The sequence below is a fragment of the Chenopodium quinoa genome, unplaced genomic scaffold (assembly GCF_001683475.1).
Source record: "Chenopodium quinoa cultivar QQ74 unplaced genomic scaffold, ASM168347v1, whole genome shotgun sequence".
NCBI lineage: Eukaryota > Viridiplantae > Streptophyta > Magnoliopsida > Caryophyllales > Amaranthaceae > Chenopodium > Chenopodium quinoa.
In genome coordinates this window covers 1987781-2059869 of record NW_018744702.1, presented here as the reverse complement: position 1 = coordinate 2059869, position 72089 = coordinate 1987781, and the positions used below count along the sequence as shown (strand labels likewise).

The window sequence follows — 72089 nt, the reverse complement described above, 5'->3', positions numbered from 1 at the left end:
CACGAATTTAACCAAAAAATTTAATTTTGCATAAATAAAAGTTGTATATTATTATTGAAATAGTTTTAAAATAATACATGACTTTCTACAATAATAATAATAATTTTTGATATTATAGTCCTTAATTCAATGGTATGTATGAAGTGATAAAGAAAATCAAAGAAAATAGGGATTTGATATGGTAAAATGGGTTTAAATAGAGGAAATAGAGTTTAGCTGATAGTCAAAGTGATCTTGCAATTTTTTGGAGAAAAGAAAATAGTCACATTAGTTTATTTTTCTCAGCACAATATAAAATGCATCTTAGGGCCTGTTCACATTTACTGAACTGAGCTGAATTGAACTGAACTGAACTGAACTGATTGGAGCTGAACTGAACTGAACTGAACTGATTTGAGCTGAACTGAACTGAACTAAATTGAGCTGAAATGAATATTTTATGTGAGAGGGAAATTAAGAGCTGAACTGAACTAAACTGATTGAAGTTGAACTGAACTGAACTGAACTGATTGGAGCTGAACTGAACTAAACTGAACTGAACTGATTGGAGCTGAACTGAAATTAAGTAAATGTGAACAGACCCTCATTATATAAAAAATGTATGTTTACCCAAAAAAAAAAATTCAAATAAATAGGAAATCGATTATATTATACAAATATTATTTTAAAAGATTTTGGTAAGAAAAGATAAGAATTATAATATTTAGAATAAAATTTTAGTTGATTGTGTATATACATTGAAGATATAAGAAAACCAATAACAAATCATATCAATCTATCTATATTCTATGTATATACTAAAACAGAGGACGCTGAACCTACAACTTGACACATGTCACTCTTTGATTATAAATTTTCCCGCTTATTCTTCTTATCTTACATATATCAACTAAATCTTATTATGATATTCTAAATCGCTATAAATATGTATATTCATATAATTTAAAATATATTCTTATACTTATAAGATCAATTTATAACAAAATATATTAACACTATTTATTGATTGCACTAAATATATTACAATTCCAATCATTGATTGCACAAAATCTTTTATAAATTAAATTATGATATAATATTCCTATAATAGTGATGCAATAATAGTATAACTCTAAGAAACGATAACTAAAATTTGCATTTTTATCATTTATATAAATGGCTTATGACATGATTAATAATTTCACATCTCTCAAAGAAAATTGGAAGATAAAAGTTAGAATAGTTAGAATTTATTACGCTCCAATCCCGCCCATTTCCGCTATTCTAAATAAATTAAAGAGTTTAATTTTCTATGTCAAAATATTATTTAAACCTGGCCTTTATATATCTTCTATAAATATTACGTATGGATACTTAATAAATATCTTTGGCATCATATAATTTATGATTTTTAGTAAGTTACAATTATTGACGGAAATATTTGATCAAATAGTATTAATTTACACATACTTAACAAAGTATCAACTAAATAAGTTTAAAAAGAACTATTATAAACGACTCATACATATTGAAAAAATTCCTAAAGTTTATAATGTTTTACAAAATTGCATCATATCATGTCAATATACAAATATACTTTGTAATATATTCTATAAATTGTCAAAATATTGATTTCAAGTTAAATTTTTGCCAAAAAAATGTAACTTATACTGTTTATTTTAAAGTTGTCAAATTTCACGCAAAATTATAAATAAGAAATCTACATATACTTGAAATAATATCCTAAATTAGTTTGATTAAAAGATGGACATGGACCTGTCAATCGGGTCGGGTGTGGGTCTGAGAATTCTGGACCTCGGGTCATTTCAGGTTGGGTCACTTTATTTTACGAATCGAAAAATGTTGAACTGTAACTCAAAGTTTTGGGTCAACCCAACGGTTTAGAATAATTTTGTTATTTAATTTATTTTGCTATTATTTTTTTTCAATTTTTTTTTACTCGAATATCCTTAATAATAATATTTTTAGCCATTATATGCCTACAACATAAATCATTACGAAACAAATCATCAATTCCTAACTAATAAAAAATAATAATAAAAAAAGGATTTTTTTTTTAATAACACCACAAATTTCTCAGAAAATGGATTGTAACACAATATATTTTTAAATTTTAATTATAACACCACATAAAAACTCAAAATTTGGATTTCACCACCACTTAACGGATTCTTGGATGTAATCCGTTATTGGAGCCCACAATAGACACGTGACATAAATTTATTGGTTTAGAAAATTTTCATAAAAGAAAAAGAAAAATTAAAAAAAAAATGCAAAACCTTAGTCCAGCCAAGATCCACCACCGGCACCACCTGCCCAGTCGCCGGCACCCCCTTCCCCTGCCAAAACCGGCGAAACCAGCCCAACTATCCCTACCCCCTTCCCCCCAGAATCGAGGTTGCAATTGATGCTAGCCACCGCAAATCTCAACCAAATTTTCGAACTTCAGCCCCTTCGAACCACCGCAAATACCAACCACAATCTACTAGATCGGTGCGAATCGGTATTTTCGGTAGTTTGGAGGGGTGTGAATTGGTTGTGTGTAGTGGCGGAGGTGGTTTCTTGGTGCGAATTTCGTGGTTGGTGCTGTTAGATCTATGAAACTTGGCGGAACTGGGGTGGTTATCGGGGAGGGGGGCTGGTTTTGGCAGTTTTGGTGCCGAAGACTGGGCTAAAGAGGTGCCGGAGGCTGGAGCGGGTGGTGTTGGTGGTGGAGCTGGCCTGGCTAGGTTAGGGTTTTGATTTTTTTTTTATTGTTTATTTTACAAAAACAGAGGCTGCGGGGAGGGGGGAAGATGGTGGAGATGGTGTTTCTGTGGGTTCAAAAGGTTCCGGCGGTTTTGGTGGGGTCAGGATGTTCTGGCAAGTGTGTTTGGGTTGTCGGCCGCTGGGATAGGTGGTTCTGGTGGTGGGATGGGTTGGGTTAAGGTTTGTGTTATTTTTCTTTTTTATTTTTTCTTTTTAATTTTTATTGTTTTTAAAACAATTTTTTTATTGACACGTGTCCATTATGAGTCCCTTTAACGGATTCCGTCCAAAAAATCGTTAGTTGGTGGTGATATCAAATTTTTTGATTTTTTTTTTTGGTGTTATAATACAAATTTGAGATTTTGTGGTGTTATAATCCATTTTTTGTAAAATTTGTAGTGTTATTTTCAAAAAAATCCTAAAAAAATACTTTTAAACATTAAATATTAAAGGAAGATGCAAGCTAGGTCAACGTACGTGGCATGACGATAATGTGGGTTATGCAAATGCAATTAGTGTCAATCGATAGTTGGTGTAGGAGGTTGTTATGGATTTGTGTAAGAGTTATATGAGATGGATAATTGAGATAAGGAAATGAATGTCGAATGGTAGCTTAGACAAATGATCAAACTCAATCAATAAACTCAAATAACCATTAAAACGGGCCGATGAGTTGGGTTTGACCTGTATGATAAGACAAAAATACACATGAATATAAATGGGTACACGTTATTGTGAAAGTGATTGTTATGAAATAATGAATAATATGAGGTTTCACTATTGTGGATTAAATTAACTAATACAGTTTAAATTTATAAGACTTACTCGTGTAGTATTTAAACTTTTAAAACCGTGCAATTGCACAGGTTCTATACTAGTACTTTAATATACTAAAGTAATCCTAGCCTTATCCTCAAAGTACACGTGTCGCGTTTCTATTAAAAATTTTCCCGCTAAAACTATTTTTTTTCTATTTTTTGTTCATAAAAATTAATAACATAGCTGATTAAAAAAAAAAAAAAAAAACAATGCAACCTAAAAGAATAGAGCAATAATAACAACTTAGGTTTTTTTTTTTTTTTTGGTATATTCCCTTGAATCTTAAATTTTTAATATATAAAATGTATTGTTTGTTTTCTACTCTAAAAAAGGATTTTACCTCAATTTTGTTCATAAAAACTAGAGATAAGTACTCGACATTACCGTATCTAATCTATAGTAATTTGATAATATATATAGATACTTCTCAAACTTATAGTAATTTATAAAAATAATTTTTTCCTTGTGAATATTCGAGCGTTGCTCGGGCAAAGAACTAATATTTTGGAGGGAAAATGACTGCACCAAGAAATGACACGTGTCATTCCTGGTGTCTGTTTTAGTATTATGTGATTGATTAAAGTTGTAATTAACAACTTGTTTAAAGCAGAGGCCATCAAAAAATTGTATTATTCAGATATAATCAAAAGATTAACTTGTTTTTGGCGGACCGGTAGAAGGGTGTATTATTTTTGACAATTTTTCCATTATATTAAGGGTTGTTTATTATTATATTTTTTAATAAATTTTAAAAACAATGGTAGCGAATACCGTGTTAGTTGCAATAGTAGTCACATTTTTTTTTAAAAATAATTGTTTCAAAATTAACCATAGCAACTACAATTTAGTCGCAAAAAATTATAAGAGCGTCGCTGATTAGCGACCACATAGCAACAACTAAAAAATTTGTTGCAAAATTTGCGACTACTCGTCTTTTCAATATTTTTGTGATCTGACTGATTATTATTGTAGTCGCAAAAATCAGTTGCTAATTCCCCTTTTTCTTGTAGTGAATAAGGATGGAGTGTAGGCGTTCAGGTACTCTAAGCGGAATTTCATGAATCTCATTCATACGCACCTAAACAGGATCTCATGCATATATAAATAAAGGATCACATAATAGTTTAGAAGTAACCTTTGATGCGTGAATTCCTAAGCTTTCTTCTACCTTCTTGCGGAGATTAGAGCCCCAATTGTTGCTCCTCTAAAATTGGTCCACAAGTGTAGATCGAACCTCCACCAATGCTAGTTGGACGGGAGAGATTAATCTCCTCTTCTATGGAGAACTTCTAATCGGTTGTAGAGAGAGAGAGGAAAAAAAAATACTACGTTGTTTCTTTATGAAAGATGAACGTCTGTTTTTATTTTTCCCCAAGCCCTTTATTATACAATCATATTATCTAATTAGGGCAAGACTTATTCCTATCTTACTCCTTATGACCAGTCATTCACTAAGCCCAACTTTTGGACTCGGTATTCTTGTTCGACCTAACACTGTAATGCGTGACCTCATAGGATCCATTTAGTTGGCATTGGTTTAACCCAATGATCAATATTGGTCTCTAGCAAGACGTAAAGACGACCCAACTAAACGAACTTATTATCTCCAAAATACGATCCATATTATATTAGTAATTGCACGAGAGTCGAGGACACATTTCCTTCATGAAGAACTCCTTAGTACCACCAACAGGATATCCGACCTCTAGTCCTGATACATTTAGGGTACCCCATTCAAGAGAGCCAATTAACATTCTGTTGGGATCAAGGAACTAGATAGATTTCTTTTGGCAACTTGCCTTCTTCTTTCTATCACACAAGAGCCTTTTTTATCCTTATTTGATGATGAGAGAACCCATATTTAGTTTCCTCTAGTGACGAAACACAATTATAAGCTTCTTCTCGACATCAGACAAGAGAATTATGATGCTTATCTGGCATTAAGGATGACATGAGGTAGGGTAGGAGTAATGAGGTACCTTGATCAGGATTATTAGAAGTAGGCTGGTATCTTGGCTTTGGCCCTTAATCTCCATGTGCTTCCTATTCTGGACAACCTACTGTGAGACTACTATAATATCAGCCAAATTTTGTGGCGAAGACAATATGTCCACTGAAGCAAAGAGCACATATCAAGTTTTATCTACAAATGTAGAGAAGCTAGCGATAATGAGTTTTACAAACTTAGATTATTTTCACATTCCTTTACTCCAGTCCCCAAAGACATTTATCAATTTATTTATTAATTTGAGAATTCAATTCAGAATTTAGTTCTTCTGCGCGAATGGAGAATTTTTTTTCTTATATTTTTTCTGCATGTTATTCTTGCATACAATCTTTCCATATTATTCTTGATATCATTGATCATAAACTCAATAGCTCTTGAGGAAGTCTCGGTGGACTTATGGACAATCGAATTTTTAAGGCTTTGGTCAAAATTTAACAAGACTATGCATGCAACAAGTTTCCTACAAAGTAACCAAAAAAGTATTATTATTACTCTAAAATAGAGATGTCGATCAATGAATCGAATTTGGATCGAGTGGAGCTTCGTGCATGCACCCACATCCATCCATTATTCAAATCGCTTCATTCACATCCATCCGTCACTCGCTTTAGCCATCATCCGTATCTCTTTGTCCGTCATCCGTAGATGAAACGGGTGGATTGGGTGACTAATGGATAGATATTTAAAGTGAAAAAATTCACATATACAAACTCTAATTTATGATTATTTATATACTCCCTTTGTTTCATAATGTTAGTCCTATATACCATTTTGGGTGTTTCAAAATAATCTACCCATATTGGATCTATTTCTTTTTATTTTATTTTATTTTATTTTTCTAATTTGGTCTTATAATTTCTAATCCCATTAGTGGATTGATGACATGGCATTTGATTGATATTCCTCACATTAAAAAAGTATTGTAATTGATGCTTTTCAAAGATAAAAATCAGAACATTTAATAAGGTAGAACTAATTAAGCAATTTTTGTACTAAAATGTAAGATTCCAAATATTATTCGTTCTCTTATTTTTTGTGATTGATTCTATATGAGACTAACAAAGTGAAACGGAGGGAGTAATAATATTTTTCATTTTATTAATAAAAGGAAATATTAACAACATATTATTTGAAAAAATTAATTTGCAAAAAAACAAAAAAAAAAAGAAAAAAAAGGTGATTTTCTTGCACATTTCATATTTCTTTGATTAAAAATCTTAGATAAAATTATGTTAAATGGGTGGGTGGATCGTTAGTGGGTGGAGCATAGTACCATTCACTTTCGATCCGATCTATCACCCGCTTATCATCCATTTAATTTGAGTTTTCCATCTTTTTAAACTGGGTGGATCGGATTAGCGAATATCCATTAATATTGTCACTAGGTTAGTCCCGTACGATTCACGGTTTTAGCAGTAAAATGTTTGCTCTTATGTGCATAGTATAAATAATTTAAGAAAAACATAATAAATAATGATCTCTCATGTTAGATAAATTGAGCTAAAAAAATGATGTTAAGTATTCTAATTAATTTTATAATTAAAATAAAAAATGTTAGCATTTTATCTACTTAGTTGTTTTGTTTCATTATAAAAAATTTAAAGAATTAATAATAGGTTAAAATTCAAACTCATACTATCACTGATAAAATGTATGAATAGAATTCTATATATATAGGAAAGAAGGAAAACAAAAGACCCCACCATCAATTTTATTACTCTTTTTTTTATTCTTTTTTTTTTTAATTTTTTTTAACCTTCATAGGAAAATTTGTAGTAAGTAAATTTAGTCATAAAATTTTTTAGGAAAATATAAAATTAATCTATCTTTTTCATACATTAGCTTTATATTGAAATGGAGAAAAAAAAAAAAAAAATTCTTTCAAAAATTTAGAGGGAATTTTTTTTAATAAGAAGCTGACACATGGCAATGGTGATGTTAGTGGTAGTTACTTTAGTATTATTTATAGATAGATTCCTACTCCAAAACCATTAACTACCTTGATTCGTTAATACCTTAACAAAATTTTTTTAAAAAAAAACAATAATTCCTTAATAGAAATAATTTTAATTTCTTAATAATATTGCTATCTTTTCTCTCTCTCTCAAAAAAAAAAAAAAAAAAAGTTTAATATCTACATATATACAAACTCCATAAAAATAATAGAAATAAATATACAAGTCTAACATTTATATATAATTGAAATTTACAATTCCCGTCTATTTGCATGGACACACTATTATAGTTTCAAAACTATTTTCAAGTCTCAATTGCATCCTAAAAAACCACTTAACTCCTTAGTTTCGTCAAAATTAATTACATCCCTTTCATTTTTTCCCATTTTTTTTATCTAATTATATTTTATATACCCTTATGTATACTTAAAGCTTTTAGTTGAATAAGAATTTAGAGATTAGTCTCCGTCCAAAAAAAAACAACAAAAAAACAAAAATTTAGAGATTAGTCTTAGGTAAAGTGCATAGACAAACTTGACCCAGAAAATGGTTGGTTGTACATTTGGACTTTCTCTTTATTCATTGTGCGGTTTTGGATCATACCCTTTCCATTGGATACTTTAGGCATAAGCAATACATTAATTATTCTCTAGATTAGATGACACTTAAATATATGCATCTAGTTTTTCAAAAAAAAAAAAAAAAAAAAGGCGCATCTATCAACGTAAAATTGTACTAAAAAAATTATTAGCGTATCATTGCTTGTATAACCGTTTGGTGTACTTATATAAATTATTGTCACTAATTTCATTAAGTTTATTACGGTGAAAAAATTAGTAGCAGTTGTTAGGTTATGAGCTTTAGGGCATGTTCATATTTACTTAATTTCAATTCATTTCAGTTCAGCTCTAATTAGTTTAGTTTAGCTCTAATCAGTTCGGTTCAGTTCAGCTCCTAATTTCCCTCTCTCATAAAATATTCATTTCAGCTTAATTCAGTTCAGTTCAGTTCAGTTAAGCTCTAATCAGTTCAGTTCAGTTCAGTTCAGCTCCAATCAGTTTAGTTCAACTCAATTCAGTAAATATGAACAGACCCCTAGTAGTCTAGTTACCGCGGTTTCAGGAACATCTAAAACTTAATTCAGCAATGTATGTATTATTTTGGAATGTTTAAAGCATAATGTAGTAGTGGTGTATGTATGTACTATTTTTATTAGGCGATGTCTAAACTAAATTGCATCGTGTTTAGACATCTATAAACAACTTGGTATTATTAGTTACTTGTATATAATTGTTAGTGAACATGTATCCTAATTTCTCGATATATACATCCAAGTGCAAGGTGTATCGAATGCTATTTTTTGCTACTTTGATAATTACTATACATTTATTTATCAAAGGACTAAAATGAGCTGCAAAAATATAATTCCACCCAGCTTCATTCAAATTTTCAAATATGTTAGTTTTTCATCAGTGGAGTTAATCCAATATGCAATTAGTTGAGAAAACTTAAATAAATTTAATTGTATGAATTAAAAAAGAAAAAAAAATTGTCTTATATATAAGAGGTCATGTGGTCCAATAGGACACTAATTCTTTTAGAAACAACTTGATTTAAATTGGTAAGTCATATTCTTAAATTCATCTACCATATGCCTACATGAGTTGTAAATCGCCATTCTTTGTATCCCTTGAAATTTTGTAAGACCTCTAAATAGCAAAAAAGAAGTCTTACATTGCATAGTAAAATTAAATGAAGCTAGCATCATATTCAACTACCTTGTAACAAATTGCATTTAAGATAATGTAACCAAAATAATGAAATAAAATGTGAATTTGAAAGATATGAGCTCATTTTATTGCAAAAAATGGAGTTTTGCAGAAGCACATTATTAGGGATTTATAAATGTAGCGCTACATATGACCATTCTATATAAGGTTATATTGGAGTAGTTAACATGATATGATGATAATATAGAACTGTTATTGAAAAACAAGGTAAGTGATATTGATGTTTTTTGGGGGTAAAGAGTTGTAAAGTTAAAGGGTATTTATAATTATCGCCCATTAGCATATTATTACACGAAATTCGATATCGATCCTACATATTAGGGACCACTTTGATCGATCCAATACTTTTATTTTATCAGGTACGCTAGCTGGCATCCATGAGACTATTAGCAAAGTGATATACTATTCCTTGCATTGGTTGCTCAAGGTATATATGTTTTAAGGGTAAAGTACGCAAATGCTATTAGTGGCATGCAATTAACACTTCATGGTTTATTACTTGTAAAATGATATTGCATGGTTCGAAAATGTAAAAATGTGTGTGTGGTGTGTTAATGGAGCATTATTATCGGTTCAATTCTATCTACTGCAAATGTTACACAAGAAAATCCATGACAATGCTAAATAGTATTATCTTAGAGACAAAAATGAAATAAAGTCTTGATGCGTATGTAAATAAGTCTTTAGTTGAGTAAATATAATGTGTAGTGACAATCTTACTTTGTGTATAATTTAAATAGTGTTATGAGTTATGACTTCCTAAGAGGATAACCCAGTTAATATTCCATAATACGTACATATACTACATATTATTATATACATATATGTAGTATAAATTAAACTATTAGAGGTAAACTTTTTTTTTTTTGAAAACAATATTAAAGGTAAACTTAAACACAGCTACAAATCTTTATCGATTGAGTAACACAACCATTTGATGGGTTATAAGATAATATAAAATCAATTATTAAGAAACTGATTTAATACCAATACCAACCTTAACTTGTTCATGGGTTCTTTTGTTGTCTCTAAGTGTAATTATCATGATGTTAAGCATAAACTATTTAGAATTAATTCATGTTTAGTTGACGAGGTAAGTGTTTAATTTCGTGGGTTATGAAATCTCAATCAGTTTCTAACCAACTTTTATTTTACTTCTTCTTACTTATTAATCTAAGTGTCACCTCCTAAAATCTCAATTTCTAATAATAGCTTATGGTAAATGTTTTTAATTACTTGACTTGCCATCTGCATGAAACTATTATTCTTATTTAAGACAATTATTTTAGTCTTAAGTACATGCGTATTGGTGAATATTCATGATCAAAATCTCGATTTTTTAAATGAGACATTCTTAATGTGTACATAAAATCTATTAACCTATACTAAAAGTGAATCCTTCCATGACACTTGTCATTATGTTGTGAAAAATTTTCCCGCCTTCTTCGTTTTTTTTTTTTTTTTTTTTTTTTTTTTTTTTTTTTTTTGCAAATTCTTTTAGTAAACTACTTATACCTTATGTATTTTATTTCCAGTTTGATAACCATATTCCATTTATACTCAAATGAAATATTCAAGAATTTTTTTTATATACTTTATATTTTGTAATATTATTATTAAAAAAATCTATCAACCGTGCATTGCACGGGATTTTAACCTAGTAAACAATAAAAGTATGTAGTATGTATGTACATACCAATGGATACAAGGATCCACAATTTATTTATTTTTTTTTTTTTTTTTTGCATGGTCTAAAATAAAAATATATTTTTATTACAATAAAAAAAAATGAAAATGACTTTCCATCCACAACCCTAAAAACACAACCTACTCACTTTCTTATTCTGTTAACCCATTTTCTTCCTTGTCCCTCCTATTTATACACTTCTCCTATTCAGCTGTCTTTAATTCTCTTCCTCCTCTACCTCGTCCGCCACCACCTCGTCCTCCTCGAATCCTTGTTCATCATAATAAGCAAACACTAGCTGAAGCTCTATATGTTTGTTGACTGTTATTGTTGCGCAAGTAATTTTTGAAAAGTCTAGAAAAATGGAGGATGATAATGATAATGAGATGAAATCTTCTAGCAGCTGTCCTAGAGGTCACTGGAGACCAGCAGAAGACGAAAAACTTCGAAAACTTGTCGAGCAGTATGGCCCTCAGAATTGGAATTCCTTAGCAGAGAAGCTCCAAGGAAGATCAGGTACTTACAAATTCCCCTTCTAGCTATTTCTTTGTTAAAAGCCGAATTCCATGTTTCGAGTGATTTTGATATTATTAACACAGGAGTTTTATTCATATAATTTGTAAATATATAGACATAAACAAATAAAACATCAATTTCTTTGATTTGGGATTTTTTTTTTTAATCTATATAATTAATTTGCTCATGGGGTTGATGTGAAATTTAAGCATCCTATCTAGGTTTATTAGAAAAAAAAATAAAATAAAAATAATTTTAGAGAATTGCTTTTTATTGTTTTATATCATCAAGTGAAATGGACTAATTACAAGGTTTTTTTTTTTTTTTTAAAGGTAAAAGTTGTAGGTTAAGGTGGTTCAATCAATTGGACCCAAGAATCAATAGAAAGGCGTTCACAGAAGAGGAGGAAGAGCGGCTTTTGACCGCTCATCGGATCCATGGGAACAAATGGGCCTTAATATCGCGATTATTCCCTGGTAGAACAGACAATGCCGTCAAGAACCATTGGCATGTTATCATGGCTAGGATGCAAAGAGAACGGTCCAAGCAACAATCTAACAAGAGATCAAGCTTAATTAGTAGTTCTAGTGTTTTGTCTACCACTTCATCAACTCATGACTTTCTCTCGAAAACTTGGAAGTCTCAAAACAATTATGGCACCCTAAAGAACAATGATCATGGTCATGGATTGTACAAGTTCGAACAATATTCAAATGATGAGAGGAAATTGCGAAATTATAGGGCATCATCTTCATCAGCTTCATTGACACAACCACAATGTTTACTAGGGAATTGGCGCGGAATTAACAACAATAGTACTAGTAGCTCAATATTTGAGCACTCAAATGGTTTTAATACAAGGTTTTCATCATGTGGTCCTTCTAGTATACTATTGGATGGGAGTCAGTGTGGAATAGGGTTTGGTAGTTCGTCTTATGGAGTCAACTATTGTACCGATCACAAGGGTATTATACCTTCTGGCTATTCTCCGTTTTCTAGCCAAAGCAAGGTGATGACAACAACAACAACATCAACAGCTATAAGGCGATCATCATTACTCGAAAGATTGGAGAAAGAGGAAGAACAAGCAAGTAACACAAAAGAGGTTAAGTTTATTGATTTTCTTGGGGTGGGCAACACTTAGCTTCTTGATGATCAACAAAATCCACATATTTAAGTTTAGTTAAACATAAATTATTTCGTTTAATCTATGATTTCAAAGCCGGCTTATGTAATTACTGCCTTTCTAATCTCCTCTCTTCTCATTTTGTTCTCTTTTGAGCATCTGAAAATGCATGTAACTAGAGATCGAGGAATTAATATAAATTATAAATCTTATTAGTAATTAGTTATGAACTAGTTATGACTTATATAAATTATAAAACTGTTTTACTTGTTTGTTACACTAGTAAATAAGTATTTTAGCATTATATACTTTTATAATATATGATGGTCTAGTTGATGATTACTGTTGTTTCAATCAAATTATATATGTACTTGTTTCTTGTGAAAGTGAGATTAATTAAGCTAAGGTAATGGATCAAGAATATACTATACATTACAGTTACACCAAGATGGTAGTATATTTAATTTATGTATAGTTGGTACATGGTATAAAACTATATTATTTAATTTATGTATAGTTGGTACATGGTATAAAACTATATTATTTAATTTAGCTTGTTGGTTATACCGTTATACTAAGAAATAAAAAGAAATTACCTCCTTTTGTGTAGGTAAGTTGGTTATTAATGTCATCTTTAATAAACTCATTGGATTCTTTAAATAATAAAGAATTTATCTAGTGATATAGTTGTAAATCTATGTGGCATATGTGCCAAAAAAAAAAAAAAAAAAAGGTGCATGGAATATATCACTAATTAATTAAATTACGTATTAATCCATAAAAATGTGTTATCAATACAAAGTTTATGGAGTGTGTTTTGTTTTTCTTTTTACTAGGATTCTTACGCGCGCGATGCTCACTGATGGCTAGCTCTTTAAGGAGAATTATTATAGATGGTCTTTATGCCTTATGCATATTTGCATGTATATATATTTAATTATATCTATTTGCATAGTAATTTTTAAATACTTATTGATGAGACGAATAAAATAAATTAAACAAGTCATCATATAATTATATATTTTGTAAAAAATGGAGAGTCTAAACTCTAAAAAAATTTTAAAAAATGCTTTAAATACTGAAATAAACACAAATAATTAATCAATTTTGGTGATTCAAAAGACAATTTTAAGGCTTTTGAATTCAATGAGGGTAAATATGTAAAAGAACATTTTTTGGGATATAAATGTCCGTGCACTATTCATAAGAGTATTCTTCCACTTTTTATAAGGTAGGGATACAATTTATGTAGTCCTTCGGTTTTTAGGGTACTGATAAAGGTATATTACCTACAAATTTACATATAGGACACTCAGTTCATATATGCCTGAATTGAAAGGATTACATTACACATAATTTTGAGTTACACTCCATCCGTACTAGTTTAAATTTATTCTAGTACTCATAATACATAAGTCACAATGCATTACAAGGTTTAGCTTTAATAATGTTGATGAGTTGGTTGATGAAGTCACTATCACTATATAAAACTTGCTCAAGTGCTAAATTTGAGATGTAGTGTATTTGTTTCTCACTGTAAATTGGTTTGCCAAGTATAACTTAAACCCCATAATTAGAAAAAGGAAAAATTGGACCATTTTCTACTAGTGTAATGTTGCTGAGCACAAATTAAAATGGAAGACAAAGAGAGATAATTATTAGCTGTCTTGAAGAAGAAGAATTAAATGGCTTACTAATTTAAGGCTTTAGTTTTTGCTATATTTAGATGAGTGCATGCTTTGAAATCTCCTAAAAAATGCATTATCTTAAAAAATACATCATCTTACTTTAACAAGATTAGGGTTGGTTCGACTATTTTTCTAAGTTTTTGGCTTCAAACGTGTTAATTATGATTCACAACAATAGGACAAATTTAATTAAGATTGCCATGTGAAAATGATCAAATTTTAAATCTTTTAAGTATGTAAGAGACAAATAACAACCACCCTTTCTAGTTTAGGATTTAATATGAATGAATATATGCAACTTTTTAATAGATAGAAGGCCCATTATAGCTTTGTGGTCAAAGATTAACACATGTTATAGATTTACTGCAATCTGGTTTTGGTAAAAATCACAACAGTATATTTGGAAAAAAAAAAAAAAAAGGTTATATATATGTCTGTTTGAAAAGTAGTTTAATTTGAAAAACATTCTTATCATATTACTTTCTCAAATTGTAAATTTTTCTGTGATACAAGTAAAAACAATAATTTTTCTGATAAGGGTTACTAATTAAGTCAAATTAAGTTTAATTTATAACTTTTTTTTAACAAAAGTAAGCTTAATTTCAGTTCAGCTCCAATTACTTCAGTTTAACTCTTAATTTCCTTCTCTCATAAAATATTCATTTTAGCTCTATTCAATTTAGTTCAACTTCAATCTGTTTAGTATAGTTCAGCTCAGATCAGTAAACGTAAACAGGCTCTAAGTGCTATTAAATTTAAATAAAATAGTTAAATATATTCCGATAGCTAGCTAATAAACAAATGAATAAAACACACCTTAATATTAATGGATTTTGACAATCAACGCAAGAGTCAAATGTGATCTAACAATGATAATATTATTTTTCAAATTCGACTTTATGTAAAACTAGCTTTGATATTGTGCATTGCATAAGATAGGAATTATAGGACTAAGATATTACTTTTTATACATAAGTTTATTCTCATACTCTTTTTATTTATACCTAATACCTCCTTATTTTGAGTAGAATATTATAAGTTGTTCACAAATTCTGATATGTCACATGGTGTGGCCATTTTACAAACAAATAATTAATTAAGTAATAAGGGTTACAGAGATGATCAAATGGGGTTCACTTGAAGGATAGATAAGGGGATACTGTAATTGAAAAATGGGGTTACTCTTATAAACAAGTGGGATTAATCTTTTAATAGTAAAAAAAAAAGAAAAAAAAAAGGTTTCTTGAATAACTAATTGATGGTGTTACTTTATGGAAAAAATTTAAGTTATTCACACGAATAATTGAATAATAATTATTTTTATAAACAAGTGTGACAATACTAGATAGCCGACCATATACAAGACTTAATGTAAGTTGTTTATTTATTACGAGTATTGAATATATTTTAGGTGACGATATAAGAAATGTATGGTGTCCTGATTTTCAACTACGTATATTAAAATATTATATTATATTGTATATTTTTAATGGAAGGAACTTATAAAGATGATATGTGTCATATTTTGTGTATTTTTTTTTTAATTTTTACAATATATTATGTAATTAAGTGTAGCCGCCCTCTAGTACGAGGAAGAGGTAATAGTTTCTCATTTATTTTTGTAATTAAGGATTGCTCTTATGTGCACCTGAACAAGAAAACGTACATACATGAGTAATATAGTATATACGAACAATTATATGAACTCAATACGAATCTAGTTTTCTTTTATTTTATTTTTTTTTTTAAAAAAAGTAATAATTTCTTTTTTTTTTTATTATTTTTTTTTTTTATAATTGCTCTTATGTGCACCTGAAAAAGAAATTGTACATGAGTAATAAAGCAAATACAAACAATTCCACGAAATCTATACATTGAATTTAGTTATAAATAAGGATGAAAAGTTCCTCATTTTTAAGGATTGCTCTTATTATGCACATGAACAAGAAACGTACAAGAGTAATATAGCAAATAGGAACGATTCCATGAAGTCGATAGATTGAATATAGTTTGAAATTTATATAAGAAATCGATATTATACCCACCAAGAAAAGATTGATAGATGCATATTGATTTCTTGTAGAAATGTTGATGTTAATAGATAAACTATTTGTAAATAATTATCATGTTTAGATACAAATTAAGATAACTTAATTTGATTGATTTTCATGGGGTGAGTAATCTCAATCAGTTAAGAAACCAACTTCTATCGTTATTTAATTGGTCACTTGCACATAATAACTATATAGTATGTTTATGTATGCAGTAAAGTCACTTGCACGTATACACAAAGAAAAGCTTTTGGTGAAGCATTTATACTATTGACTTACAACCCCATATCTGCATGAAAATGTAGATTGCAACTTATATTATTATTGCCGTTAACGTTAACTTGTTAGTTCTTGCAGCACTTACTATCGCCAATTGCCAACTAATTCCCGTATATTCTTCTTAGGCAACGCTTTTTTTTTCCGGTTCTTTTTTAATCTCAAAATTTACCCTATTTAGATGTATACTCTTTTGACGGTCTTTTGTGATTTATATTGTTTAGAATTTAAATAAATAGTAGGGGTTACTCAGTTAGTGTTATATGATGAGTTACTCAATAAGGGTTATATGGGTTACTTGGTCAGCGTTACAAGAGATACTTTGTCATTGTTACAGGGGTCACTTTGTTCTTTACAACCAGTCACATCGTGTGGCCAGCCACGCACAAGACGAACTGACTTATTACTTGTTACTATACCACTATTTCGAAATAGAGGGATTTTTCTGTGTGGCCAGAGTAACTCGAGTTACTCGGTCAGGGGTTACTCGAGTTACTCCTGACCGAGTAACCCCTCAAGTAACCCTTCACCGAGTAATCCCTCAGGTAACCTACAGCGAAGTAACCCCTGACAGAATAACCCCTGACCAACTAACCTTTGACCGATTAGCCCTTGACCGAACCCCTGACCAAATCACTCAAATAATACCTAACCGAGTAATCACTGACCGAGTAACTCAAATTACTCTGGTCACACGGTGTGGTCAACTAGATATAAACATTTGTGTTCGGAATAACTAAAATGTTAAAAAATTTCCAAATTGTTAATTAATGAACTAATTTGACAATTATGTATAGTTTTTCTTTAAAAAAAAATTGACCATTATATATACAATATTATATTGCTAAAAATTATCAAAAACAGTTATTTATATTATAAAATTTTGAATTAATACCTATTAACAACATTTTACATGATATTATTTGTTTTTAATACAATATATTTTATATGTATATAAAAAACAAAAAAAAAAAAGTTAAAGTTAATGAAACTGCTTAATCATAGATTCATCAAAAAGAATTCACAAATTTTCAGACTACAACAACAAATCATAAGCTTACTAACTAAAGGTCTTGATTGTCAAAATAAAAAAATAAAAAATAAAAAGGTCTAGTAGCTCTTACAAATCAATAATAGCACAAAACAATATTTTTTTTTTAAATAATAATAAAAAAAAACCCCTCATAGACAATATACATTTTCGATATATTTTGGGAGAGTCTATACATCATATGACAGGTACCGCTATGTACTAAAAATGCTATGTACTGTCATGTATTACTAAATTATATATATAGGTAAAATAAAAAACTTAAGCCCTTTTACTTTATTTTTCTCACATAGGTTTTTTTCGGTTTCTATTGTTCTTTAGTTGTTCTCTCATTCTACCTACCTTCTTTGTTTATTTTCATTCATCATAATTAAAGCTTGAGACAAATTGTAATTTGGGAACAACATTATTCAACAGCTTTAATTTGAAGATTCAATTGAGGTAATTTATTAGTAAAAGTCAATTATAGTTTAAAGGTAAAGTTTTGGACGAGACGAACTCATGTAAGTCCACCATCATTATTCTCCTTCTTCCCCTTTCTCTCTCCTCCCGCCCATCAATGGCGGCAGATCCTCCACCACTCTCCGCCTCCTCTCCTACACATCCCAACTTACCGGCGATGAAGATGATCTACTTCTTTCTCTCTCCACTTTTTTTATTGCACCCAAATCTGACGTGAAACTTAGAGTGTTTCGTAACCGTCGCCGTCTTTGTCCATCTCTTCCATCATCTTCTTCACTTCTTCTGGCGATGCATGTTTCGTTCTTAAGGGATTGTGAGAATTCTTTGCTGAAAATTGTATCTTTATGATAGTTGCTTGATGTAAAGAGAGCATTAGAATCAATCGTTCCTCCAAGGGTATATGTGGAAGAATGGTTGTTGCTGCTCAAGAACTTGATGTGGGTGTTAGAGAAAATTTTATCAAGTTTAAGACTATTTTAGTAAGGAATAAGGTAATTTTAATCAGGAATAAGACTATTTTAGTCAGTAATAAGATAATTTTTCGTCAGAAATGAGACAATATTACCGCTTTTCACGTGAGTGGAGGGTGAATGTATGCATTATAAACCGGACTCACGTGAGTCCCCTCAAAATTTTCTCAAGTTTAAATTAAGTGATATTTTGTAATTAGTATCAGATTCCACATTTTTCAAGATAGTAGATGAGAATTTTTGATGAAACTAATTAAACAAGATTTCTCATAAATAGATTATTCCTTACATATTATTCAATAAAGTGTTATTATCCGATCCATTTGGAATGAAGTTTACCTATAATCAAAATGAGATAATCAAATTGAGGGTGTGAATTTCTCTTTTATCTTATTGAGATGTTCGAGTTGGCTTTAATTATTTTATGATATTGATTCACATTAAGTTAACAAGATGTTTCATTTCGATTAAACTTCAGGTTCGTTCAATTGTTCATTTTGTAGAAGATAAAATTTTCAAATTTGCTTTATTGACTTTCATCTATCTATAATAATGTTCATTTAAAAATAGTTTCATGGTTTCAAAAAAAAAAAAAAAAGTTTCATGTTTATAGGAAAGACTGTACTTAATTGTAAAGTTTAGTACTCTTCTTGTTTCTTTTTAATTAGAAACTAGTTTTTAGGCCCGGGCGATACCCCGGATTATACATGAAACTAACCGATCATTAATATACATTATAATTTATGTTTCATTTTCTTTGAATTAAAATATGTGTTTTTTTTGTAAAATAATTAAACCATGTGGTTTATACTTATATATATAAGAAGGTTTTGCGTAGAACGGACTCTCGTGAGTCCGATTTAATGCACATATTCATCCCCTTCCAATGCCACTGCCTAGTCCCCTGTCAGCAGCCGGCGACCCCCCTCCCCCCCCCCATCCCGACGACCGGCGACCCTCCCCCTCCCCCTCCTCCCTCCTCCCTCCATGCTATTACATTGATATCCGTATTCTTACAACATAAGGACAAGCTAAGTATCTTAGACGTTTACACGATTTCACCACTTCCTTTCCTTTACCCCTGCTTCTGTCACGTTCCTGGTTTCTGCAGATTCAGGTAGCTCAATCTGGGGCAGATCCTTCTTAACTTAGTAAGCATCTGATCGTTTATATCCGAATATCTCAAGATCAACTTCTCTAAGACCGAGAACTCTGACTCCAAATCATCTTCGTAATCTTTCACAAGATAATTAACATCCAGTTAAATCCAATTTCACAAGGCTTTTGTTGCACTTTAGAATGTCAGGGACTTTCAGTTGATCATGGCATAGAGAAAACATCTACTTTCTGGCCAATATTATCTAATTTCTAGTACTTATTATCTAATACCTGACCAATATTATCTAATTTCTGACACTTATTAGTATCTAATTTCTGATACTTATTATCTAATATCTTATTAATATAATCTAATTTTTGATACTTATTATCTAATAATACCTGACCAATAATATCTAATTTGTGACACTTATTATCTAATTTATAATATTTATTATTATTTAAAATCTGACCATTATTATCTAATTTCTAACAATTAATTTTTTTTGGGTATGATTGGACTCACGTGAGTCCATTCTACACAATACTTTTCCTATATATATATATATATATATATATATATATATATATATATATATATATATATATATATATATATATATATATATATATATATACATATATATATATATATATATATATATATGATAATTAACTTAGATGGCTTAATAGTCAATTTTGCTTAAGTGGTTTGGGGTTTGAATCCTCTTATATTCATGTTTTATATAATTAGTGATGATGTGGCATGTTGTAATCGATGATGGGTAGGTGACGTGGTGTCATCAATTGTCTGTAAACTGACGTGGTGTCATGAATTGTTAGTGAAGTGACGTGGCGTAATTTGGAAGAGTCTACGTGGCGCATGGATGTTTTTATAAACGTCTTTTAATATATTAGCATAAATAAATTAGGAGATTCTACCCGATGCTACTGCTCCACAATAGAAGTGGGATAAATAGTGTCAAAAAAATCAAAACATAACTAATAAAAAGGAACAGAAAGAGTAATATATTTAGCTATCTTACACTTCTTCCATTTATTTGTAATTGTAGCTAACGCTTGGAGTTTCATATTTGCAAGTGCACATTTTATACAAGTAATAGTAAATATTTTAATTATCTTTCACAAAATAAAAAATTGGTATTTTGAAAATATATATTGCATGACAACGGTTTCTATTTTTTCTTAATGTATAAATCACAAAAACGGTCAAAATTAAATAGTACACACTATGTATATAGTGTTAAATTTCAAAATATTGCGATTAAAAAAGAACATTGTTAAAGTATGTAAAAATTCAATTAAGTCTTCAAATAGCTCATTGCCATCATTGTTGACTAGATACCAGCTCACCCATAATTACTAAATGTTTCTTAAACTGTTTTCAGAACTTATTTAACCGTTGATTAAAATGATTATATTTCTTAGTAATTAATACATGCTTTTACTTCTTCTTTTCTTTTTTTTTTGTCTTTTTTTTTTGTTTTTGTTTTTGTTTTTTTTTTTTTTTTTTTTGGCTTTGTGGAAAACAATACTTGCTTTTACGTATTACTAATCCTGCAATTGACTCTAAACCTAAAGCACTCAGAAAAAATTCAAGACTTTTCATTTAAATATAACTTAAAAAATTCCTTTATAAAATCATGATATAAAGCAATAAAAAGAATTAGTATTTGTTAAAGTCCCTATCTTATTGTTATACTTCACCTCAATGATTTCTGACAGAAAGCAAGAGTATCTTGTTAGTGGTCATATATAGTTATCACTAATCTTCCGACAATAGAACCATAATCTACTTTCAATTCTTTGTTAATTTAAAGCATAACAAAGACAATAGGGTAGCTAACTTGTCATTGTCTTCTAATATTACTATTTGTAACTCATAGGCATCCCCAATCGGCCTACAACACATCACCCCGGTTCAGGTGACTATATTATAAATTAATCATTTTTGGTTTATAATAATCCGAACTATTGATTTTTGACTAAATCTTAAAACATTATTTAATCATGATTTAATTAAGTTAGTTCTTGTAGAAGACTAATAATTCCACAAACATATATAATCTTATGGGGCACTTCAGGTAAATTATACATACGTCATTTACATAAAATCTAAGCTTCAAATGTGGGCCGTTGATTTAGGGATAATATTAGTTAGGAAAAAAAGCCGACCACCCACTATTAGTTCCGTTTAAATCAACAAAATGAATCATGAAGTGTCCAAATGGACCAAGTATATAATTCCATATACTAAAGCTTGTTAAAGGATTTTCTTGATTAGTTAAATAATTAAATGAGATTTCTAGGTTCAATAAGAATTTAAAGAGTAGTCTTAGACTCTTAGGTAATTATTTTGTTATAAAGGGCATAGACCAATAAACTTTCAATGAGAAATTTTTGTAATTTTTATTTTATTTTAAATAACGAGTGTTGTGTGACCGCATTTGTTGATAAGAATAACCCTTATACAATATATGAGTAACTCCAGTTTTTTGTAAATCAAACTTTATTTGTTCATATGTGTAACTCCAATTTATTATACTAGTAACATCAATTAAAGTTGAGTAACCCCCATTCTTTGTTTTAACTATTACAAGAATAATTCCACTTGTTAGCAAAAGTAATCCCACTTTTCTATTGCAATAACCCCTCATCCGATCATCGTGGTAATCCTAGTTACTCGATTAGTTTCTTATATGTAAGTGATAACATCATCAACTAAATATGTGGCAGATCACATTTAAGAATTTGGGTTTGAAATTACCCTCCAACAGGAAATTTTAGACAAAAACAATACGAACTACTACCTCCGTTATATATTATGTGCAAGGATTAGACATTTTTCCTTTCTACTTTATGTCAAATCGATGCAAATAATATGTAACGGATCGAAGGTAGTATTAATTTTAGCAAAAGAAAGAAAAAAAATATCTCATATATAAAATATAATACACTTGGGGCATTTGATTCATGAAATATAGGTATGAGGTATGAGTTTATAATGACTAAAACTTTTACCATATACTTCCTCCGCTTCTATGTAGTTGACACATTCAATTTAAGCACACATATTAAGGAGAGGAGAGAGAGTGAGTGATAAAGCAAGTTGGGTACACTAGGGATGTTCATCGGTCCAAGACCAGACCGACCCGGATTGGACCAAAGACCGAAAATTAGAATTTTAAGAACCGAAGACCGGACCGATTAAGTTAGGACCGAACCCGGACCGGACCGAAAGAATCGGTCCAAAACCCGAACCGGACTGCTTTGGACCGATTTAAGAATTTTTTAAAAAAGAATACTAAATTTTTTATAAAGTTAAGGAAAACACAAAAAAAGTATTGGAAAAACTATATTGTAACGTCATTTTTACGTCTTTTTTTGTATGTTTAGTGTAAAAAAAACTTATAAAGTTAAAGTTTACTAGGCTTATTAAGGATAATTTTAACCATTATTTAAGGTTTCACACATATTTTTAATAAAAAAATATGTCCGGTCCAAAACCGATTTTTATAGGGTTTTGGACCGGACCGGACCGAAGACCGGAAAATGTATTTTAAGACCCGAAGACCGGACCGATTAATTCGGCCCGGTCTGGTCCGGTCCGGGGTGGTCCAGTCCTTTTTTTTCGGTCCGTACCGATTTATAAACACCCCTAGGGTACACTTTAAAAGCAAGGTATAAAACTTACTCAAAAAGAAATGTGTCAACTAAAAAAAATCCTAAAAAGGAATACGTATCAACTAATAAAAAACGGAGGTAAGTATTTGGTTGTTAAAAGTATGAATTTTAAACACATACCTCAAACCCACGAGGTTCCATTCCCTTAGGTATCAAATAAAGAGGGAATAGTGAGACATTTCATTTCAGAGTTTAGTCATATACATATATAGTATTAAGTATCAAGTTCCAATGAGATACCACCTTAATCCGAGTGCATATAGGCGCATAACACCTATATGTTAAGCATGCATATAGAAGGATATTTTGGGGTTTTATTTTTATTTTTCATTTGATGTTTTTTTTACAGTGATACATTTTTGTATATTATTATGCATGTATAACGTACCATTTAAAATATAATTTGTCTTAATAATACTTTTTGTGTATTATTATGCAATGTATTAATACTTTTTGTCATCCTTTGTTGTTGATTTTTTTTTTTTAAAAATACCTATCACCTATTATGCTGTAGTGGTACATTTTATCATCTTATATGTTTCTAAAACATATAGGCGCTATACGCCAATACTTAACCCCTTAATCCCATTCCTAATTCCAAACTCATATCATTTAGCAAACCAAATGCCTTAATAAACTTTATGATCGAATAAGCTTCAAATGTTGTACATTATATCACAAATGTTCACTAAGTTTATTCTAGCTAAGTTGCTATATAATGAGCCTAAAACTCTAAAATAATTTGGAGTATCTAACAAAACGTTGACAAATAAAAGTAAAATTGGAAAGTAAAATTTATAGTAGAGGCAACATGTAAGTGTCACTCCCACATTTTTTTGGGATAAAGGGTCGCTTCTTACGGTTGTTAAAAGTTTATGGTGCATATGTTTTGTTGATTATTGCTAAACAATTATAGGATCATATATAAATGCATGGATAACTTGAGCACATGATCACTACAAACAATAGAAATATAATCAATGCAAATTACTACATTTAATCTTTCCAAAGTCCTATGGTCCTATTATTAGTTAGCACTAATCAAAATAATTACTCTAATGTTCGTCTTGAAGGGGTAATGTGTGTCTTAAAACATTTTGATAGTTCAATGTTCTAATTTTGGTTATTACATTTAATTGTGAGTGGAAATTTTTTTTAAATGGTAATTGTGTGTGGAAATTATGTTGTGTAACTAAACCATTTAATGAGATTGAGACGATGGACGTGCTTAATGCAACAAATTAGATAACATTTTATATTTATATTTTGCAAGTATCTTTTCATATTATATTCAAGTCTAAATATTTTTACTGATTTGAATATAAAGATGTTATATACATTCTGAGTGCACCGTACACTTATGAGTATTTTGTTCTCATTTTGATTATTGTTTTTCATTTAATCATCAAATAAAGAGTCAAAACTAACCTTAAATTAGTTGTGTGTACTTATACCCGGCTGTATATAAAAAATGTCAATTTGAAGGAGGGTAATTGAAATACAAATGCATATAGATATAATATTATTTTATATAATAATTTCGTAAGGGATATTATTTTAACACTAGGTGTCTAGTTTTAGAAGATAGGCTCTAGGATAAAAGTAAATAAGACATTGAAGGATAAGAACATTAGTGAAATTGTATAAATAAATTAGTTGATGAATAAAGGTGTGACCATTATTGAAATTTGGTTTTGGTTTCCTTTATAGAAACTTTTTAATATGAATTTTATATTATAGCATATTAATTCCACATAGCAGACAAATAATATTTGAATGGCTCATTGAAAAAAAAGTGTGGCCAACATATTTGATTTTTTTGGGTAAACTTTATTTTCTTCACATTGAGTAATGTTATTTTCATTAGGGGTGGCAATTCGGGTCAACAGGTCGGGTTCGGGTCAGATTTCAGGTCGATTTCGGGTTATGCTTAGAAACTATTAAAAATAGTGTAAAACTTAATATTATTACGAAATATGAAATTTGGGTCAAATCGGGTCGAATTCGGGTTGTTCGGGTTCGGTTCAGGTCGGGTACGGGTCTCTCTCATTAACTTCGGATCGGGTTCGGGTCGGGTTTTCGTGTCAGGTCAGGGTTTGCCAGACCTAATTTTCATAGTGGGTTTTCTTGTTAATCAATTACAACGTTCCTTTCATATTGCATTAAATAATACCATGTTATTTAGAAAATATTAAGTCATGTTATTTTCATACCGTGTATATTTATTTCATACTAGGTTATACCGTGTTCAATGAGGGAGACCCATGTTTTGTTTGTAGGATTTTTGTTTAGGGCTGCATATCTAATTTGTGCCTTACGGCCATATAAAGAACGAGAAAACAAAATTAAAATTCTTAACTATATGACCTACTTAATTTTTGGTCTAATTCTTTCAATTTCCTTATACATTTGAACTTTTGGTTAGACAGTGATCTCCTCAACACACAATGATCTCCTCAAGACACAATTCAACTTATCACGAGGCAGTCTCCTGAGAGCTCTGAATGCTATTACCACATTTGACAATCCGCGCTTGGACTGGCAGTTTGTCTTCTATGATACTCACAACTGAAGACATTGTGGGTCTGAGAGTGGGAGAAGGATTAGTACAAAGTAGAGCTATATTCAGCAGTCTTAGCGCCTCTTCTTCTGAGTAATTTGAGCCGAGTGTTGGATCCACAAGTTCAAGAAGGTTCCCTTGTTCTAGTAATACATAGGCCTGTCAAATTGCCAAGTCAAATCCAGAAATAGAGTTACGATCTGTCTTAAATAGGTTGATTTATATATGAAGGGGAAAAAATCTTAAATGATGAAACAAATTATGATAAATCACCGGAGTAGTGTAGTATATGCCAAAGCAATATATACGAGTAGATTACCCAGTCAAGAAGAAATATGAACTCTTCCTTAGGCATATAGCTTGTGTTGCTTGTTCCGCTCACAAGCTCAAGTACGACAACTCCAAAGCTGTAGACATCTGCCTTATCTGTGAGGTAACCCCTCATTGCATATTCAGGAGCCATATATCCACTGTCCAAATTTGAATAAATACATGAGATAATGTGTCATGACTAAACATTAAACCTGCAAGCTAAATTGTTCTGCTTACAGAAGCCTAAGATATCATTATTATGCTTTGACTTCCCAAAACCCTCTTAAGATCATATATCTAAATCAGTTGATTTGTTAAGAGTCTGCATGATCTTGTTACCCATTGCCATGAAATCATGAATATGCTCTTTGACTCTTTCTGATTTAAAAGTTTGAAGATTGGCCCAAAACCCATTAAGATTTAACAAAAGAGGAAGAATTACTGATTCACTTACAGTCTTCTCAGCTAATTGCAGGAAGATGGCGCTAAAATGCACAAAGTATGTGAACATATTCAAGAAGCGAAAGGGAGAAATTGAACTTACAATGTTCCAGCGATTCTAGTACTGATATGAGTATTTTCCTCCTCATCAAGCTTTGCTAGACCAAAATCTGAAATTTTGGCATTCAAGTCCTTATCAAGCAACACATTAGTTGCCTTAATATCCCTATGAACAATCTTCAGTCTTGACTCCTCATGAAGATATGCTAATCCTCTTGCAATTCCCAAGCATATCTTCACTCTTGTCTGCCAGTCCAAGTGCAACTTCTGATCCCCTTTTCATGAAAAAAAAAAAAAAACAAAATACCGATTGGACAGTTGATTAGTTTCATAACAGGCTATAAATCAATTTCACTACACAAAGAAATAACTTTCTACAACACATTGGGAAGGCACTTGCCAAAGAGCGCACGGGCAAGGGAGTTGTTTTCCATGTATTCATATACTAGTAATAGCTCTTTTCCTTCAATGCAACACCCATAAAGCTTTACCAGATTTGGGTGTTGTAGAGCAGAAATCATGCCTATCTCAGTGACAAATTCACGGTTCCCTTGCTTTGATTTGGAAGACAGCTGCTTTACAGCAATCACTTTGCCGTCAGGAAGTACACCCTAAAGCCAGAAAGTAGCACGGCAAGTCACAATACTATTCCCATAAATGCACTATTTACTTGTGCAAATAGACCATAGTTTACCTTGTACACTGGTCCAAAACCTCCTTCCCCAATCTTATTTTCGCGACTAAAGCCATCTGTAGCAGCTTTTATCTGCCTTAAAGTAAAATAACCTGTATCTAGCCTCTGGAGTTCTGCAATTTGTATATAGAAACAGAGATTAGTAGCATTCCAAAATGTAAGATTTTCTTCGTTTGCTGTAAAGCATCAAGAAGACAAGAATTTACAATTATGCTAAGAAACTAACCCTTATGTCGGATATTGAGCAATTGAAAGAGGGTCAACTTTTTTCTTTCAGGTGGGAGTGAAGGTGGGGAGGGGCAAAGTGAATTTAGAAGAAAAATGTCCATTGTAAAAAAAGAAAGTATGTATGCTGGATCTTTTCAAACAGACCCAAATATGCAACATAAATTACACAGACCAGAACAAAACAGTATGAGATAAGTAATACACAGAGCTTTACAGAATTTTCTTAAAAATGTTACTGCACTGGAGGCAAAGACTTATTTTATTATATTGGAACAAGCAAGAGAAAAAAAGGTTCTCATCTACAAAAGTTTAATAATTCTTCAATCTCAAAAATAGTTTCACTTGAATTTTCCTGATTGAACTGTAATTTTTATCAACTACAGTCTACAGATTCCCGGTTCTCATCTAGAAGCTAAGGCTAAACAGATATGTACTTCTTTGAATTATAGAAGAACAATTGCAGGCAAGATTTCACAAAAAAAAAATATTATTTAAAGAAAAGTACGAGCCACTCTAAAATAGTCATGGACTCATGGTATTCCTGCTTTCACTTCCAAATAAAAACCACAATGATGTAGCCATATCTGGTGTATCCACTCTAAAATAGTCATGACATTCCTGCTTTCACTCTAAATAAAAAGTTTAAGTGTTCAGAGAATTCAGAAATCTTATACTACAATATTTGTTTCAATTCAGTACTAAAGAATACGAGTAAGATGTATCAAGTAAACATCTTTCCTGTAAAATATCAAAATAAAATCCAACAATTTTGTTTGTTTACAGGATATTATTATGTCTATTTAAAAAGCAAAGTAATTATGCAGGATCAGCCCCTTCAATGTTATTGAACAATCAATCTGAAAAATGGTGTTGTCAATGAGGTCTTACCTTCATTTTCACGGTCTTTTCCACCTATGAAACCTGTCATCCAGAAAATTACCAAGAGAGATACAAGAATGGTGAACGATGAAGCAAGTACGATTCCAGTAATGGCCCCAACAGACAATCTTGTTTTAACTTTAAAGTCTGCAAAGGCAAAGAAACATAGACATCAGAAATTATGCCTTAAAATCTAAGCATATTAATAGAGGAAAGCTAGTAATTTGTAATAGAATATAGACTAACTAGGTGTCACAGTGATCCCAGATATAAGAGGTCCAATACACTTCTTAGGGGAACAGCCGTAGTTCCTTTTCCGGCCCAGTACAAGAAGATTTCAAGTGTACCATCATTAACATAAACATTTTTAAACACCTTAGTGAGCATCTTGCCAGCCCCCCCTGCTTCTGCCGCGATATTAAAATCATTAAGTACCTCATTTCCCTATCAAGCCAAACAAAAAAAAAGAAAAGGCAGAGAACAATGCAGTTTATTAGCACTTTAATAAGTCAAATCTTTCAGTTATGAATACATCAGAAGCTGAATTCTTTGTATAGAGCGCATTTTGAAAATTAAATGTAAAATGAAGTTTCGACTGGTTTCTTGATTCACCTGAATTGACACATCAAAGATGCGTCTGCCATTGCTACTAAAAGTTTGGTCATCAGTGAACATAATTTCAGCAAAGTGTAGCTTCACTGTGTAACTGCCTCGTTGCATACAAAGGCCATAATATTTGAGGGACAGAGGTGCCAATCGAGCAGTTCGGAAAATACCAGACACATTAGGATCAGAAGTCTGTGTTACAAAGTTAGCAATGCCGTCGAACTGATAAGTTCCTGTACTGCTGTAAGCCCACTTTTGTCCAGATGAAAAGAATATTGATGGGCCTTGAGAGATTGTATCTTCTTCATATACATTCCCTTTGAAGCTCACTTGGTTTCCTCCACAGTTAATAAACAACGAATGATCTGAAAAACATGTGGGAACATAAAACAGGAAGCTAACATTTTGAGTCAATTAAGCAACAATGTCAATCCTTACACTGGGGCTTTGTGGAGCAAGGAAGGTCTTTCATCAAGCACCAGTTTACCCTGCAGAATCAAAAGTTATATTAGACAATTCTATCATTATTTATGCAAAATGAGATTTGCATAAATGAATGATTTCTCTAGACGAATCTCCCCAGCTACTCTGTCTTGGATTAATGTGGTATATCGTAAATAATTTAATGACTTTTCTAATTGTGAAAGATAGAAGAATAAAATTTAATGAAAATAAGAACTATTCCTTGTGTATTAATTCAAATTTGTCTCATCTCCATCTCATTATTATCAACGTATGTAGAAATTGAAATTAACATTTGTTTTTGTGCCACTTTATTAAAAAGCTTTTATTATTAATTGAAAAACAAAAGAAAAAGATTAACTTGTAATTAAGATATGTTTGCAGGTTTATCTCAGAGAGGGTGGATTTTCTCATAGAAAATCTAACACAAATATTTGGTATCATAGGTAACCTTTACTAGTTAAATTATAAATACGTATTCCAACTTTGTCCAAGTCCAACCACAAGTCCACAAGTCTTCCATGTTGGGTATATGGTGTATTGGTGTGGAGATTAATAGAAATGATTGCTGTGCTTTCACATTTATCCAAAACAATATTATATATAAGAGTGATTAGGGTTAACTAAGGCTAACATTGTAATTAGCTAAATAAACAAAAAATACAATATCACAAAATATACACTCACACCCCCATAGCAGAGCAGGAGGTTACAGACGCTTAGGTTGTCTCGTAAGTCATCGAAGAGAGTGCACAGAAGCCCCTTGGTAAAAGGTCAGCACTTTGGTTACCGGGAAGGAGCATCAAGAAAAGGTACCTCACCAAATTAGAACTTTTCACAAACTAAATGAATATCCATCTCAATGTGTTTGGTTCGTTGATCTATCATTCAAGCACATGTACCTATAAGCTGCACTATTTTCAGCATAACTAACAAACACACATCAAAAGTTTTAGGTCCAGCATTTTTCTATTTGAAGGAAGGTAGGCTAAGTTTAACAATACATCTCTACACTTCCAAGTATTTAAGATTAGACGCATAGCCTTTTCATAATTCATAGGGAGTTTATCAAGCTTTTTTATGGGGCACTTTGTTCAACACATAAGAAGCAAAAAGTATAGCCTCCTCCCTCCCCATATATTATCACACAAACCAGAACTAATTAATATTGCATTCATCATCACTATAAGAGTTCTATATGCCATTTTGTTGGGAAGTAAAACGAGCATAAAGTTTATGAATAATTCCATTTTTCTCACAAAGTTCCTTTAAAAAGGTGGTTCCATTCCCTCCTTCCTGTTGGACTTATGTCTTTTAATCTTACGGTCCAATTGGTTTTCACCTTCTGCTTTATAAACCAGAAACATTTTTTCAGCCTCATATTTGGTTCTCAATAGATACACTTTGGTATATCTAGAATGGTCATTTACAAAAGAAACGTCAGTTTACCGCCTTTGCTTTTGGTATTCTTATAGTCAACTAAGTCAGTATGAACCAATTCAGGCAATTTAGATTTTCTATTATTTACAGCTTTGAAAGATTTCTTGGAATGTTTAGCTTTGACCAGTGTTTGAAAAAGCGCGCCTTGGCGCGAGGCGATGAGCGCTTAATTAGATCTGGGCAAGGCGCACCTAAGGCGCACTTGAGGCGCACATGAGGCAAACTTCAGCCAAAAATTTTTTACAGCTCATATACTGCGCCTCACTTTAAAGAGGCGCGCCCACACCTAGGCGCAGCGGAATCCCTCTTGGCTCAGTGCACCTTGAGCTTTTTTATACATTGGCTTTGACACAAATTTCACATGTATGACCATTACTGGCTAGACTAGGCGTTAAAGACATGTTTTGCAAGCGTTTTATAGAACCATAATATACATGTCCTAATCTAGCATGCCAAAAATTAATAGACTTAATCATATAAGCTGAAGTAAAAGCTTTATTAATATAGTTAGCAGCAAATACAGTTTTTAAAATAAATAGTCTACCAGACAAATATCCCTTCACCACAAAGTCCCATTAAGAAAAAACACTAACTTATCACCTTCAAAAACATGTTTCACACCAGTTTTGTTAAGAAGAGCAGCAGAAAATAAGTTTCTACGAAGAGAAAGGACATACAAAACATTTTGTAAAGACAAAATATGTTACAAGGTTTTGATGATTGTGAAAAATGATGATTATCCAACTAATATAGGTATTGAGATGTGCATGAACAAGTCACGAAAGAGTGAACATTGTGGAGTATAATTTAGATCATTGTCGAAAATGGTTCCCAACATATAATGTATAGATCGTGCTTAGTTCCTGAGGGTGAACACAAAGAGAAGAAAAGTTCTTGATGGGGAACACAAAGAGAAGAAGTTTAAGCGTACAAATGTAACGTTTGACTTCATATGGACTTCCAGAGAAGAATGAGAAGAAGTTATTTGCAAGGAATAAGCAGTAGTTCCTTAGAGGAAATATTGGCCATGATTGTTCTTAGTAGAACAAGCAAAGAGAAGTTCTGAGAAGAACACCAAGCACATAAGGACAAAAAAATTAGGAGTATATATTTTTTAAGAATCTTTTAGTATGTTAGACAAGAGCTATGTTACTCGGACTCGAGCACCCATGTTCGGTGTCTAAGTGTCTCAATCGGCTATTTTGTGAAAATATTTTATGATTTTGAACAAAATTAAATGTCCAAGTGTCATACCCATGTTCGAGTGTCGAGGGCGAGTACTTGAGGTAAAATGAAGAGTTCGGGTAACATAGGATAAGAGAAATTGTTTGGAAAAAGCTAAAGGAACTATATTGGAACTTCACATCGTAAGGAACTCAGTGTTGCTATCCAGTAAGGAGAAGTCAAAATTCGTGTCTAGGAGGAACACGAATTTACTAGGGGTGAGCAAAATTATTGGGTACCCGGTTTTGGACCCGGAATTGGTTAGGACCCGCCGGGTCCAGAACTGGAACTGGTGCAACCGGTTCTGGGTCCGGGTCCAAAAATCAGGAACCGGTTATAAGTGGTTCCAGTTCCAGTTCTTGATTTTACGGACCCGGTACCCACCGGATACCCGGAACTGGTTGCATTGCTTTAAAAATATGTTATTCGTGGCCTGCTCTGAATATATGGGGCATAATTATCTATTGGGCCTTATAATTTCCTAGCCCACACTTTATTTCTAACCTAATTAGTCACCATATATTTAAGGAGTACTTTTTTTTTAACTCATGTTTTTTTCATTTCATCACCCACCAAAAACCACTCATAATTTCTACTTTCATCCGTCAAACATCAAACTCCAATTTGATGATTATTTCACCCAACTTAAATTAATCACTCCATTCTTATCTTTTTCCCAAATTCTTGTATCTAAATCCACTTTTTTCCATCCTTAATTTTTATTTGTACAATAGAAAGAGGTAAAAGATGAAGGTGGTGAAGAAGAGGCCGAAAACAGATGAAGATTAAAGATGAATCAAGCTTACATACTCTATTATTCTGAGTTTTAGGGATGATTTGTGTGATTTCAGGCTAATAGATTTATGAAAAAGCCATGATTATGTAATACAACTCGAGTTTGCTACTGTACATTCTCTAAATGCTCAGATCTACTTTTTTTTCATCTTTATTTTCTGCAATTTTCATATAATACTTTTAGGTTTGATTTTTTTTTTTAAATAAATATAATTTCTGTTTATCGATCAAATCTGATTTTTCCTTTGGATATGTAACCGGGTACCCGGTTCTAGAACCGGTTACCACCAGTTCCAGTTCTAAATATTCTGGACCCGGTTATACCGGTTCCGGGTCTGGTTCCAAAATCTAGGACCCGGTACAAACCAGTTCCAAGACCAGTTCCTTCGTTTTTCACCGGGTACCCGGTTGTGCTCACCCCTAGAATTTACACAGTTCTAGAAGTTAGTTTTCCACGTTAATGGGCATTGCATTATATATGCCTAGTCTATAGGAAGTTAGTTTTGACTTGGTATTATTATTTATATTCCCTCCGTCTCATATTACAAACCTATTTGGATTTTTTCACGAGAATTAAGGAGGTTATAGATTCCTTAAAACAAATGATTGGGAGTACATATGTGCATGTGGGGTTAAAGAGAGAAAGAGAAAAAGAAAAAGTAGTTGGGAATTAATAAAGAGGGAGAGAAAGAGTATTTGATGTTAAAAGACATAATTAGTACAAAAAGAAAAAGAACAAAGATGACAACTCATAAAAACAGGGTAATATTGTCAAAAAGCACAACTTTTTAAATAGAAATAAGCTTTTAATTTTTGTTTACCCAGAAAGGAATACAAGATTTGTAATAAGCTTTTAATTTTTGTTTACCCAGAAAGGAATACAAGATTTGTAATATGACACAAAGGGAGTATTAAATTATATATGATAAAGAATAAGTTTTTTAAATAAAATCTGATTTTCTTTAGTAAAAAAGATAACTTAATTTCATTGTTTCCGGGGTTAGTTTAAGCTTAAACTATTTTCTAAAATGATTTTATTTTATAAAACAATGATTGAAAAATAAAATTAAGGGAAAAAGAATTTCAAAGAGAATACCTTAAAAGTAGGAGTTAACTAAAATTTTGTTTGTTAAGGAACGAAATGAATCGGGTTTATATGTTTAGTTAAATACTTTATTAATTTAACTTATCGTTTTAAGGAAGTTTGGTTTAAACTCCTTCTGTGCAAAACGTGCGAATTCTTTTCCAAAGAAATAGGAGGTTTTTGAGTAAGTCGTTGAGCAACTAATTCACCCATTATTTTTGCTTATAATCATGATTAGTTGGCTATTACTGGGCCTAAAGATTCGGAACACTCCTTATCATATGGAACATGGAGTAGTTAGTAGGTAATCTAATCCTCTATAAATCAAATTCTTTCCAAATGGTATGACTGTCATTTTAAAATAGAGTATGTTTCAAGTGGAACAGTGTTAGATAAGAAATATATTTTCTCTCCACGATTTGATTAAGTTCCTTAAATGTCTCAAAGTGTTCAACATATTAGTTTTACACAACTTATCATTTATATGTATTAGAAAGTTGTTTAGCTTGGGTGAGTTTTTTTTTTTATGTAAGAGAATGTTATAACGGATGTGTCCAATGGAGCGATTTGGGAATTCACCCTCAAACACAATACAAATTAAATAGCAAAACACGATGATAAAAGAGAATGATTATGAGGAAATTTAAATTTCGTCATATAAAACAAAATATTGTTTTATTAAGTTCCTATCAAATAAGACAATAACCCTCTTGATGATTGTCCCCCTCAATAAATCATCATAAGTTTCACCCTCATGATGACTTTTCTCCTCAATAAAACCATCATTATTTTCACCCTCTTGATGATTTTCCTCCTCAATACCATCTTTGATTTTCTAATAAGCCTAACCTTATTATATAGGTTAAGGGTTAACCTTGAAACTCACATCAATTAGGAATTACTTCTCCCCAAACCTAAATAATCCTATATTTGAGTTAGTAATATTTCGGGGTTGTAACCCATATCTGTTTCTCCTTTATTTTATCATTTTATATTTAAGTTAGTAATTCATAAATTGCATAACTCCTACATTTGGTATTAGAGCCAGATTATTTACATTATCTCAAAATTTCTACAAACTTTGTTCAGCCACAAGTACCCCTAATTTTCAAATGACCTATATGAAGATAAGTGCCTCATAATGAAACCACTATTTGGTTCCTAAGATTTGTGGGAAATTGTTAATGATGGGTTTAAAAAACCATCAAATGAGACAAAAGCGGCATGAACTCAAGAAAAGAAAGATGGGTTGAAAGAAAATCAGAAGAAAGATCAAAAGGGCATTATTTTTTTATCTATATAGGATTAGACCGTGATATGTTTGTTAAAATCTCGAATGCAACCACAAGCAAGGAAGCTTGGGATAATCTTGCAACTATATTTTAAGGAGTCGAGAGAGTTCGAAAATTCGCTTACAAGCAATACGAGGAGAGTTTGAAGAAATCTAAATGACTAGTAATAAGTCAATCTTTGACGCCTACTTACAAATGTTAACCAACAAAAAATAAATGGAGAAAAAATTGAAGATAAAATGATAGTGTGAGAAAGTACTTCGATCATGGAATAAAAGATAAAACCATGTATTACCCAGGCCGTAGCAATGATTTTAGGGGCCCTGTTCTAATATTAAAATGGGGCCTTAACAATTTTATTTTTAATTTAGGCAATATACAACTTTCCTATACATTACAAATGAAATTGCTTTTGTATAACAATTATATATTCGATTACGCAAAACCAAATTTCCCTATATTGTACTTCTTTTAATTCTCGTCATTTTGATTAGGTTCAAAAGATTTCAACCTTCACAAATAAAAATTGAAAAAAAAAAACCTTCAGTGACACCAATTACACCATTAATTTAAAGCTAATACTTTTAGAAATAATAATTAAATAAATTAACTAACATTATCAAAACTAAATATTAAAAACATAAATAAAAAAAAATTACCTTAAATCAAACGCAGGTTGGCAAAAGGAGGAATCACTTAATCAATAATTCACAAAGCAATATGAGTGACTTAACCACATGAGTTATGTATTTAATTCCCAATTCATTTTTTGTTTAATTATGTATGAGTTGAGAATTAGATGGTTGAAGATAAGTAGATAACCCTTATATATATACGAATTGAAGTATAACCTCCCGATAAGAATAATTTTGGAAATAAAAAATAAATAAAATTGCTCATTGCCAATATTACGGTAGAAGAATCGTTTGAGTTTGGTTGTAAATAATTTTTTTTTTTCCATTGAGAATTCTTGAACGAAGAAATAGAGACTATACAATTTTCCATGGAATTGTATTGATGTACTTATTTCCATTATGTTAATACTAATTTAAATTGATGGAATAATATAGAAAGTTGTAGAATTTAATTTTGTAACTTGGATTAAGAGAGGAAAAATAGCATGGGGATTTGAAAATGTTAATATGCTGAACGTAGGACATTAATAACAAGGTTTTTGCTAATATATTTCTTAAAATAAATTAAAAAAATAGGAGAAAAAAAATGGACCCTCCAAAATTTGGGGGCCCTGTGCAAGGGGGCTCTTTGCACTCCCCCTTCTACGGCCCTGACTATTACCTGCGATAGAAGTACCAAAAGATATTGATTAATTATCAATAGAATAACTTATGGGATCCCTTCAAGTACATGAACAAAGAATTTAGAAGAATGATGAATCAGTTACTATAGAGCAAGCACTTGAATCAAAGATGTCACTAAATGAACAAAGAAGTGGAAATTGGCGAGGCAGATTTCATTGACGAGGAAGAGCTCGTGGTAACTACCAACCTCGTAACCAATGTAATGAGAGAAGTTTTGGCCAAGGGAGAGGGTCAAACAAACAGAGGTGGAAAGAGTTTCAACAAACGCGGTAAATAAAAGACATTCAATGATATGCATCTGAGTGCTCTGGAACAAACAAAAGGATCAAGGCAATCGATTAAATTTTGTTGAATCGTCAAGAAACAATGAAGAAAGTCCTACATGAAGAAACTAGAGCATGAAACAATGAAGAAACTAGCGCATGAAGAAGCTAGTAAATCAGCAAGTCATGTGGAGCTAGCAACCACATGTGTAGGAGAAAAGAAATTTTTATTGACCTTGATGAGAATATTCAAGGTAATGTAAGTTTGGGAGATTCATCCAAACTACAAGTTGAAGAAAAAGGAAAAAATACGATTTTTTTCTTAAGAATGGAAATGAAGCATTTATTATTAATGTTTATTGCGTACCTAATATGAAAAGTAACATTCTCAGTATTGGACAACTTTTGGAAAAAAGATATTTTGTTTTTATGGAGGGTAATAATTTTCAACTAAAAGATAATAGTGGAAGAATTATTGCTAAATCGAAAACGGCTAAGAACCGCATGTTTTTGCTGCAACTTAACACCGAGGTTCAAAAGTGTTATTATGGGGTTATGGAGAATGAGTCATGGAAATGGCACAAATGTTTTGAGCAATTACATTTCAATGGCCTAAAACTTTTGCAATCAAAGAATATGGTGCATGGATTACCTAGAAGACCCTAAACAAGTTTGTGAAATATGCACAATTAGAAAACAAGCTAGACTTTCATTCCAAAAGCGGTTATCATGGAGAGCTAAAGCGCCAAAAGAAAAGTTACACACAAATATATGTGGACCATTAAAGCCAATATCTTTGGGAAGTAATCGCTATTTTATTACCTTCATTGATGATTATAATAGAAATTATGGGCGTATATGTTGAAGAAAAAGTCAGCAGCATTTGACAATAAGCCGATACATTATTAGAAAAATACTCCATTTTGAGAGTGGAGTAATCATGTTCAAGTGTAACGACTTAAGAGTGTTTGTTGTCTTGGAAAATGTCATGCAAATGATTCAAAGCCTCCATTGTTGTAGCATTGAATCAAGAATGGTGAGTAAAAGATCATTAAATATGGTGGCATAAATCACGAAAGGATCGTTGCATCACGGGTCCCATAGTTTGTCATCATCCTCGATCCACGAAGAAGCCTTCTCTTTCCCTTTGGTAAAGGAAATAATACGGTGCAAGACCTTATGAGATCGCGCATGGTAACCTTGAATAATTCCGCCCATGTAAAATATTGAACATACTCCATTTCAAGGGTAATGGAGATATGATTCTTGATATTAGACACTACAACAGCAGGGTGAAAAGAGTTCTTGGAAACCAACATGATAGGTTGTCGAAGACGGGAAGAAAACAGGAGAGAGAAAGTGCGGCCAAGTAGGGTGCGACAGAAGAAAAACGTGAAACCCTAAATAGGCATGTATACACGATCCAAACCCTAATAGTTAGCATAAAACTAGGCTAATAATTAGCAAACTAATTATTTACTAACTACAAAACACATACAATATGTTTTAACACACAAAACTCATTTCTCCAACCACGATGGAGAGTTTTAAAAACAACATTCCCTTTTTCTTTTCTCCTCTTATTTGCCTTTGGCACACACTATGCAAATACTGTCCTACAAAATTCACTTTTATCTTATATTATTTTCCGTATATCCACTGATATAGAAATGAAATGTTTTACTACGTTTTTTTTAGTCAATATTAATATCGTCTTGTGACATCCACCAATCAAGCGGTCATTGTTTATCTATTTTTATGATTGGACTTTTCATTAGACCATGTCATAGTAGAGATATTAAGCGATATAATATATCTCTTGATATATGATATTATTATGTGAATAGCTTTGACATTATTCTTTGTAAATCATTAATGTGCATATTAATGATTTTATGTACATTTTAGTGATTTTATTACCATTTAATACTCTTTTATAGCACTATAAATAGTTGTTTATTTCATAAATATAATCAAGCTTTCCACCAATCTTAATTCTCGTATGGTAACAATAGGTAGTGTAACAAGGTCACAGCTTCAAATCTCATCCACCCATCATTACAGGGTAGAATATTAAGTAGTAGGTATGGTGGGCTGATTCTACATCTGCACTTTAAGCCCGAAGGGATTCTCATGTTAGTGGCTGTGATAAAGTACATAAACCAATTATGGGCTCCAACCATAAGCTTAAACTTTTATTAAGTTTCCAACATCCATTTCATCTTAATGATTAAGCTTTTCATTATTGGCCATATAAGATTAATGGTTACACGTTACTTTTTCTATTTTGAGACATATGATCCACGCTTATGTTGGGAAAGTTCACAAATAATCTTGCAGCAGAAATAATATTTGTTTTCCCTTCTATGGATAAACAAAATTGGCTAACGATTATATGACTACAATATCATAAGATAACTCGCAAAATGTTTATAAACATAAGCTTATATAGTTATATTTGATAGTATGCTCTCAAAATTGAAATGGGTTGCTCTATTCTCAAACAATGTGATAAAAATACTTTCTGAATACTAACAATCAATTTGATTACATATTAATAATCAATCTATTACTAATTATCTAAAGATGCAAATTAACGTGATTATTTTTTATTGATTATTTCGTTCTAATTACTTTCCTTCTTTTTCTGTCCTATTTTTTATCATTCTTTTTCTCTTACTATTTTTCTAATTTCGTCTTCTCCAAATAAGGAGATAACAACCAACAACTAATTTATACTTCTTTCTCTACTTATGTCTAACTTACCTTATATTAGTATTCTTTTTCTTACAACATTCCATTACTTTATCATTCTTTTCTTAACATTATTTTTATTCTTACAACATTTGACAGCTTACATTACTTTATTATTATTCTTCTTTTCTTATAATATTCTACTTTTCTCTCTTACTTTCCAATCAATATCTTGGTTTTTGTTGAAGAAATAACAAAGTATAGCCATTAAAATGAAATGGAGTATTATACAAGTATTACTCCATGAACAAAATGTAGAGTAAAAATTGTTGCTAGATGAACTTACTTGTTGTTTCTCGCAGATGAATAGCTAGCAACCAGGTTCCTGTTGCATTAAAAAGGGACCAGTAATGTGAAATTGATTGACAGAACATCTTACTCATTGCATCATTGCTTTATACTTACGCATTTGATTGCTGACAACTAGTTGGGGCTGAACCGGTGAAATTGTTGTAAGACACGTCACTGCAAAAGCAAAAACAATGGTATCATTGGACCTTCCTGCATTTCATATAAATGTTCTACCTCCGTTACTTTTAGTTGTCACAAAGGAATATTTTAAATCTCACAAATAATACCCCTTTGTTGCAACTAAAAAGTAAACGGGGTAGTATAAAATTTCCTGAAGAAAGGAGTAAAAAATAAAAATATAACTTACAAGTACTTCTTGCTGTTTAATATCCATTGTGGTACTGCACCAGAAAATGAGTTGTTTGTAAGGAACCTGTATCAGCCTAGAATTAATATAACAACCATCTTGTTAGAAAATATACTACTCAGTATGCATTTTTCTTACAGATAATTAAGATTTTGCAAGTTTTCCAATGATTCAGGAACTGGACCGCTCATCTGGTTGTAGCTTAGGTCTCTGCAAGAGTCATTGAACAAATTTTAAAATTATCCTCTTTATTTCATATATTTTCTAGGTAATGTCATAACTTATATCATAAGTGAACATAAGCATAAATGTACGTCGGTTACAGATTTATTACTCACTACAACTTGCATTCACCTGGAGAGGAACACCCATGTCCAACATATATGTTTTAGAAGTTGGGTTATAGAACTATATTGTTTAAGGAGTGCGGGTGTATCTGGATGTATAATAGAAATGCTGGTAGATCAAAAACACTATACTTACAATAGAGTCAAGTTTGCCAAGTTAGAGATATAATTAGGTATTTGACCGGTAATCAAGCAGTTCCTAAGTACGCTGAACACAAAAGAGAGAATGTCAGCAGAAAAATGGAATGCTAGCGATAGTGTACATGTAATTATTAATGTTGATCAATCATATAACTGACAACTCACAGATACTTTAAGTTTTTCATGCTTGCAAGGTTTGGGAAAGGTATACTTGAAGTATCGAGATCTGAAATTCTCCTGGTAATCAAAGTAAACTCCATCACTATTTTACCTTCCGAATGTACTTTCCTTAAGCTAAACATATACTAGGAGATGAAAAGGACATGATAGGGGAGAATCATAATAGACTATACTCACAAGGTCTGCAAGTTTGTCAAACGCAATAAGCTAGATGGAATAGGTCCCTCCATAGATGTACCTTGAATATCCCTAGACACACAAAAAAAAAAAAGTTACCATGTAATAAAATGAGTAGTATAGATACAAGCAGCACATATCAGCAAATTGGAATCCTGCATGAGTAATCTACTCACAATGAGACCAGGGTGGTTAAATTGCCAATAAAATCAGGTATTTTTCCAGAGAACATGTTTCCGTTGAGCCTCCTGGAAAAAGCACACAATTCTTAGCTAGCAGAGATGGAGTCTGGTTACACATTGAAATTAACAAAGGTGACTTACAGTTCAGTAATGTTCTTTAGATTGACGAATGTTTCAGGTATTGTTCCATTAAAGAAGTTTGAAGCAAGTACTCTACAAGAAGAAGCAAGTATTTTGCAAATGAATCTTGAGTTGTATAATATGATCATATGATATAGGAACTAGGGCAACAAGAAACTAGTGCAATAGCTTCAACTCAAAAACATGACAAGTAGGAAACGACGAACTGAATAATCCCATATTGAAGCATAGCAAGAATTATCTTGCACTGACACAATCTTAAATATAAAACTTAGTGAAGTGCTCCAAGTATCAGTTTATAGAGTTCAATAAAAAATAGACACACAAGATTCTCAAGTTTCTCAAATTCCCAAGGCTCTTCGGCACAAGTCCTCCTAATTGGTTATCTTCCAATCCCCTGGAAAAGTCAAATTTGCAAAATAAAGAGGTCAACTATAAAGATTAGTTGTCAAGCCATTGGAATAAAAAGGCACAGCCAGAAACAAGACTAACAAGTTCTGAAGGGTGATAATCTGTCCAATTTCGTCAGGAATTGAACCAGTGATTCGGGTTTCTGAAACTGCTCTGCAATGCAAAAAGGATTCAGATAAAAACATGGAAAATATCCTTTTAAAAAACCGTCAAAACTATTAAGGAATAATTAGAGTAACCTAATTAATCCAATTGTTAAATGTAAATTCAGTATATATCCTTAGTCAATGTTGTTAGACTTAGTCTAGGTTGTTAGTTTGTTTTTCCTTAGATATAGCCTTATCTTAGCCTTCTGTTTTTCTGTAATTATCTTGCTCTGTACAATCTAGTCGGCTATTGTACATCACTAGGGTATTTTATATTTGCCTATTTAAAGAGGCTAAAGTGATCAATCAAAGTATCAAAAAACTTTCACAATTCTTATAAAAACGTGTTTAAAAATGTAACACATACTTACAGAGTCACGAGTGGAATTTTAGACAGGTTTTTTGGGATTGTTCCATTAATATAGTTCCTGGTAAGATCACTGGATCATAAAGATAAACTCCTTAGAATATTTACCAGTTAGGAGTGCTCAACTTGTAATTCACATTCGGCAAAACAGTTAACTACCTTTTGTTACATATGAGATGCAAAAACTTACATTTCTTGCAGATGAGCCAGGTTTCCGAATTCTTCAGGCATAAATCCAGTAAGATTGAGACCCTTTAATTGACTGCAACCTCGAAGAACAATTTTCAATGAAGAAAAAAGGAACCCAACAAGCCAAAGAAAATTCATAAGAAACCAACTAAGTTCGCCCCATCACAGCCAGATAGCTCTGGCAACTGCTGAATGCTACCACAATTTTGTACAGAATCAGAATACAAATGTGAAAACACTAAGATGATTTAGAATTGCAATAAGTTATATGCACCAACCAATAAGAGTCTCAAATTGTGAGTATGCATGCATGTAAGCAAGAGATTGCACATTAGTATATATGAAAAAGAAGACGGCATGATGGGGAGGGAGAGAACATACATGTTTGTGACATGGCATACAGTGCCCCTGTTAAATGAACAATCACAAATGACGTTGCTAAGAGCAATACGGTCAATGAAGGTTTTATTGAAACTCTGACCCCTATCACTGCAAGATGTTCGGTTGACATTCCAATGTGAATTCTTCAACTTTTGAGAGATTTTTTGAAGTGTTTTCACTGTTAGGCAACAAGTAATAAAGTCAAGCAATATCAAATCGACAAGTTTGAACTACATACTGCAACTGCAAGTGTGTAAAAGACCAAGTGACCACCTAAGTTATGTTGGTAATCAAAGTGACCATATTAACGGTTTAACTAAAAACTCGACCCAATTTAAAGTGCATTCAATTTTTTAGTAATGAAATGATGGCCTACACTTTATTTCATGCATGCCTTATCATATAAAGCCAACATCATTATGTAAACTTAGTTCATGAAGGCACATGACATTTTTTTGTAATAACAAGTGTTCTTTTGAACTATAGTCGAATGTACAACTATGCTTCATATGCAAATTCCCATATATTTTATAGCTTCAACTCTATAAATTGAATTGCTAGCTCTTTTTCCTTTTATTAAAAGTTTATTCTCTCTTTATTGTCTTGCCCTCCCATGCTTTCCTACTTTCTCCCCCTTCCCTTTGCCCCTTTTCACCCTATCTTTTATATTGCGAGTGATGAGAAAACATACGATAAGGTGGAAGAAAGGAGTACAGGGTCATTGGGAAGGATGAAGTTATAAATCTCTCTCAAGGATTGGTTAAAACCATGTAAGGTATAATTTCTTCACCAAAGTTGCACTAATCTAATCTTAATTGAACTTATTGGAACATATTGTACGCCTGATTTGAGCTCTGGTAACCGTTATTGGCCCAAACGGTAGTTTATCTTACTGTATTGTGATAGTGTGATAATTAATAGTTTTAAGGAAACATTTCTTATTATTGATGGAAGTTAAATATGTTTATATTTAGGGGTTTATAAAGGAAAACATAACCTTAGTGTAATAAGATGTATAAACACTAGTTCACTAAACTAACACGACTCTTGTTTCCTAAACATATCATAACTCAAAATCCAAAATTACGCTATCACCATGACAATGACTACATACGTACCCTCAATCAAGATCAGACTACCCGTAGTCTCATTTAAGTTTTCATGTGATACATAACGTGGGACAATGTTACGCAATTCCAAACAATGTTTGAACTTGCTTCCTATCACAACGTTCGTTAACATGTTTGCAAGGTTCTCAGATGCATACACCTATATAAGAGAGCTACTACCTTTATGATTGAATTTTTTGCCTAATGAATTGCACTTTGGCTATCACAGGTCACAACTAAGATTCTAATATTCCTACCTTAACACCAAATCATCTAGAAGTCCCCACAACCACATCATTTCCTTAACTTCTTTTGCCATAGCCATGTACTCAATAGAACCACGTAGCCTACATTGACCGCTACCTGGAGCGCCATGCACTTTCAATGCATAACCAATAGTAGAACGCCATCTATCTAGATCACTATATAATCCGAATCAACAAAGCCACTTATCTAACATGTATCTCAACCAAAACACAAACTTGGTTAATGGTACCCTTTTCAAAATGTAAAATTCATTTCATTGCTTCCTAATGTGCTTTATCTAGGTTCGGCTATTCGCCATAAACCTAAATACAAGACTAACTACTGGTGAACCATAAAACATGTCTACATACCACGCAATCCAGTGGCTGGTGGAAAATCCCTTGGCCACTAGCCTAGCATTCTACCTTATTTAATCTTACTAAGATGGATCCTCTTTTATTTTATATACCCACTCACAAGTTGTCCTAGCAGTCTAAAGACAATATGACTACCTCCCTTATCTCATTTTAATGAAGAGAATGTATCTCTTCCTCCATAAAAACTAACCAACTCTCACTATCCTTGTCTCACCGAAAGTGCATATTCAACCAAGTTTACTTGGTCATAATGCCTAAGAGGTTCGTATGACTCAAACTTTTGAAGTGATTTATAATTCTTCTTTGGCCAAGTAGATACCAAAGAATCTTGTTGCTATTGCAATAAATGCATATTATCCTTGTAAAACATCTCACGATCAAGCTCATCCTCCTCCTCATCTCTAGTATTTGAAGTCGTTCTAACATCACCATCATTAGACACTATAGCTTTAGATGAAGCTACCATAGATTTTTCATTAAAAGCCAAGATTACAAATTTGGAATCCTTTACACTTCAAAGGAAATAGTCGTAACCCCCTATGGATAGATAAAAAGAGATTGCAATCTTAACTCTTTTAGTAAGCTTATTATCCTCAACATGATAATAAGTCATTTAATCTAAGTATAAGGCCTCGTTCTCTTCACCTAATGCTACTGAACTGAAATTATTTTTACCGAAACAAAATTATACTCCCTCCGTTTCACTTTGTTAGTCCCATATAGAATCAATCACAAAAAAAATAAGAGAATGAATAATATTTGGAATCTTACTTTTTAGTACAAAAATTGCTTAATTAATTCTATGTTATTAAATGTTGTGATTTTTTATTTGGAAAGCATCAATTACAATGCTTGTTTCATGGGATTGATGACCAATCAGAATATTTAATTAATGCCACGTCATCAATCCACTAATGGGATTAGAAATTATAAGACCAGATTAGGAAAATAAAATAAAATTAAAAAAGGAATAGATTCAATATGGGTAGATCATTTTGAAACGCCCAAAATAGTATATGAGACTAACATTATGAAACGGAGGGAGTAGTTGCTAAACTTAAATTAATTTTACTGAACTTAAATTAATTTTACTGAATTGGAATTATTTCTACTAATTTTCTATTATAATTCTTCTTTAAGATAATGAACTTTACTGAACTTAACTTGTTTTTACTGAACTGAACTTTTCCTTGCTGAACTAAAATTAATTTTACTGAGTTGAACTTATTTTTACTGAACTGAACTTATTTTTACTTAATATTATTTTTTTAAGGTTGACTGAATAGGGCCTAAGTCTTTTGTAATCTTCTTTTATATATATATATATATATATATATATATATATATATATATATATATATATATATATATATGAGATTATTTTCTATCTCATGTTTTCGAAATTGATTATATTTTGTCTTCAAAAAAAAATAATAATAATTGATTATATCTCATATGAGTCATATCTCTAACAAGAGGTGTCTCCATCTAAAAAAGAATGTGGGGATTGATTCACTACATAACAAGTCGGGGCAACCGACAATATACCTTGCCTAAACTAGAACTAGAGCGCATACACCTTCCATTCTCAAGTTAGTGTATGATTCGGTCTTTCCACAACTCTATGTTATGGTAATAAGAGTAATAAAATGAGTGTTTCATCTTCCTCATCTACGTTCAAATCTATATTTTTAAAGTATGATATGTTCCCATGGTATAAAAACAAGGCCGCCACGTTTTGGTTGGGCCGTTTTGTAAAGGAAATTCAATTGACCGAACGAAGATTGTCCGCATCAACATTCCCGTTTTTAACATTAATTTACTATGAGTCTACGTTTTTTTTTTTTTTTAAAAAAAAAAATTATCAGTAATCTCACAAAAAAAAGTTTCTAGCGGGAAATTTTTTTTTATAGATGTGACACGTCACACGTGTACTTTTGGAATAATTCTAGTGATTATTTTAATGTATTAGAATTAATAATTAACTAGATTAACTCCCGTGCGATGCACAGATATAGTGAAAAAAAGAGCTATATAAAACAATATACTATTAAAAAAATCATAAATTAATATTCCATTGGGTAAATGGTTGTCAAAAGGTTTATTAAAAAAAATTGTGAAACCGTTTCCAAAAAAAATGTGAAGAGTTATTTGTATAGTATTCTGTATTAAATTATTTTGTAGTCAATATTTAGTTTTTTCCATAAAAAAAATATAAAAAGAAAAAAAAAATATTTTGATAGGAAAAAATTAAAGGAGAAGCTCATACGTCTACAATATAGATAAATGAATGATGTCAACGGTTGCTACTTTAATATTAGTTATAGAAGTGGTTAGTTGGGCTAACATTTATATTTCCATAAATAGGCCTAGCCATCTAGGCCTCTAACGTATCGGGTACACATTAAGTTTAGTTTTATGGGAAAAGCCGAAAAGGGTACCACTCGTGTAGTCGCGTTATCCTTATAGCGTACAACTTTAAAACATTCACTACTTTAATACAAGCACTCTCTAACAACAAGAAAAAATAATACTCTCTGTCTCAAAATGATTATCACATTCAAAATGTGTCCTAGGTATGATACTTGTATATCAATGTAATATGTTTACACTTAAATATCAATAAAAATAAATATTACTCCCTCCATCCTTAAATTGCATTCCTCTTTCTAGCATTTATTCCTCACATAATAATAGAGAGAAAGAGAAATGTAATTTAAGGACGGAGGGAGTAAAATTTAGACGTTATGAAACATTATAATAACACTTGCTTATGATAAAATTAGTTTTTATTAAGTTACTAAAAAAAAAAAAAAAAACTATTGTCAAAATTAGCATATAAATAGTGGGAAAAGAAAAAATAAAATAAAATCTCATGTGTAAACTATTCAAATGAGTAACTTTGATTTCAACTAGCTTAATCAGTAATTTCATGAGCAGGTAGCTATCACGCTTGTAACTCCAACAAAAAAAAAAAAAAAAAAAAAAAAAAAAACATGATTCATGAATTTGTTTTCAAATAGCTAAGAAACAAATAGGAACAAAAAGACAGTAATGAAATAAACAAACCTTCGTCTTCGGGAATAAGTTGAGCAATAACAGACCCAAATTGAATGATGCAATTGCTGAAATTGATTGCGAGTAGTATGATTGGAAGATACTTTCTTAACCAAGCCGCCATTAATAGATGATAGTCTTTTACTTTACCAAAGCAGGAGAAACGGGAAAGCGAAAGAGAAGAGAAGAGGGAGAGTTAATGCAACATAATTAAGTAAATGAGGGTGGCTTGACCATTTTAAATACGGAGTTGGTTAAAATTCTGGTTCGTCAAATTCTGCTTTGGCTATCCATTTGTGGGTTCCATACTTCCATCAAAACTTTTGAGATGTTGCCTAAAAAATGGTACTGTAATAAACTCTTGGCACATAGCAACGGGTCGGGTCTGGAGTGGGTTTGGATGGATCCGAATGATCCGTTTTTGTAACAGGGATCCAGATTTGACCCGGATTCAGATCCGTTTTTGTAATAAGGATACAGATCCGATCCGAATCTCTCGGGTCTAGAAAATGGAGACCCTGATCCAGATCCGACGGGTCTAACAGATTCGGGTTCAAAATGAGTCCAATATATCTTGCCTAATTTTTTACAATAAATGTAATGTTTAGGTCAAGAAATACATTTCAAACTTTCGTCAAGTTATTAAGTTCAACCTAAATTACAGTTATACAACTAATCTATAAACACAAAGTAAATAACCAACTTATACACTTATATTTTAAAATAAAAATTATAAACAACGAAAAATTACGATGTTACGAATGAGCAAGTGAAAAAACAACGATAATGTATCCAATATATATGAGCATCCAAAATTCATCTTTTGAAAGGGCTAATTTTAATCACTACTATTATCATCAATATTTTTAATAAAGAAACAAAAAAATTTAGTTTTTTTTAATAGGAAATTTTATTTAAAAAAAAAAAAAAGAAAAAAAGAAAAAAAAAAAAGGGGTAAACGGATCTGGGTCCAAGTCTAGGGGCCAAACCCGGATCCAGATCCGTTTTTCTCAGTAGGACCTGGATCCGACGGGTACAAAATTTGAAGACCCAGATCCGTGCAAAACAGATTTGGATCTACGGATCCGGTCAGGTCCGGATCCACTGCCATCCCTAAGAACCTATTTCATGAGAAGACCCGGCAAACGCGTTGTTCGATTTAGGTCAATTCCGGTTGGGTCAAATTATGGGTCGGGTCGGGTCAATTTTGGTTTCGGGTTCAATTTTTAGGATCAATTTTCAAGTTGGGTCAATTTCGAATCGAGTCAATTCGAGTCGGGTTATTTCGGGTCGGGCTAAGTTTGTGTCGGGTCACCACAAATAAATTCACTTACAAAAAATAGTTGGAAGGTTAATTTTTAAATTACAACCAAAAAATGTAATTACTTTCGAACTAACCACCTGTTTAATTTTTTATTTTAAATTACCACCCCTTAAATTAAATTCATGCTCAGATTACCACGTATTTCAAAAATCCGGTGGATTTTCCGTTTGTAGGCTCCACCTAACACTTTCTTTGACCTTTTTGACTGATTTTTTTCCCCGATTTTTCTCTTTAAAAATGCTCTCTAAACTTTAATTCACATTTCCTTCACCAAATTCTACCAAATTTCAAAGAGAAAAATGTGAATTGAAGTTAGGAGAGCATTTTTAAAGAGAAAAAATGGGGGGGGGGAATTAGTCAAAATAAGCGTTAGGTAGGGCCCACAGACAGAAAATCCACTCGATTTTTGAAATGGGTGGTAATTTGAGCATTTATTTAATTTAAGGGGTGGTAATTTAAAATAAAAAATTAAACGGGTGGTTAATTTGAAAATGGTTACATTTTTTGGTGGTAATTTAAAAATTTTCCTAGTTGGAAATATATAGTAAAATCGCTAAAAAAATTATAAAACACTAAAAAAAAAAGTGAGTACCTATTACTTATTAGGAAAGAAAGAAGCCCTAAACTAAGTAATTAACCATATCACCCAATTTACTTTAGAAATCGAGTTACTTCGGATCAGGTCACTTCGAGTCGGGGCGATTCACGTCAATAGATTCAGGTTAAAAACGGGTCGGGTCACTCCAGGTCAGATTAAATTCGAGTTTCGAGTCGGGTCATTTTGGGCATCGGGTGACATTCGGGTCCACTCTATTTCGAGTCGGGTTCTGGTTTGAGTCATTTTCAGGTCATTGATTTCGGGTCAATTTCGGGCCGTGGGTCGGGTCGTTCGGGTTGGGTAAGGATTGTCAGGTCTATTTATGAGCATAAAAGTACTATCAAATAGGTAAGGACTTGTTCTCTTCCATTGGAACAATGAGATCTAATTGGATTTTAATAAAGCCTGATCTGGTATGATCTAAATTTTTTTTATCTAGTCTAGTTTGATTTGATTTGATTTAATAATTTGACTAAAATTTGACCGCATTTTAAGCTAATCTATAAAGAAATACATTATCAAAATGGATCTTATTGAATTTGTTTCATTATGAACTTTAATTTTAAAATACTACCTCCGTTTCGTATTAGTTGCAACTTTGGAATATTTTATATCTCATAAATAATACCCCAAAGTTGCAACTAATAAGAAACGGAGGTAGTATGCAATTTTCATAATTTTTTTAATATGCAATTTAACGATATTTAACAATAAGTAATGATGATTAAAAGTTTTGATCTAGTCTGATCATGATGGTTCTTATCTGGTCTGGTATGAATTTATTGAGGAATTAGTAATAAGCATCTGAAATAAGTTGAGGAGAACAAGTCCTAAATCTTTACTAATCTACACTAAAATTTAAAAAGACATTTCTAACAATGTCCGAATGTCACATAAAATCCCTTCACTACGCCACGTCACCAACTCAACTATTCATAACGCCATGTGGCTATCCATTCCATTTGTTTTCAATACACGTCATGCACTTATAATTTTTAATAAAAAAAAAGTTCTCTTGAAGATTTGGACCCGCAACCTCTAAGGTCTTGTTCTTTTGCGCTGCTTTGCAGTATGTTCGAAGTTCTGCCTTAATCTACTCTACTCTGCCAAAAACTTAAAAAAAAAGGGCCTAATTCTATCTTTAAGTGTCTAACCACCAAGCTATGTGATTTTGTATGCAATCTTTTGAATACAAACTAGTTTTTGGGCTTGGATGATGCCCCGGATTATTACATGAAACTGATCATTAATATAGGTTGTGATTTATGATTCAATTTTCTTGTCATTAAATTTGTTGTTCATATTATCATTTGCTACATATTTATATTTTGTATTCAAAAGATTGTGTAAAAAAGTCACATAGCTTGGTAGTAAAACACTTAGCTTTAGCATTAAAGGTTGTGAGTTCAAATCTCGTGGAGAATTTTTTTAAAAAATTATAAGTGCATGACATGAAATGAAAATAAATGAAAGGAGGAGCCAAGTGGTGTTATAAGTAGCTGAGTAGGTGACGTGACATAGTGAGGGGAGTTTACGTGACACGTGGACGTTGATAGAAACGTCTTTTAATAGATTAGTATAGATGTTTTAGTGGTACAAATATGTTTCTAATGGTATAAATAAGTATTGTAAATTGTTCATCAAATATTATACCACTGTTTATATAATAGTCTTACTAAAAGACAATATATAATCTAATGGTATTACTATTACATTCATAATAGTACATAAAAGATACCATAATAAATGTAAAATGACTATTTTATCCTTCTATTGGCAAAGAGAAAATATAGGTATTATGCGTCTAGATAGACTCAAAAAAAATATGGATAATGAACTCGGGAGTCTTGAGTTCAATAATCACTAATTCGCTGTAGTACTTTGTCTTCTGTGTAATTGTATCCTTTATTTAGCTTGGAAAAATAAATAATTACTCGTACGTCGTATTTCACTTACGTCCCTTATTAAGACAAAGTAACATGTGAAATAATATTATCATTTTTTACCAAGTACTCCATAAAGAATAGTAGATATATGCTGAGCCGAGTACTTGATTACTCCATAATATATATGTAAACTGGCCATCTGATTAATTAAGTCAAAGAAAAAGATAAAAATATGGAGAATGAGAAAATAAAAATGATAAAAGACAATTTAGATATATTTTCGAATTTTTAGCTTGTTAGATATCTTAAGATTAATAACTTATAAAACCAAGGTGATACATCAGTTTAACATTTTTGTTCCATCTTGTTTAAGCCTCTAAAGTGCTACAAAATTATATCATGAAGATTGCTTTAATTTTTCTTCTTTTTTCCCTATTCAATGTGCCTTCTTTTGCAGTTAAACAGGTAAATTTTATGAGAGCATATTCGCATGGTCCAGGTGCTACAACTGAGGATTTTGATCGAGTCACGGGTTATCATCATAATTTCCTTGCATCCTTCTTAGGAAGGTACATATACAACAAAACTTAATGGTCAATTTTTTTTTTTTTTTTTTTTTTTTTTTTTTTTTTTTTTTCCAGTAGTACTATGGATTATTATTACTACTACTATTATTATTTCTATTACTATGTATTATTCTATGCATACAAAAAGAAAATACATACTCTACGATTTTGTGGTTTAATGTAGCATTGAGGAAGCAAAAGATTCGATGATTTACTCATATACAAGAGTTAATAATGGATTTTCGGCCAACATTGAAGAGCATAATGATGTGGAAATAGCTAGTAATATGTTTTTTTTTTTTTATTTGTTGTGGTGGTTAGAACTCCAGTAATAATTAGAAATTTTCATAACCAATTTTTTAAAATGTACATTTTGTATTTAATAAAGAAAATTAAAACGAGTATTTGTATTTAATGCAAAAGTTATGCTCTGATTTGTAACGTAGTTCATTTAAATTTGTCATCAATTGTTATTTTCACTAAAAAAATAATACGGAGGGAGTATTATTGATGTTAATACAATATCTTCTCTAAAAAAAACATGGAATTTATTGATGTTATGTATGTTCTAGGATTTTTTAACAATTTCTTTTATAAGTGGCTGGAATTTTTTTATGCTCTAGGATTTATTGTTAATTAAATTGTTAATATGATGCTCTATCTATTTACATGCATAAAAGGATTTTCGGAGTACTATATTTTTTACTCATAGGATTTGTTTAACAATTTCTAACATGTAATTTATGTTTACTCATAGAATAACATATATACAAGCGTTGAGTATTATAATTTATTTTTAACAATTTTCTTGTATAAAGTTATTAAATTTTTTTAGTGTACATACACACACTTTATGTGTAAATTTATCAGAGAGTCTTATTTTCATTTTGTTAGTTGTATCACTATATCTTGATTTTTTTCTATCAATGATCATGTTTGTTGTCTACTCCCTATGTTCCAGAGGCGGATCTTGGGCCAAAAAGTTTGGGGGGGGGGGCTAAGGTTTGATCCTCCAACCTTTTGCTAAAAAATAACAATACTTAACCACTATGCTATAACTTTTTAATTGTAATTATTAAACATTATATTACTTTTAACCAATAGCTTAGAAAAATTAAGGGGGGCCTGGCCCCGACCCGCCTCAACGAAGGTCTAGCTCTGCTCTGTTCCATAATATAGTTCATGTTTGTGTTTTTACATGGTACTTAAGAAATAGAAAGATAAAATGAATGAAATACACTAATAAAAGTGAAAAATACAATTATAGACAAAATTTAGATAGAGAAACTGGAAAAAAGTACAAGGCGCACATGTGCAAAATTCAAGGATAATTTAGGATGTACAATAAAAAAAAATAATGGTGTTTACATAGATTCAAAAATTGAAATAAGAACAACATTTTGAATATCCAAAATAATAAAACATAAACTATATTATGGGACGGAGGGAGTAGTTGATTTGAATACTTAGCTACTCATGGTATTCCAGAAGCTTTATTGAATTAATTAACATTGGTGCATAAAATTTATGGCTCAATCTTTTGTATGTTTATAATTTATATTTTATGTATATTATATAGTCATTTATTGTTCAATATTTCAATTTTATTTATTTAATCCTCTATTATAAAAAAATTGAATTTGCATGGTTAAATATTTTTATGAACCACATCATTAATTCTTATAAATTTTTAATGCAGGTTGATGACATGAAATAATAATAATAAAAAAAAATACTAAATTTTTTAATATAATTGAGATATGGAACAATAAAATAAAGCAGAAGGGAGAGCCATGTTTTTTTTTTGTATGTTTATAATTTATATTTTATGTACTTCCTCCGTTACAAATTAATCGCAACAAAGGGGTATTATTTGTGAGGCATAAAATTTTCCTTTGTTGCGAGTAATATGTAACGGAGGGAGTATATTATATAGTCCTTTATTGTACAGTGTAGACACCTAAAAATGTCTCCCCAAAACCAAACCCGATGATGAACAACCTTTCACCGCCATTATTGGTCGGGTTCAGTATTTAATCCCGAGAGTGCTTAAAAAAAATCGTATTTAACTAAATCTAATTTTTTGATAGTCCATGGATCAGTCTTGATGTTTGGTCAAAGCATAGATTTTTTATTTTCAGCCCAAACCTTTTTTATTTTATTGTTTTATTATTTATTTTGGCCCAAACATTTTATTTATTTTATTTGCTTATTTTCTTCTTTTCAGCCCAAATAATAATAAATCAGAAACGGCCCGAAATTATCAATCGGCAATTAAAATGCTGAACGAAATTAGGGTTAAAAATGAATTTAGACGGAAAAACGGACTAAAAATTCCCGCGTCACGTCAATAGTCCACCGTGTCACGGGAAACTGTGTCGTCTGACGGTGGGTTTCCCTGTGACACGGGAAACCTACTGTGACACGGGGGTTTCCGTGTCCTTTTCGCGTAAACCCTTAACGCGTTTTCTTCCCCCGTTCACTAAATATTTCCCGCGCCACACAAAAGTACGTCGTGTCACGGGAATGTTTCCCGTCTGACAGTGGGATTTCCCGTGTCACGGTACACTTTTCCGTGTCGCGGTATACTTTTTTAGGGTTTTTATCATTTTAAGGTTCCGTGTGTTCCTTTAGCACATTTTTTCTATAAATACCCCCTCATTTCTGATGTACGGGGCATCAAGTAATTCTCTATTTTTCTCTCTTCTATGCTCTAGCCTAAACACTAGCCTACCCTTCTTCTTTCAAAATTCCTTCTTCAAGCACTCCCAGGAGTCCATACTTTACTCGTGGTTCTGTCCTTAAGCCAAGGCGTGAAAGGTAGAACTGTTTGAGGGTTTGGCCCCAAATCAACTCTACTTTATTTAATTTAATTTAATTATTGTTTTATTATTATTTCCTTGAAGTTACTAACTCGTTTATTATTTTGTAGTTGCAAGCAAACAGAATCAAAGTAAGAATTGTGTTCCTTTTATTTCTATTATTTTTCTAACGATTTTATATTGTTGGAATTATTGTTAAATTGCTTCCAATATTGATGTTATTCTATTATGTTTATGATCACCACATTGTATGTTAAAGGGAATATGTAATGAAAATCACGCCTAATAAGATAATTTGGACAACCGGTTTAGGTTCCTTTTTAATCTTGTTATTTAATTCAAGTGATCACAATATTTTAGAATTATGTGTTGCATTAATATTCAACCAATTTAGCTTAATAATAGTTTGGAGCAAATTGAATCTCTGTTTGTATGCCTTTGAGATCGCAGGAATAACTTTTCACTATAAGAATCGAGTAGAGGTCAATACGGGCGAATGTGACTCCATGACTCACTTCGTACCATCATCCCCGATCCTCCTTTCGTGGTTCCGAACCATATGGAGGTATTAATCTCATGGATTATGAATGGGGTGTAACCTTCACGGGTCAATCGTTGTTGGCTTCGTTGTCCCTTTATCGTGGTTGCCTTTTATGATCCGTGAACGGTTTACAAGTTCCTTAAAAACTTGTTGGCGACTCCCTACTTTCCTTGTTCCTAATCGTATATGTCAATTCCCACTTCCTATGAGTGCCAAGCATATTCACAACATGCTTTAACGTAGGCACACTTTGAGCGACGCCTACAATTTGGCGACTCCACTGGAGAGGATTCTTGGTTATTTATCGATTTGAGTGATCGGTATTTAATTAAGATGAGCGGATGAGACTTGAAAGATTCTTGAAAAAATATCCCTGTGATTAATTTGGCATTTTTGCATAAGCATAGGCGTTTTAACGTCGCATTTAGGTATGTCCCGTAGGAGAAATTGAAAAAATTGATTGCGTACGAAGGAAAACAGGGCACCAGTCAGATATTCTGACTGCCGTGCCACGGTAGAATCTTCCGTGTCACGGTACAGTACACCGTCTGACGATGTGCAGTACCGTGGCACGGGAATCTCTGCCGTGTCACAGCAATCCTAAAATCAGTCCGGTGGCTTGTTTTATCTTCTCACAGTCAACTTCCTTCGATTTTTCTAAAAAACACGTGTGTATTCTACATGCGTCTTAGCCCCGGGGGATTTAAGCTCTATCAATCCAAAAACGCTCATGGCAATAAGGGTTCATCCGAGTTATTAAATCCACCCAAACCATGGAGTTGAGTTCGATTTCATCACAAACTCGCGGAGCCACCAGTTGGCATACACCCTCAAGGGAGGCAGCCTTGCTAACGCGTCCAAACTCTTAACCATGGTACCCTTTTGACACCCAAAGCTTGACCAATAGTTGAACATAGATCTTGACCCTAGGTTGTGAACTTTTTTTTTACATCATCGTGACTAAATGCTACATGGTTTGTTTGGTGCTAACCTTCATGTGTTTACTCTTTTTTGTTTAACCCATGACCGAGGGTTTTTATTTCCACACAGTAATTAGTACAGACCTAAAATCGACTAAAATCTGGAAAAACTCACAAAAAAGACCTGGAATTGAGCACCGTGTCACGGCAAGTCTTGCCGTGCCACGGTGAACAGTGTCGTGACACGATGCCCAGGGGAACTGTCCTATCAGTTTTTTTTGGTTTTTATGCGTACGTATGTGGTTTATGTGTCCAGTTTGGTGTCATATCTAACTGTACGGTCATAACACGCGTCCATAACCTCACTTAATCACTCACATGTCGTGTTCACACTTTTTATTCCGTTAGTCGTGCAACATTTCATGACCGTATTTTAGGGTAGTCTTTTGTCGTTTTTTTTTGTGTCTTTTTTTTCGGAGTGAGTCGGATAGTATCCTCCCATATATTATTATTTTTTTAAAAAAAAAATTAAAAATTCAAAAATTAATTTTTTCGGATAGGTTAAGGTTAAGTTTGGTCATTAAAGGTGTGTTTGTTTCGGTGTCACAACACTTGGTCAAGAAGCAGGGGTAGATTGTTACGGTTCGAGTCAATACCTCAACAATCTCTTATACCAAAGAGGCGTACAAGGAAACCACCACAATCATCTCCACAAGATCCATCTTTAGTCTACTTTCAACCAATGGCTACTAAGGAAGATATCGAGAACATCAACAGGACAATTGAAATGTTGTCTAACATGATGCAAACACTCACTACTAGAGTCAACACGGTAGAGCAAGACAATCAGAACAGTGTCACTGCCGCTGCAATGGACAAGATTAAGGAACAGATGAGTAAGATTTCTGAAGAATTCACTTATGTGGAGCAACCTGTCGCCCCTTCGTCCATAAGGGACAAGCTTCCTGAGAAGTTTTCCACTGCTGACATTTCCAAGATCAAGTCTACTGATAATCCTCTTTTCCATTTGAAGGCTTTTTCTGCAACCATGGCTCTTAAGGGAGTAGATGTGACACTCTTCCCTATGGTGTTCCCTCTTTCCTTAGAGCACGCCTGTCAACAATGGTTCTACTCTCTGGAATCCAAACATGTTGCGACCTAGGAGGATGTTGCTGAAAGCTTCATGAATCGTTACAAGTGTAACATTCAGGCCAAGACTTCTGAACGTGAACTCTCCATTCTCAAACAGAAAGAGAATGAAAGCTTCACCACTTACTTAAGCAGATGGAGGGAAACAGCTGCGCTCTTGGTGGATCCCCCCAAAGAAAAAGAGATGGTTCGCTTGTTCATTGCCAATTTGACTCATAAGTACAAGCAACACTTGAATTTCTGCCTCTGAGTACCTTTAAAGTTGTATACGATATTGGAATCAATATCGAAGATGAACTGATGAAGACTGCTGGTAGCAGCAATAATAACAACACTTGGAAAAACAAGAAGAACGACACTCCTTCTTCTTCATCTTCCAAGCCCAATAACGCTACCAACAATATCAATTTCAATGACGTGCTGGCCCTTAATGCTCCTCCTCAAAGATTCCAAAGGCAAAGGAGGGTTTACAATAATACTTAAACATACATCATAATATTTTCAACAACGATCGCATACCCACCATTTCTTCTCAAATGTTTTCAATTCTATACTTAAACACAATTCATCATCTAACATATCTACAATAATTAACTTTTCTAAATTCACTAATTGTAATCTACATTCACAAACTCTTTTCATTCTCAAGTTCTAAATCACATATTATACAACTAGTCTAACAATTAAATTAACAAAATTGACCAACATACATCATAATATTTTTTGTCATTTATATCCATAAATACAGCAAAGAATTTGATATGAATTTTTAAAATAAAACATTCTTCTTTTTTATACAAATATATTACATATACTCCTAAAACAATATATTTTCATACTAAAATAACACAAATGATGCATTACATAATTTTTCTTAACAATTTCAATACTACAACAATACATGGTCACCGTCGTCTCTTTCGCTTGCTCACCGGCACCTTTTATTTCACCCTCCGTTGTTCTACACCATCTTATGTACCACATCAGTGTATGATTTCGCCGAACATCAATTCATACTCTAAACCACATCAATTTTTCATTACATCGAACCATTCGTCCCTTCTTTTACTCTCAACCACCTCACTGACCTTATAGCCACCGTCGTCTTTAAGTCACCATCGTCCACCCTCGCCTTAAACACACCGTCGTTCTCCTTGAAGCCACCTTATTCAGCTTAAACCCACCGTCATTGACCATCGCCTTAAAGCAAGCCGCCGTCGTTGACCCTCGCCTTAAACCCACCGTCTTCGATCCTCACCCTTAAGCCACCGTCGTCGGCCATCCTAAGTATCTACTCGCAAATGTTCATCCCAAAACTACAATTATTTTCAAATTTTGAATTTGAATTTCAAAATTTTCTTTTCAAAATTTTTCAGAATGAAATTTTCAAAACAATTGGGGTGGGACCAAGTGGGCCAAGCTTATCAACCAATAAAAACATTTGTCTATGTGGAGTATACATAGACTATGTCTATGTGTACCCTTTTCGTTTGTATAAACACAGAGGGTGGCTACAAATGCTCTTGTCCAAGAGGATATCATGGAGATGGTTGGAAGAATGGAACACGTTGTGTCAATTCTTTTCCAAAAGTAGCTGTATATATTTGTGCAGCATTGGGATTGCTACTTTTGCCTCCAGTTGGGTGGTGGTTGTATTTTATGAACAAAAAAAGAAAGGCTGTCAAGCAAAAAGCTAACAACTTCAAGAAAAATGGTGGTTTGTTGTTGCCACGTCGTATATCGTCTGATGAACACTTAATGGAAAGAGCATATTTCTTCACCATTGATGAGCTGGAAACAGCCACAGACCACTTTAATGAGAGTAGGATACTTGGACGAGGAGGTCAAGGTATTGTTTATAAGGGAATGCTAGGTGAAGGGAGACTTGTTGCTGTAAAAAAATCTAAGACATTGAATGAAAGCACAGATGTTAAGGGAACATTTGGTTATCTAGATCCTGAATGTTTTGAGACAAGGCAGTATACTGAGAAGAGTGATGTTTACAGTTTCGGCGTGGTCCTTGTTGAACTGTTAACAGGACAAAAGGCAATACGTGCTATGTGCGAACAAGATAGAAGTTTGGTTTCATGGTTTCTTTTGCATATGAAAAACTCTCAATTACTTGACATTGTGGACCCTCAATTGCTAAAAGAGAGTTCGGAGGAAGAGCTTTACACTGTTGCTGATCTTGCAACACAATGCTTGAATAAGAAAGGTAAGAGAAGACTCGCTATGAAAGAGGTTCTACTTGTACTAGAGACATAAGAGTCTCGTCATTTCAAATTGGCCCAAACCGATGAAGAACAAACCAGCTCAAAACTCGAGCAAGTGTTGACTGCTGGAACAACTTACGAATCAAACCATGACAATGTCGCAGCTTCCTCTACATCTAGTATGGAAACACATAATTTTAGATCAGCTGAAGTGTCTTTTTTATCTAATACCAGGTGTTGCAGTGATACAGAGTAACGAGGAGCTGGACTTGAGAGTGTTGTTTTTGGCTGGAAAGTTTATTAAGAAATTATGTTATTTTCATTTTTGTCGATTTCCAGTTTATTTGCATATGCTGTTATTTTTGTGTGGTTGTAAGGTGTGTTAAGTTTGCTATAAAGAATTAAATCAAATGCTGTTATTTTTGTGAGGTTGTAAGATGATTATTTGGACTACTTATGTGCTGTTCTCTTCAACGAAACTGAACTTGGAATCTTTTCCAATGATTCGCACACATGTCCAGACGCATCAAAGGCCTTGACTAGCGTTGGGAACTTGAACTACCCTTCATTTATGATCAACAATCTGAATGATACAATCACTGTCAGCAGGACTTTGAAGAGCTAACTTTGATTCACTGGGAGTTTACGTGGCTCGTGTTCACCACCCAACAGGAGTTTCTGTCACAGTGGAGCCTAATGTGTTGAAGTTTGAGAAATATGGAAAAGAAAAGAAGTTTAATATCAGTTTCACTGAAGTGAAACCTGGAAGGTATGAGCAGCATAAGTTTGGTGCGTTACTTTGGTTAGATGGGTTGCACTTTGTAAGAAGTCCTATTGCTAGGGGTGGGACTTTTCAAACCGAACCGTGAAACCGGCCGTTACCGAACCGAACCATCACGGACCGATCCGTTTATAAACCGATAAATTTAAACCGAAAACCGAACTGAACCGTTCAATATCAAACCGAAACCGAATCGAACCGCTCAATGTCAACCCGTTACAAACCGTAAACCGATAACAAACAAAACTGCTCAAATTCGAACCGAAACAAAACCGAACCGAATGGTTTATAAACCCGTTAATGACCCGAACTGTTTATAAACCGAAACCGTTTAAACCGTAAAAAAAAACCGTTTAAACCGAACCATTTATAACCCGCTAACCGTTTAAACCGACCCGTTTATGAACCGAAACCGTTTAAATCGCTGGAAAAACTATATAAACCGAACCGTTATAATCCGCTAACCGTCTAAACTGAACTGCCATAACCCGTTAAACCGTTAAAATCGAACTGTTTTCGAATCGCAACCTGTTTAAACTGATCCGATTACAAACTGCTTAATTCAAATTGAATTATTTACAACCTAAATGGCTAAATAGTAAATACAATTAATGTTAATAAATGTAGATCTAATCAAACGGCTTAGGTTTATACAAAGGTTTATATCACCTAGATGACTAGATCTAGTCCAACGGCATTATTAATATCGTTTTAGATTACTTATTTATTTTAATTACAAGATATATCATTTGTACCATTTTCATTCCAGTAATAATGCTAGTCCACCCAAATTATCTTCATTGTTCCTTCATAAAGATATTCATGATCATCCAATAACACTCAAAGGTAACATAAGATTGGAGATGTATGAGATTGCGTTACAAAAGTGGCATAAGCATTAGAATATTACTGTACTAGTCAATAAGGCGTACAAATGTACAATCATTCACATTATCACTTTATAAAACTTTCTTATACAAGTATTTTGTAAAGGGGGAGGACTAAAATGTTTATAAAACTGCATGAGAATAACTAGATGTCTAGATTTGAAATTTATGGTAGAAGAAAATGGGAAACTTTCCCTTCCTTTACATGATCAAAAATTTTACACCCCTAACAGACGGTAAAAGGAAAGCTAACATACTAGAATACTAGTATACTACTATATCCTAAAAACAAAAGGCAGCAGAATCTTGAAGCAGCAGCACAGCACCCAAGAGCAGAGGAAATAGCAGCAACAAGCAGGAACCAGCTTACGCAATAACAGATCAACAACTTATCAGAAGCAAGGAACAATAAGCAGAAGGGACTCAGCAGGAACTTATTTTTGTTTTTAAAAATTGCTCTCAGATTTACGTTTATCGTATCATCACTGAGCAATGGCTGTTTTAACTTAAAACTTGAAAAATGCTGCCAGCAAGTACATATACATTGAAGTCTCAACATAAATGACAAGGGCAACGATGATTCAAGAAAAATTAAAACAGCAAGCATAAGAAACAGCAGCAATAAAACAGCAACAAGCATAAGAAACAGCAGCAACAAAACAGCAGCAGCAACAACTCAGCAGAGACATCAACCAAAAGGCAAAAGCACTACCAGCAGGCAGCAGCTCATAACAAGTTCAAGCAACTTCAAAATTATAGCTTTTGTTTTTTAAAATTGCTCTCAGATTTACATCACTGAGCAATGGTTGTTTTAACAAAAACTTGAGAAATGCTGCCAGCAAGTACCAAAATACATTTAACTATTTAAGTCTCAACATAAATGACAAGGGCAACGATTTTAAAAGTCGTGAAAAATGCTGCCAGCAAGTCTGAAAATAAATGACAAGGGCAACGATTTTAAAAGTCTTGAAAAATGCTGCCAGCAAGTCTGAAAATAAAAGACAAGGGCAACGATTTTTCAAGATAAAATAAACCACAATGAGACACAAATACCAGTTATGCAGATGAAGCACTTTCGGCTTCAATCTCTTTACCAATAAGGAGGACGTCTTCCTCAACATCCGCTTGATAACCACGGCACCAATTTTGGGTGGTAACCAATGCCTCAACATTCTTTGGCAAAAGTTTACCCCTATATTTGTTCAAAATACGACCACCCAAACTAAAAGAAGATTCAGAGGCCACCGATGTAATAGGAATGGCCAAAACATCCCTTGCCATATTAGCTAAAATAGGAAGAGAAGAAGCTTGAGATTCCCAATACTTGAGAACATCAAAATGTTCCCCTTGAATTAATCGCGAACGAGGTCCATTCAAATATGCCTCAAGATCAGCCAGAGGGCATCTAGTTGAATCATCACATTCGTCATCAACCTCACGCAACTGAAACAGATTTTTTATTATAAAAGTTAAATTATGACATTACAAATAAAAATAGAAGACTACCATTAATATTGAGTATATTGTATAACATAAATACCGTGAAAATATTTTGAGATCTCAACGTGCGATTAGAATTTTCACATTGAGCTGTGTTTGAAGAGGCAGGATTTCTACAGCTTGTATTAGATGCAGTAGAATAAAATTTATAAAGGTCATAAAAAGCTTCCTTAATCATCATAATCTTTTCGTCGCATGCCTCATCATTATACAACGAGTTCAACATATGTCTCACTCGAAACAACTTATAACGAGGATCAAGAGCAATAGCAACTGAAAGTATCAAACTATAATCCTCCCAATAACTCTCAAACTTCTCAAGCATAACTGCTGCTGATTAGGGGATTTTTATCCACCAAGCGCCGTTTGACAAGTGGACCAACCAGGTTCCGCCACGCGTCCTCCACGGACCACTTAAGACACGCCACGTGTCCACCCATGCCAAATGGGACAACCGGCCATCAAGGCCCATTTCAGTCTAGAAGCCCGTTCGGCCCTAGGTTTACCTTAAACCTAGAGAGTTGCACGCTTCCCAAGGCTATAAATACTCGATTAATCCTCATTAATCAGGGACCGAATACATTACGGAACACACTAATAACCGGCTGATCTCGCTAGCAAAGCAGATTACCTACATTAAATACTCTCACCTAGAGAGACCTTATTACTTTAATTTCTGTATTAATTACTCCTTAATCAGGTACTAACTTGACCGTTGGAGGCGGAGCTCTCAGGAGTCTCCGTTATTTTGCAGGTACAGGCGTCCGGTTCCAGTCTCGGAATTGTAACTCTCCCGCAGGACATCAGAAAACCCCGAAACATTTGGCGCCGTCTGTGGGGAGAGTACTTCAGAGATGGCATCCAAGTCTGTACCGACCCCAGAAGAGAGGCGTCCCCTAGACGACCCTCAAGTTCAGTCGGACCATGATACCGAAAGTGAATTTGAAGTTGAAACTCATACAGCTCCAGACGGGACCCTAAGGGCCCGCCGTACCCGTCATACTGAAATAAGGGAACGGGAGTATCTTCAAACAGGAAGCGAGCCAGCAGGTGCACCGCTTGCTCGGCAACAGCCGACTGATGGGTCTGCTCCGATCACAAGGAACGAACTCATGACCTTCATGAGGGGATTCAAGGGAGAGATCCAAGAGTTGATCAACAAAAAACCGCCTGCTTCAGTCAAAGAGCAGGCGGCCAAAAAACCTTCCACTTCACTGAAGAGGAAGCCAGTTCAAGGGCGAGAGGCGACTCCCCATCCTAAATCTAAGAAGCGGGAGCCGTCTGCTCTTGATTTCACAAAACTCCATTATCCTACGGGAAATAGGAAACCGGTTCGTCATATTCAGGCGGACGGGTCAAAGCAAACGTTCACAGATGCTCGGCACCTGCTAGAGCAGAAGAGGAGTGACCGATTATCAGAGTCGGCTTCTACTTCAAATTTTCAGGACAGTTTGCGAAATGCCTCGATGAGGCCAACTCAGTCGTACCATGAGAGTCAGTCATGCGGCACCTCCCGTCAGTCTGGCTTTCATAGTGCGCAGGCGGTACCAAATTTACCATTTGTGCCGCAACAACAATATTTTATGCAGCCACCTCCATTTGGTGGACCTGCAGCAAAAAACGTCCAACCTATGGACTGGCAGCTACGGCTGCTTAGACTTGGTGAACAGCCGTCGGCCTTCTCCAAGGAAATTACTGAAGCCGCTCAGCCGGCCAAAGTAAAAAATGTTTTAGTAGGCGCCTATGATGGCACTACTAACCCGGAAGACCATCTGATGGCATTCACCAACCTGATGTACCTTCAAGGGTTGGATGATCCCACTTGGTGCAAGTGTTTCCCAGCAACTCTCAAGGGAATTGCACAGCAATGGTTCGGCAACCTGCCGACTGGTTGTGTAAACAGTTTCAGGACGCTTGCTTACTTATTTGCCTCCAACTTTGCAATGAACATCCCTGCGAAGAAAACGACCCTTGATTTGGGAACAATTCAGCAGGGTGAAAAGGAGGGGCTTCGTTCCTACATCAGGCGGTTCAACCTGATGAGAATACAGATTCAAGGGTTACCGGATGAGGTAGCTTATACTGACTTTTTTAGAGGTCTCAAAGACGGGTCTACCTTCAAATTTGATTTAGTTCGAAAAAGGGTGGCGACTCTTCAAGAGGCCTTGATTGAAGCAGAAGCCTATATACAGGCGACTGATCTGTGTACAATGAAACAGTCGGACGGGAAGAGGTTCGACAATAGAGAAGGACGACAGAAACAGTCGTCCAACAAAGATGAAAAAAGAAAAGGGGTCTGGGCGGCTGATTCCTCTAAACAGCCGGCCAAGAAGAAAAAGGAATTCAAACCATACTCCCCAAAGTATGTGTTTAACAAGGATAACCAGTTTATCCTAAAAGAAATAAAGGGACGGCTCTCAATTGAGAAACCGCTCCCCATGAAGGGTTCTGCGAGCAACCGGAACCAAGACAAAATCTGTGCTTATCATGATGACGTTGGTCATCACACCAACGACTGCATTAGTCTCATGCGGTACCTAGACCGCTTGGCTGATCAAGGTGATCTTGACACTTATGTCAAGAAATCTACGGGGAATACTTCCTCAAAAAAGCAGTCGGCCAAAAAGAATCAACAGGCCGACAGTTCCGATACAGATGATGCAGTCGTCTACACCATTGCAGGCGGCTTCTCAGGAGGCGGCCCCACTATTAGGGGCAACAAAGATAATATAAGGCGGTTAGATGTAAATTCCGTTCACCAAGAACGACCGTCCAAATATACATTTCCTGAGATTGTCATCACTGAAGAGGATCTAGGAGGAATAAGGGGGCCGCATGACGACCCTCTCGTTATTGAATGTAAAGTGGCCAACCAGAGAGTTGGTCGAATCCTCATAGATACTGGGAGCTCTTCAGATCTCATCAGCAGCAAATGTCTGTCAAAACTGAAATATCAGACGGACTGCATACATCCGGCCTCCCACCCTTTAATAGGGTTTGGAGGAGGAGTCGTCCACCCACTGGGACGAGTTGATCTACCCGTCCGCCTGGGCGAAAAAGGGGAAGGACGACACATGGTAGTCCGATTCCTAGTTGTAGAGGAACTCTCTGCCTACAACATGATTCTGGGTCGCCCAACCCTGAATAGTGCCAAGGCTGTTATAATCCCGTCACTTATGCTGCTTAAATTTGAAAGGGACAATGGAACAGTCGGCTCCCTAAGGGGAGATCAGAGGATGGCCCGAGAGTGCTATCTCTCGGATGTCAAACCCACTGCTAAGGCCACTGGGTCAAGTGGAGAAAAAACAGACCTTGACAATGTCAAGGAAAGTGCGCCTGTTCAAGAAACAGGCGACAGAAAAAGAAAGGCGTCCCAGACAGAGTCCGCCAGAAAGGCAAGGAAAATAGACGCCTGTTCTGATTCACAACTGATAGTCAGTACAATGGCGAATACGAAGCAACACATCCGGCCATGATCAAATATTTACAGGCGGTCCGACAAGCAGTCGGCTCCCTTGAGAATTTCCATCTGATCCAAGTACCGAGATCAGAAAACAACCAGGCAGATGCACTCTCGAAATTAGCATCATCCGCCTCCTCCGATACTCCTCGAACTGTGTTTTGGGAAGTAATGGAGAAGAGAAGCATCGAGGAAAATCCTATTGGAATTCTAGACAGAAGCTCAACCTGGATGGATTCAATCAGGGCATATCTGACAAACGGTACACTGCCGGATGATCCTCAACAGGCGGCATCACTGAAAAAACGAGCCTCCTGTTTTGAAATGATACAGGGGGAACTGCACAAGAGGGGGCACCTTCAACCCTTCTTAAAGTGTGTTACTCCTGAAAAGGGACGAGAGATACTAGATGATCTTCACTCTGGTTTCTGTGCTTCCCATATAGGTGGTAGGATACTTGCTCAAAGGGCAAGGCGGCAGGGCTACTTTTGGCCTACTTTGGAAGCAGATGCAATGGAGATGGTGAAAAAATGTGACAAGTGCCAAAGGTTTGGCAAATTAATTCACCGTCCGGCTACTGACCTCACTACCATTCACAGCCCACTACCGTTTGCTAAGTGGGGCATGGACATTCTGGGTTCATATACGCCTGCTACAGGCGGCAGAAGGTATATACTTGTTGCCGTTGACTACTTCACTAAATGGGTAGAGGCGGAGGCTGTAAAGGGAATCAAGACGAAAGATGTAATTTCATTCATTTGGAAAAACGTCATCACTCGGTTCGGGGTTCCCATGTCTATGGTTTTTGATAATGGTCCCCAATTTGAGACGCCTGTTCTCAAAAGCTGGTTGGGAGACCAAGGAATTGGACATTACTTTGCATCTGTCGGCCGTCCACAAGCAAACGGCCAGGTAGAAGCCTTTAATAAAATCATCTCAGACGGTCTCAAGAAAAAAGTTGAACGAGCAGGCGGCCTATGGGCAGATGAACTACCACATGTTCTTTGGGCCATTAGGACGACTGAAAAAGGGGCGACTGGAGAAACTCCATTCCTCCTAACTTATGGTGCAGAAGCTGTTCTTCCAATAGAACACTACGAGCCGACTCTTCGAGTAATGCTATATGACGAAGAGGCAAACTGGGAAGCTATGCGCCTGGCATTAGACTCACTTCCTGAAAAGAGGGGCAATGCTGTTTTGCGCCATGAAATCTACCGCCTGAGAATGACTAGATCATACAACAAAAAAGTGCACAGGCGTCCACTCAAAGTAGGGGACTTTGTACTTAGAAAAATGGAAGCAGTTGGTAGGGCTAACGAGTCTGGCAAACTAACTCCCAACTGGGAAGGACCCTACCGAATCTATGCGGAAGTCAGGGACGGTACCTACCGTCTGGAAACACCAGACGGACAACCGTTGCCTCGAACTTGGAATGTAGATAACCTTAAGAAATATTTCTTTTAAATGATGTAAAGTAAAGAGCTACTTAATAAAGTTGGCACTTACTATTCAATTTTGTATTACGAGGGGCATGCCGTCTGTACCTTTACAGTCGGCTACTCTCCATTGAGTTTTTTCACTCTATCTTCCGAGGGGCATGCCGTCTGTACCTTTACAGTCGGCTACTCTCCATTGAGTTTTTCACTCTATCTTCAGAGGGGCATGCCGTCTGTTCCTTTACAGTCGGCTACTCTCCATTGAGTTTTTTCACTCTATCATCAGAGGGGCATGCCGTCTGTACCTTTACAGTCGGCTACTCTCCATTGAGTATTTTACTCACAATACTTAGCTAAAAAGATTAGGGCCTGGCCGACCCTGTGCCTAACAGGCGGCTACCCTTCTTTGACTTAGCACCTACGTTCACCAAGAACTTACCAAGGCCACCGGCCGAATGATCAGACCAGGCGCCTAGTCAACTGATCTAACTTTTAAAAACTAATCCGACCTGTCCCAACATTATAGCAGGCGTCCGGCGGCATCCATTCGGATGAAATTCGTCGCAGAGAGCAGCTCCCTTTTGGGTGGAACATTGTTCTATAAACTAATTACACGGCACCTATACGACTGTCCCAAAGGGCAACCACGTAGCCGTTTTTGAGACAAGGATAACTCTATCACTAACCAAACCAGTGGTAGCAGTTGACATCTGAGTCAGATGACCGCCTGTATTACTTGGGATAAATGCAGGGGGTACCTATTGAGTTAATAGCCAACAAACATTGGCGAATAAAGGGGTCTAGCCGGCCTACGCCGCCTGGTACCTCTACTTCTCAAACAAAAGTGACGGCGACTGAGTAACTCCAAAGTTAACTCATAGTCACTCCTTCAAATTTGGTATGGAACCTAAAAAGTTTGAGTCGTCCGCCTGTTTTATACAAACAAGGGCACTCGAACCCCTATTCCTACTGGATAACCTATTGAGTAAATAGCCAACAAACATTGGTAAATCAAGGGGTCTAGCCGGCCTACGCCGCCTGATACCTTTACTACTCAATCAAGATTGTGACGAAGACTAAGTAACTCCTATGTTAACTTAATAGTCACTCAAACTTAGTACTGAGCCTAAAAGGTACGAGTCGTCCACTTGTTTTTAATAAACAAAGGCTCTCAACCAATACTCTTGCTAGGTTAACAAATAACAAATTAGAGGCCAACATTGGCAATAAAGGGAAACAACCGGTACCCGCCGCTTGTTTTCCTACTTAAATTCCTTGGCTACTTGGTAATTCTATTTACTTGGTCAAATTGAATAAAGAGTTCGAATACCGATTGATTAAATGGCCGACTGATCATCTATCCTGGAAACAGACAACCAGTCGTCCAGGGGCATAGGCGGCATACTTACTATTTGTACCTGTCTTAACGTTCGGCCATACACAACAGTCTGTCTAGTGAGCAAATTTCAAATACTTAGACAGATTTGAACAAAAACAAAAAATTTGATTAAAATGAGCCGGCCATAAAGACCAGCAGAATATTCAAAACCCCGGCCCCCTGGCCGGGTAATTACAAAGCAAACGGCACGCAGGCCGTGAAAAGAAAAAATATACTTAAAAGCTTAAGAAGGGGGCAGTTCAGTATCAGCAGCAGCCGCCTGGTCAGCACTCTTCTTGCTGGACTCGGCCTTAGCTGCTTCATCTTTTGATGCCTTACCCCCAAGTGGCACAAGCGCCACAACAGCCTCTTCCTCCTCCAACGCAACGTCCATCGCCTCTTCTTCAGCAGCCGCCAGGATCTGTTGATTATATATTTCCGAACACTGGCGGTACGTTCTTTCCCATGAGGCAAAGTCGGCACTGGGGAACAGTCGTTCCCAGGTCATGCGTTGGATTTGGGCGGAGTCTTCCACCATCTCCCGGACGAGCTCTTGTTTCTCTTGCTCGGCCTTGTCCGAGAGCTCTTGGGTAAGACTCTTCTCCTGGTTCACCAGGCGTTCTTTTACGTTAGCCAAAGATTTCTCCATGGCTTCGTAAGAGTGCATTTTCTGACGAAGGGGCTTCAGCTCGGCTTTAAGTTTGGTGACGGTCCCCTCCAGCTCGTCAACCTTCTTTTGGGCCGCCTCTAGCTGAGCCCGAACAGCGGCGGTCGCCTGCGCCTGATAATAAAGAAGATCAATGGTCAGTACTTCATTTTGGGCAATTTGAAACATTGCTTTATCACAGCTGGAGGCGGCCATAGCCTTTGCGGCCTTTACCTCTTTGTTTTTCCGATCAATCGGCTTGCGAAGGCTGTTGACTCGGAGCAGGGCCTAAGTACAAAGAAAAACAGGCGTCAGTTTCCAATCATAAGGGTTAACAGGCGTCCTGGAACTTCAAAAGGGTATACCTCAGCTAGGATCCCCGAAATTCCATCGAGGTCAAGGGTGCCGGCACCCTTGACCGCCTCCCTGTCAGAGGGAGGAACTACTTTAACCATTGACTTGGCTACCTCAACCAAGTCAAGTCCCTGGGGGCCGGCTGCATTAAGCAGAAGGAAAAACAAGTTAGACCTAATCAAGAAGGAAGCAAGAGTGAGTTTTTACAAGCAAGGGTCCATACATCTAGGCGGCCCCGCTTGGGTTTTTGAAGAAGTGGCCGGCTGCTTCTCAGCCGCCACTGTTTTCCTGGAAGACCCAGGAGAGCTTGCAACAGTCGTCCTCCGGGCCTTGGGGTCCGGCTGTTGCGAGGAAGAAGCCCTTGGAGTGCCAGACTGAAAACAAAAAGAGTTAGTATATGCATAATACAACTTAAAGGGGAAGAGTTTTCAAAGCTTACCAAGGGTGCCTCCTTGCTGGGGGAATCGGCGTACGACTGCTTCATTAGCGAAACCCGCAGCATGGCCGCCGCAGTCTTAGATGCTGTTATTTTACTCATGGCGTCGGCTGAAAGAAATAAACAGCAAAGTTAGTAAAAATCCCAAGTAAACAAGGCGTGAAAAAACAGAGTATTCGTCAGGCCGGCTACCTCTAGAGCACCGACTGCCGAGGCCACAGGCGGCCAAGAAGTACTCATCATAGAGCCACTTGAAGCTCGGGACGCAGTGTAGGGGTACTTGCTCTCGTACCCCTGAAGTAGAGTTCACCCTAGTCTCTACTTTGAAGAGTCCTTTGTCTAGGATCTCTCTTTTAGCCTTTGGGGGAACAGGCGGCATGCTGCGGCCGCCTGCAAGAAGAGGCGGATCCCTGTTCCACTTGTTAAATCGTTTGTTCAGCTCCGTGTCTGAACTCTCGATAATAAGGAAGGTGTTCCGCCAATCCTTCCATTTGTTTGCCTTACCTCTCGTCATGAGGTAACCCCTGTGGCTTGTTAGTTGATACCAGCCGGTACCTCCCGACTTAGGGGTCCGGCTGAGATAGTTCATGTGGGCGAAAGCCTCAAAACTTGGCTCCACCCCGTTCAGTTCGCACCCGGCCACATAGCCGAGTACGTTTACCCAAGAGTTGGGGGCTAACTGCCATAACCCCAGATCATACCCATCTAAAATCCGCTGAACAGCCGGATGTAATGGGAAGCGCAGACCAGCTTTGATGGCCGCCACATAGCAGCCAAAACAGCCGTCACCATAGCTGGTACCAGCCGGCCAGACGACAGTATCTTCTGGATCCGGCACAAACAGTAAATACTCCGGGCTCATTTTGTGGTTAGCAATAAAGCTCGCCACGTTGTCTCGCATGGTTGCGATCCGGCCCCGGGGCACCCTGCAGTAGTAGGGGGTGTTTTCCTCTCTGTAAGAGGCGGACGGCTCTGCCCAATTATCCCCCTTCTCCACTGCATGGGAACTTCTCGCCTCTTGTAGGCGGTTATGTTTTTCTTCTGAGTCAGAAGAACTATGGTCAGAAGAGCTGGAATCGGACTCGTCCCCTGACGAGTCCGAAGAGGACGACTCCTCCCCTCTCCTAGAGGGGCCCGCCTCCTCTCCCTTAGAAGGGGCAGAAGGTAAATTGGACATGTCTACGGTTAGATGAGAAGGGAACACCTTGGTCCCTCTCTCA

The 72089-nt window shown here is 34.2% G+C and overlaps 1 protein-coding gene and 1 pseudogene across 1 annotated transcript; one reads left to right on the top strand and one right to left on the bottom strand.

Moving 5' to 3' along the window:
* The first annotated feature begins 11054 nt into the window (after nucleotides 1–11054).
* On the top strand, nucleotides 11055–12879 carry LOC110702791 (transcription factor MYB64-like). The gene is made up of 2 exons (XM_021880537.1): nucleotides 11055–11523; nucleotides 11856–12879. The coding sequence occupies exons 1-2, from the start codon at nucleotides 11370–11372 to the stop codon at nucleotides 12665–12667; spliced, it is 966 nt and encodes a 321-aa protein (XP_021736229.1). The 5' UTR covers nucleotides 11055–11369; the 3' UTR covers nucleotides 12668–12879.
* Nucleotides 12880–25787: 12908 nt separating this feature from the next.
* Nucleotides 25788–48278, bottom strand: LOC110702790 (annotated as a pseudogene).
* Between the last annotated feature and the right edge of the window lie 23811 nt (nucleotides 48279–72089).

Bases quoted from the DNA above. Each gene is read 5' to 3' on its own strand.
- LOC110702791 (XM_021880537.1), top strand. From the start codon at position 11,370: ATGGAGGATGATAATGATAATGAGATGAAATCTTCTAGCAGCTGTCCT. The intron at 11,524-11,855 runs GTACTTACAAAT...TTTTTTTTAAAG, and splicing joins GAAGCTCCAAGGAAGATCAG to GTAAAAGTTGTAGGTTAAGG.